At 36.0% G+C, this 72,089-nt stretch overlaps 4 protein-coding genes across 7 annotated transcripts; 2 read left to right on the top strand and 2 right to left on the bottom strand.

Annotated features, from left to right (window-relative positions):
• Positions 1-597: 597 nt before the first annotated feature.
• Positions 598-3,199, top strand: LOC110667933 (rubber cis-polyprenyltransferase HRT2-like). The gene is made up of 2 exons (XM_021828936.2): positions 598-797; positions 2,027-3,199. The coding sequence occupies exon 2, from the start codon at positions 2,050-2,052 to the stop codon at positions 2,920-2,922; it is 873 nt and encodes a 290-aa protein (XP_021684628.2). The 5' UTR covers positions 598-797; positions 2,027-2,049; the 3' UTR covers positions 2,923-3,199.
• Positions 3,200-42,309: 39,110 nt separating this feature from the next.
• On the top strand, positions 42,310-47,234 carry LOC110647112 (uncharacterized). 4 transcript variants are annotated; one of them, XM_021800788.2, is made up of 3 exons: positions 42,310-42,449; positions 45,262-45,334; positions 45,994-47,234. In XM_021800788.2, the coding sequence occupies exon 3, from the start codon at positions 46,053-46,055 to the stop codon at positions 47,061-47,063; it is 1,011 nt and encodes a 336-aa protein (XP_021656480.2). In that variant the 5' UTR covers positions 42,310-42,449; positions 45,262-45,334; positions 45,994-46,052; the 3' UTR covers positions 47,064-47,234. The 4 variants fall into 4 exon arrangements, with proteins under 4 accessions (XP_021656480.2, XP_021656483.2, XP_021656484.2 ...); XM_021800789.2 differs by having other exon boundaries at positions 42,353-42,449; positions 46,028-47,234; XM_021800791.2 differs by lacking the exon at positions 45,262-45,334 and having other exon boundaries at positions 42,311-42,449.
• A 2,601-nt stretch (positions 47,235-49,835) lies between these two features.
• On the bottom strand, positions 49,836-53,404 carry LOC110647109 (fruit protein pKIWI502). Its single transcript, XM_021800786.2, has 5 exons — positions 52,611-53,404; positions 51,497-51,596; positions 51,229-51,324; positions 51,068-51,148; positions 49,836-50,017 (listed from the first exon to the last, which is right to left on the bottom strand). The coding sequence occupies exons 1-5, from the start codon at positions 53,183-53,185 to the stop codon at positions 49,955-49,957; spliced, it is 915 nt and encodes a 304-aa protein (XP_021656478.2). The 5' UTR covers positions 53,186-53,404; the 3' UTR covers positions 49,836-49,954.
• A 283-nt stretch (positions 53,405-53,687) lies between these two features.
• On the bottom strand, positions 53,688-57,969 carry LOC110647108 (ATP synthase subunit beta, mitochondrial-like). Its single transcript, XM_021800785.2, has 9 exons — positions 57,412-57,969; positions 56,455-56,530; positions 56,272-56,360; positions 55,973-56,090; positions 55,787-55,890; positions 55,535-55,693; positions 55,226-55,450; positions 54,820-55,131; positions 53,688-54,115 (listed from the first exon to the last, which is right to left on the bottom strand). Exons 1-9 carry the CDS (start codon positions 57,901-57,903, stop codon positions 54,002-54,004), a joined length of 1,689 nt encoding a protein of 562 aa, XP_021656477.2. The 5' UTR covers positions 57,904-57,969; the 3' UTR covers positions 53,688-54,001.
• Positions 57,970-72,089: the final 14,120 nt, after the last annotated feature.

The following is a 72,089-nucleotide window of genomic DNA, read 5'->3' as shown; positions in this document are numbered from 1 at the left end:
TACCATCTACATCCAAGCCAATAGCTCTCAGGCCAAAGAAATTAAACCAACCCAAGAGCAAGCAACAAACCAACACAAAAAGGCCACAAGAACTGAAACCATAAGTAGGCCATGAAACAAAAAGTAAATCAATAAATCAGCAACTGGAACTTCCTTCCTTGGACTAACAAAAACCAGGACAAAATAGAATAACCTGCAACTCCACAGTCAATTTTGATGCCTCAAGCCACATCTTCTTGTTGTAGTTGTTTTTGATGTGTTTGAAACGTATTTCATTTTCGTAAAACAAGCTTTGTATTAGAATGCATATTTTTCTGCATTAAAATGCAAAAGTTTAAAAGAGAAACAAAAACCTTGCATTTGAAGGCCAACAAAATTGTTTTTGGTGTGTTTCAAACTTCATTTTTAGATAACAAACTTTGCAGCAAAATATCATTTTTTGTGCATTAGAATGCGAAAATTAAAAAGAGAAACAAAAATACCAACAGTAAACATTTGCACAGAGAGAGAACCATCCTTTCAAACTCAATTTGCATCTCTTTTTGGTTGCTTTCAAGTAGCACCCACTGACAGTAGATTCCAAAGCTAGCTCTTGTGAAAGAGACTTAATCTTAACTGTTGGTTTATGTAATATAAAAATCTCTTTAGAAAAGCTTTCAAGGTACATGATTACAATTTCCCCACATCATCTTCTCTTCTCTTTATTCTTGTGGTCCATTAAGATTTCTCATTGGAGTGCTCAAGTTGCAAACCACTTTTGATTTTGGAGGATTTACCGAGTCACCTACAGGCTTCGGGTAATAGCGAATAAACCTTTAAGGACAGTAATCTCATGGTTTGCTGTAAATTAGTTCCCTCCCTTGCTCTTCATTTCCCTTTTTTTTTTAGTATCCTAGTTTGTTCTAAGATTTCGGTATTGCATAATTTGTACTTGGTAATGTTTAGAATTGCTTATACCCAATAACTTCTTCATAACAAATTTAAAATAAAATTATTTTTTTGCGTATAAAAAAAATTTTAAATAAAACCAAGAAATATTCAATTTTTTTTAGCTAAATTAGAAATCTACCGTGCATCAACATACTTAATTTGTTGATAAATACATCTTTGACCAAAGTCTTTTTTATTTTTTTTGTTTGATTGTATTCAAATTTAAGACCTTATAATTTTAAAAACTACTCTAATGCCACTCAATTAATTCTTATTATCAATGTCCTCCTCTTTTATAAATTAAAAAAAATAATAAATTAATTTTAAAATAACTTTTTAGTAGTCTTTTTTGAATTAAAAAAATAAAATTTATATATATATATATATATATATATATATATATATATATATATATATATATATATATATATATATATATATATTTGGAACTAAGAATTTTTTTTTTTTTTTCTGATGAACAGATTAAAGCATCGTGATGTGGGTTTAAGGAAATGGAATTATATACCAGTAAGAGGCCAAGTGTGTCTACACTTTTTGGGAAGCTTATGAGAAAAGGGTTATATGGCATTTTAACCCGGGGTCTCATCCTTATAAAAAAGAAATTTAAATCAAAACCATTCTTTGTGCGTATAATAAAAAATAAAATAAAATAAAACCATGACATATTCAATTTCCTTAACCAGGTTAAAAATTTTTCATGCATTAGCATATTCTTAATTTGTTGATAAATAGACTTTTGATCAACTCTCAACATGACCAAATTCTCTTCTTTTTTTTAATATAATTGGTTTCGGTTGAAATTCAAACTATAGATTTTATAACTTATAAACGATTTCAATATCACTGAGCTAATGCTCATTGGTCAAAGTACTCACAATAGCATCAAGTAGTCTTTTTAAGGTTAAAGAAACTTTTATATATATATATATATATATATATATATATATATATATATATCAAGTAGTCTTTATATATATACACCACTTGATTTAGTATCACTTCCAAAATAATCAACTTAATTTAGTTATTGGAACTGAGATTTTTTTTTTTTTTTTTTCGTTTTTCTGATGAACAGGTTAAGTCAGCGGTTTAAGGAAAATGGAATTATACAACGGTCAGAGGCCAAGTGTGTTCAAACTTTTAGGGAAGTATATGAGAAAAGGGTTATATGGCATCCTAACCCAGGGTCCCATCCCTACTCATCTTGCCTTCATATTGGATGGAAACAGGAGGTTTGCTAAGAAGCATAAACTGCCAGAAGGAGGTGGTCATAAGGCTGGATTTTTAGCTCTTCTGAACGTACTAACTTATTGCTATGAGTTAGGAGTGAAATATGCGACTATCTATGCCTTTAGCATCGATAATTTTCGAAGGAAACCTCATGAGGTTCAGTACGTAATGGATCTAATGCTGGAGAAGATTGAAGGGATGATCATGGAAGAAAGTATCATCAATGCATATGATATTTGCGTACGTTTTGTGGGTAACCTGAAGCTTTTAAGTGAGCCAGTCAAGACCGCAGCAGATAAGATTATGAGGGCTACTGCCAACAATTCCAAATGTGTGCTTCTCCTTGCTGTATGCTATACTTCAACTGATGAGATCGTGCATGCTGTTGAAGAATCCTCTGAATTGAACTCCAATGAATTTTGTAACAATCAAGAATTGGAGGAGGCAAATGCAACTGGAAGCAGTACTGTGATTCAAACTGAGAACATGGAGTCGTATTCTGGAATAAAACTTGTAGACCTTGAGGAAAACACCTACATAAATCCTTATCCTGATGTTCTGATTCGAACTTCTGGGGAGACCCGTCTGAGCAACTACTTACTTTGGCAGACTACTAATTGCATACTGTATTCTCCTCATGCACTGTGGCCAGAGATTGGTCTTCGACACGTGGTGTGGTCAGTAATTAACTTCCAACGTCATTATTCTTACTTGGAGAAACATAAGGAATACTTAAAATAATTTGTTTCTGTTCCTAGCTCATCCTGCCTTATTCGCGATAGTTAAGCTTAAGCATATCCTTGTGGAATAAACTCGGACACTTAATTAAGCCGGTATTTTGTCTTTTTTGAATTTTGGTTTTTTGTGCAAGCAGTAATCATGGTGTGGTGTAGCCTCTTTGCTAGCAGGCTGTTCGGTTTTAGCAGAGTCTCCTTGTTTGGTTTGGTCTCTCCTCTGTGAGATGAGCTCTTGTACCCGTTTTCCCTCTTGTTTTATTAATAAAATCTATATATATATATATATATATATATATATATATATATAATAGAGTGATATTCTCAAAGAGATGGCATGTGATATTTTTTTTGAAAAACTTGTTACATGTCACTTTTCATAAATGCTCTCCATATAAATTATTATTTAATTTTTTTTATTTCTCTTTTAATTATCATTATTATTTACGATACTATCTTAACATTTATGATTTAAATTATTATTTACTTTAAAGTTTAATTTTTAAAAATTAAGATATTTTATAATTAAATGTAATATTTAAAAATTATTTATATTTTTTTTATAAATTCATTTATGCAAAACATTATTCATCAATATTACCCTCCATAATTATTATTTTCTTTAAAATTTAATTTTTAAAAATTAAGATATTTTGTAATTAAATATAATATATAAAAATTATTTATATTTTTTTACAAATTTATTTGTTCAAAAATATTATTCGCCACATGTTACCCTCTTTAATAATAATAGTAATAATAGTTTAAAATAAAAAACAATTTAATAATAATAATAATAATAATAATAATAATAATAAGTCATTAATGGCTATTAATTTAAAGAAAATTGACTATTAATTTATAATCTCATAATCAACTATCATATAATTTAATCAACATTAAATTATTTCATATCTTCAATAAATAGTTTTATTCTATTATTATATTTTATATTATTTTTATTATAAAATCTTTATTAAAAAATTTGAAACAAAAAGTATACTCTACATAAAAATTATAAAAATAAAATATGGAGATTTAATTTATTTGTAATTAGTATGTATTATTTTTTATGTTCATAATTTAATATTATTTTTATTTCACTTTTCTAAAATTAATAAATGCTTATTATTATTATCATTATGGTCAACTTATATCTATTTAATTAAAATGGTTAAGTAAATAAGAAACATTTTATTGTTATAAAAATTGAATTTAAATACTTTTATTACTGTTTTTCAATTAAATAATATTTAATTATAAATTAATTTTTTATTTAAATAGTCTTCATGTGTTTATATAGTATATCATATAAGACATTTAATATATATTAATCACTTTACTCTTATCAAATATTTTCATTTCACCTAAATGCTCTTAAATCTTTTTTTTATTTACATTATTTTTTATTATTTCTTTCCAAAATTATTAATTATTATTCTCAAATTTTATTTATTTAAATACATTTAATTAATATTTATTTAATTTTTTTTTATAAATTTCTTATTTAATATTTCTTAAATATTTGATATTTTATTTCATTATAATTATATATCGAATGTAATTATAACTAATATTTTGATTATCTATATTTTATTTTCATTAATTTTTAACATAATTAGTTTTAAATTTTAATTAAATATTAATATTTTTATGCTTAAATTATCTTTCAACTATATTTTTGTATAGAAGTAGAATTTCAAAGATAAATTGTAAATATGATTGCATAGAAAATCTAGTCACAAATAAATATAATTAAAAAAAATTAAAATTACAGTATTAAATTATGGAATCTATATTTTGAAAATGATATATATTTTTAATATTTGTTATATTAATAGAAAATGGTGATATTTTAAAATTTTAATATTTATGAAATATATTTATTTTATATTATAAATTTATGTAATTAGATAACATTTTGGCCAAATAATTATTTTATAAAAATATATCAAATTAATAAAAAAATTACACTTAAATACAGTATTTTTTAAAAAATAATATAATAAAATATCATTTTTAACTAATAAATATGTTATATATTTTTATTATTATTAAAATTAAATAATTCAATTTATTATTAGTAATTTAATATTTTTTATTATATTAATAACGAAAAATATTGTATTTTTATATTTTAAAATAATATTATTTTCTTATTAATTTAATGTATTTCCTATAATTTAAAAAATAAATATTGATTTATATAAATTATAAGATAAAATTTAAATATTTTATGAAATTTAAATTATTTTTTAAATAAAATATTTTTATTACATTTTAAACGAAATAATTATGAAAACGACTATTAATATATGTATAAAAAATTAAATAAGTATTTTAATTAATTATATCATAAATTAATTAAAAATTTATTATTATAATAGATAAAAGTTTATTCAAATCAAATTAAATAAGAGAGAAATTTTAATTTAAAACTTATTTAATAATAATAATTTATATTATTTAAAATATAATTAAAATTTATATTAAAAATAAAAATTATAAATTACCCAGCAACATGGGTATTATACTAGTTTTATTAATAAAACAAGCACGATGCCCTGATAATTAATTAAAATATTTTATTTATTTTTCTTATAAATAAATTAATTAGTTTTTATGATTATTGTTTTAAAATATAGAAAAATTACTTTATTAATTAAAAAACAATTTAAACTTTATAAAATCTTTATATTTTATCTCATATATAAAGTATTTTTTTTTTGGAGTAATCACTTTGTAGAAAATATATTAGCTTAATAGAAAAAAATGTTATTTTATATAAACATAATATTTTTAATTAATATAATAAAATATTATATTAAATTAATAATAATAAATTGAATTAGTTAATTTTAATAATAATAAAAATATATGACAATAATTTTAATTAAAAATAATATTTACTATATATTTTTTAAAAAAATGCTATTTTATATTTTTTTTAAAGTGTAACTATACTTTTTTTATTAATCTGATCTTTTTTAAAAAAACAATTTTTTAAAAAAATTGTTGCCACTTTACAATAATATAAAATACACAAATTTCAAAAAATAAATTTTAATATATATATATATATATATATATAGTCATTTTCATTATTTTAAAATATCACATTATTTATATCACTTAATATATCAAAGAAATATACTATATTCAAATATTTTTTATTTAGTAATATTAATATTATTCTACAAATAATTTTAATAATAAGAAAAGCATAAGGTAGTGCAAAAAAAAAAAATAAAGTTATATGTATGTGCTAACAAAATTATAGGTATACAGACTAAATGTATGTTAATACATTATAAGTTCTCTAACAACATTGGCTACTTATTATTATACTAAGACGATAATATTATTATACTAAGAAGGTAATCATTTAGTAATTTGTAACTTATATATACATAATTAAGAAATTAACAATTTAATTATAATTTAAATGAATTGAATAATTAATTAATAAAAAATATAGAAAATTTAATAAAATTAAATTATTTATTTTAAAAATAAGAAATTGCCCATTCTATTGCATGTGACAAATAAAAATTTTAAAAATAAAATATTTTTAATTTATATATTTTTTAATTTTAATATATAAAGATGAAATAATATTTTAAATTTATTATTAATTATTTCATATTTTATTTTTATTATTTTTCTGCATACTAAACTTTTTATCTCTTAAATTTTTAATGAATATTTCATTATAAAAAATAAAAAATAACAATATAATATAAATATTGATTAAAGATATAGAATAATTTGATATTGGTTAAATCATATGATCATTTTCATCATTTTAAAATATCAAATTTGTATATCTTCTTAATATATTAAAGAAATATAATATATTCAAATATAATCTTTATTAAGTAATATTAATATTATTCTAAACAATAATATTAATAATCTAAAAGCATAAAGATTGTGCAAGGAAAAAAAATTGTAATGCCTTGAAAAAAAAATCCTAAATTAATAAATTATTTCCTTGATTATTTTAATATTATTTTTTTACTTCTTTTATTAAAAAACATAGTATAATTTTTTTAAAGAGAATGAATGAAATTAAGTAATTATGTTTTTACTACAATTATTTTGTTATTGTTGATTTTGGTTTTAAGATTTAATTTAGTTTATTATTAATTTGATTGTGTTGTTAATTATTATTATTATTATTATGGTAATGCCTTAATTAAATTAAATTTTAAATGTATCATATTAAGATTACTATTTAAATTTTTTTTTCCTTAAATTTATTATTAGGAAAGAACTAAATTTTAAATATCTTTTATGATTGAATTTTAAGTTTCATCCATAGTTAATATTATTATAATGTTATTATAAATGAAAGAAAGGAAACAATAATGATACAAAGGAGAGCATTATGCCCATTAGATGAATTTGGACGCTGCAACTGACTAGATTAAAAAATGAAAACCAAAATTCGAAAGAACCAAGCCACGCTCCCACATCCTTTACTCCCGTTTCTTTTTCCCTCCTTTTCTTTGATTTCTTCCGGCTACCAACTCCACAACTGATGACTGGCGAGCTACACCAACAACCAGGCAATGCCGGCAAGGGCAGTAGAAGGGAAGACTGGCGGTGGAAGTGATGGAAATCAGAGAGAGAGAGAGAGAGAGAGAGAGAGAGAAAGAGAGAGGAGAAACAAAGCTTCTAGATGAAGTTTCCGGTGATCTGAATGACGGATGGGCGAGCTCAGACTGGCGTTGGACTCCCCTCAAGCCCAGCCTGCTTTTCCAACCTCTCTGGCCGAATCTGGCAAGGGAGAGAGGAGAGAGAAATGGATACGGCAGTGGCTTTCTGGCAAATTTCCCGACAATCTGACAGTTAAATTGATGATCTGATATCACCAATAGACTCAGAGCAACAAAACCTTTGAGATGGGACCCACCCGCTCCGATCGGACAGTGTTTGAAAATGGCAATTATCGGACGGTCCAGATCATTTAGTGATATTTTCGAGCTTTTTTATGCCCGTAAATTAAATATAATTATATGATAATTATTAATAATTTATGAGTTTCATTTAGGTACAATCAGATCGACAATAGCTCATCGGCACTTAGAATCGAGAATTCAGGCGGGGCCGGGTACCTGACAGGTTGTCTCAGAAGGTGATCATTTTTACACTCATTTCTAGTGTTTTTAGACATTCCAGACGCGTTCTAAGTAATAGAATTTGCAAAAATAGTCCCTAATTAAAGTTGTATAGTTTTTACCTTAATTAAGCTAGCTAGTTAAATATATAAAATATTTTTGGTTGAGTAAAATTAAGTAAAATAAATTTAGTTAACACAAAGATGAGGTAGAGGACATTCAGGAATATTTTTATAATTTTTAAAGTAATGAAAATAATTATTTGGACTATAAAGGAGTTAGGGATTCGAGCTGAAAATTGGAGATTTGGATTTAAATTAGGTTCTTCTAGGCCCCGGATGGGGATGTGATGTTGTTGTTGTGGGCCTAAGGCCCTGTGTATTGTTTTTTGCTGAATTTTCTTATAGAGGTTATATCCAGTTATAAGGGAGACTCTGCCAAAATTTTAGCAAGACCTCAGGATTCATTCTTGCTTCTATATATCAAATTAACTGATTAATTCTATTAGTAAATTGATAGAGGCCAGTGTATCTGTATAGGTGATCGGGCCAGCTGTCTTCTCTTTCTAGCTGAAATAACTACAATCGAGTTAACCAATCTGTGAGTTAGATATTGATTATTTTTGTAATTTCAATATTAATTATATATCTAACATGCTCATGTATTTTATAAATATTTAATTATGCACACAAATAGTTAATATATTAAGGGCATTTTGATCGCTGCATATTTAATTATTATTATTTATTTGTGATTACCGCCCTGAGGATAATTTAAAGCTGAGTGTGTTATTTATATATGGTTTATATGGATTGCACGGGTAGTTGCAAATTGAGCTAGTCTCACTGGAACCCAGTCCTTATGGATATGAAAAGTCAAGATGAGGCATGGCTTTGAGTTGATCTTGCTGGCCCCGCATTTGGATTTAAGCGAAAGTCCAGCTTGAGTTGAGCTTGCTGATAGGATTTGGATTGAGAGAGCAATATAGGCGATCAACTCCTATATTTATGTATTAATGTGTTACACTTGGTGCAAGAGTAGCTCCAAATTATTTTTTCGTGTGAATATTAGATGAATTACCAGTTATGTGTGATAGATGTGCATTTCATAGTAGGATTGTACTAATTTGAGATAGCTATAGAAATTATATCTATAATCAATATCTAAACTCTATGAGTTGAACTTACATTCCTATTCAAATATTTTTCCTAGATTGCAGGAGAAGCAAGTTTATTTTTCGAGTCTAACCTACATTTTTCTCTATAAGTTATAGTGCTTCTTAGTTAGTAGGTTTTATTGTGTTTATTTATTTATTTATTTATCTATTTGTTTAATTAGTAGAACTCTGCTGTGACACGTGTGTGTGTGTGTGTTGTATTAATTAATGAAAATTAATGATATTAAATGGTTTGTATATGTTGGGCATCAGGGTTGAGCTGGGCTCTCCTAATTATAAGTTCTTATAGTTAGTAGGTTGAGTTAGCCCACTGATTTATAATATTTTATTTTGTTTTGTTTTGCATGTTAGACCTTGAATTTGTGTCTAGTCATAAGTCTATGAGCAGTAAGGCTTGCTACGGGTTTCGGGGGCTCTATGCTAGCCTAAGTCTTAGTGTCGATCTAACCCATAGAATTAGATCGTGACAAAGTTAGTATTAGAGCTTAGGCTCTAGATTCATGAGAAAGTGTGTACCTAGAGTTGTCACATGTGGAGTATAGGATCTTATTTCGTCTCTTTTATAATTTCTTATTTCTAGTTTCAACATTATCCCTTGAGTAGTGTGTTGTGATGTTTTTTCAATTTCTTGGTTTTGGTGGCTCACAGTAATATAAAGTTGAGTTAGCAAACGTACTAAGGTCTGCCAAAGTGATATGTATCCTAAGAAATAATGTGATTAGTCAGTGTGGGGCCATGTGGTGTGCCTACTCAGTAAAAGGCATAGGTACAAGCAATTGAGTTGTGGTAATACAGTCGCCCTAAGTAAGGGCATGAGTGCCATTTTTGGCAGGTTGATAGTGGAGTGTTTTATCAATACATGTTTCTTTATATGAGTTGTATAAAAGTGCAAGGGGTTAAAGAAACACAGTTTGTTCATACGTATCACAGTAACCTATGCAATGCTCTCGTTGTCTATTCTGTAAGCTGCAGGCTATAGTACTGATATGGGATTATTGTGTAGAACTGTGTGCATCCCTAATGTGCTCTACATGGATGTTTGCAACTAGCTTTTGTTTTGGTATAGTTATACCAAAACAGAGTTCTGTTTCTGTAAAGGAGTTTGGAACTCCTAAATAGGGGTTTAACCCTTGAGCTAGAGTATTAGAGATCACATTTAGGTGGTAACCAAAGTTAGTGACTTAGTCACCCTTACATAAGCTAGAGTTATATCAGGAGTTGCCATAAGATTTGAGGTTTCAGAATAGTCACATAGTAAAGGTAGCACTTGTGGAGTGGGATCGTTTGGTCTCCAGTATGCAGTCTTGGATAATTTTGGCATTATGATGGATGTTTTGCCTAAAGTTTAGTGAGAATAGTATCTCCTTTGTGTGGCAGCAAGGCATAGAATATGACTTTGCTCCCTAAAGGAGATCGGATGCTATGAATGATGTTCATAGCCTGTGAAATGACATTTTAGGAAGTTTCAATATGATAAGAGAGCAGATAACCTTACATAGTTATGGCGATGTGGTAGATGTAATACCTCCCTTATAGTCAATTATATTGTAGAGCATGGTCTTATCCTTTTAGAAGAGACAAAAGGTTACTATTAGTGATGTGATCTGCAAAATAGTATCCCAAATGGGATTGTAGAGTGTGGTAGAGAGTTGTTATCTTAGGTATCCTAGAGAGGGTACAAGTTCCACTGTAGGAATCATAAGTGATTAGATCATGATGGATGTAAAGTCTTTGAATTAAAAGACAAGTTTGGGTACCCAGCATCTTAAGTTTCGGCTAATTGAGTAGAAGAGAAAAATAGAATCCCTACAGATCCCCTCCTCGAGATAATAAAAGGTAGTATGTAATCTAATGGACAGGAACAAAGATTACGCAGTGAATGCTTGGTTATTATTCCCTGAGTACCTTTTTAACTTTTTATTGCTCAAGACAAGAGTACAAGAATAAGGATAGTCAGTCAGCAAAGAAATCATAGAATATTAGTAGATAGAAAAAGTGTAGAAAGAAAGTTCAAAATAGTTGGTTCAAATATAGTAGGAGAGATAACTTGAATGCTAGTGAAAGTGCTAGCTAGAGTAGTCAAAAGACCAATTTTGAGTAACACCGAGGTGTATATGACATAGTAGAGATAATGAAAAGGTATAAGTTTTTGACATGGCGGTCTGGTCAAGAAAGAGAATGGAACTAAAGAATAAAGTAGTCAATGTTTGGTTTTGGGTAAGATAAAATGAGTTGGCTAAAGAACAAATTGAAAGGCCCAGAATAGGATAAGATTGGGAAGAATAGAGTCAAAATACAGAGAAGGCAAAATGCTGTTGTAGGAAAGGTAAATGAGATAAATTGAAAAGTAAGAATAGAGAGCTTAGAATAGGACCGCATTAGTGAGAACATTTGTTAAGGTATAGAACCCATAAGTGCAAAACTCAGAGTAGGTCATAGTTAGTGCAGTGTTAGGAGCCAGAATATAGAGCTCAAAGTTCCAGGATCTGGATTAGACTTGGTCTATTTTCTATCCCCAAGGTGGAAAAAGGGGCAATGGGATAAGATCCTTTAGCTTATGAATAGTATGAGAAAAGTTAGGTTAGGTATGCAACCAAAGTAAGTAGTAGCTAGAAGGTGTGTAATGGTAACTTAAACTATCTAATCAAACAGAGAGGGAAGCCAGTAAGTAGTAAGTTAAATAAAAGTCAACCTAATAGATTCAAATATGTCTAATGAGAGAAATGAATGAGGGACAATGGTACATAGGCTTGATGTTAGAATTCAAAATGGTGAGACAGCAGTCTTAAAGTTTGTAATCAAGGGTTAGGTAGGTGTTTTCAATGTGACCAATAGGGTAACTTTGTAAAAAAACATGAGTAACAGTATGATTATAAGTAATAGAATAATAGTAGATGATAGGACAAGACAGGACAGGTATAGATGTTACTCACAAGTTACTAGGAAGTATAAGGATCAGAGGAATGATTATCGGTAAGACTGGAGTTAGTTCTAAGAGAATCTATTTATGAGAGGCATCTTGCAAAGCATGGTAGGAAATGAGGGGCACAAGATAGATAATGATAATATGGAAGATGAATAGAGTATAAGCAGAGATAATAAATTACAACATGATATGTCAAATGGGATAACAGTACAACAAAGAGTAGGTGTAGCTAATATCTTATAAAAGAGCATAATAATTGCAAAGAGATAATAAAATTCGAAGAGGAGGATTAAGAGATATGAGTAAATTTGAGGATGAAGTTTGAAAAGCTATGGGCAGTAGATGTAGTTGTATCAAGGAGAATGAATGCACAAAGTATCTTGTCTGAGATTGTGGTAGGACGCACATGTACCACTACCATGGTTAGTCCAAGTGGAACTTATAGATTTAATGGCCCCTATCTAACCATGGTGAGCAATTTTCTATAAAGGGTAGTAGGGGATGATGATATTCTGATAGTCAAGTTGGTGAAGGAGGTATGAGAAGAACTTTCCCTAGTGAATTGCATGTGTTGCATAATGTGAATAGTAGGTTGGTTCCATTGTGTTATATAATATGAAGGATATATTAGTAGGAGCCAATCGCATAGTTATAATTTCAAAAGTAATAGAGCTAGCAATTAAGATAGGTGTCGACACCATATTTTGGCCGATCCCCGGAATCAATAAACTTTGAAACCGATCCCCAGCACCAAGTCTCTCTTTGCCAGTTAATCACGTTTCCGATCTCTCTTCAAAAGGAATCAAATCAGTACTAAGTCTCCATATCATTTAAATCCTATCCAATCTCTCAAATCAATTACCAAGTCTCTCTTGGCCAGTCAATTACATTTCCGATCTCTCTTGTCAAACGAAATTGAACCAACATTAGGCCTTCATGCCACCAGTCTTATTGCCGATCTCCCTTTTAAAAGTTTGGGGATAATCGTCTAATAAAGTTAAGGTTCCAATCCAGTTTAATGATGATTCCGATCTTAAGTGTTCAAATCAAGTTTCTAATTTTAATCAAGTCCCGTTTGGCTTTTGTTCTCAGCCGATCTCATGCTTACAATGTTTTCCGACCTCTTACACTTGGATTAATAATCACTTTTAGTTGTTGTAATATGTTCAGACAATCAAGTGCTTATGCAACTTAGATACTTTCCGATCCCATCCATTCATTGAACAAAAAGGGAATTTCATTTCATTTCAAATCGAAATATATACAAGTCATTCGGCTGGAGGATCACCTCCAGCCTGTTCTACATTTTGTTCACCCCCTCTATCACCCTCGGCCTCCTCCTCACTATCCTCTTCGTCTTGGGGAGCCAGGTCCACCATCCAGGTGAAGTCCTCCTCGGGATAACGCTTCCTGAGCTCGGCCAAGAGATCCCCATGAGCGTTTACATAAGCGCCGGCCTCCCTTGTCACTGCCTCTTCTTCTTTTGCTTTGAGTTCCTCAGTGAGGCGAGCGACTTCAGCGACTCAGAGAACCCGAACCTCTTCAAGAACATGAGCTTGCTCGGCCAGCTTGTCCTCGTAGAATTTCATCCGCCCCTCAATTTCGGATATGTAGTTTTGGGCGGACGAAAGTTGAGATCGGAGGGAAGCAGCTTCCTGACCCACCTTCTCGACCTCCTGCCTCAAGCGGTGAGCCTTCTCCCGGATAATGTGTTGGTTCACCAAACTCTCTACGCTCAGGCTCATAGTTTGGGCCAGGATATCATCGAGATTGTTCGGGGTTAGCCTATCCCGATCCTCCCGAAGACAGATGGAGGCCCCTAAAACCTTAGCCAAACCCGGATTCTCCCGAACAGTTCGGTTCTTCTCTAGGGAATGGATCAGTACTTGAGCGCCGCGGGAGAGGGTCCTCAAGGTAGGTTGGGAAGGACCCCCTTCCGCACTCGAAGCAACTGGAGGGGGTGGTGGCGACTCTTCTTGACGAGGAAGAGACCGGACCACTTCTATGTCGGGGATCGGCTGTCCCGAGGGTTGAGACGAGCCTCCTTGCATCTCCCCGGGATCATGCCTGGGCGTCTGAAGCAGCTCGGAATGCTTCATCTCCCGCACTTTTCGGGAGACCTCTCTCTTCTGCTTCCGGCTCTCCTTAGAAGCCTCGCCACTTACCATACCTGCACAGAGAAAAGGTCAGTGAGATCGCTAAGGCCCAAAGATCAGAGATATAGAAAGTACCGAAGCCGAGGTTAGAGAGCTGAAGCCCGCGTTCTTGGCCGGTGACCAGCTGCATAGTCCAATGATGTAGTTCGGCCGTCACTGCATCTAAACAAGAGAATTTCTGTCTGGCCGCCTGATCTTTCAGTTCCATCACCATTAGGCCCTCTTCCCTATTCAGGGTGATGCACTTCGGAAGTAAAGGGCCCTGGTGCAGCCAGCTACGTGGGAAACCCTCAAAGCCATTCGGAATTTTGCTCCTCAGAATAAAGAAGCGATTCTTCCAATTCTTCAGGGAGGAGGGCAGATCGGTAAAGAGCCCGCAATGTGGCTTTGCCTGAAAGAACCAGTACTCGTTGTCCTTTCGGTGAGTTAGCCTATGTAGCTCGGTGAATACCTTCGCCATTGGACTGAGTCCTTTGGCTCGGCAAAGGCCTCTGAAGGCTACTAGGATCCGCCATGAGTTCAGGTGAACTTGGGCTATGCACACTTGGTGAAATTTTAGAACTTCCTTGAAGAAGTCGTCAAGAGGGAACTGCAGCCCGGCTTTTAACTGCTCTTCGTATACCATGATCATATCATTCTCTTCGAAGAAGTGATCGGCTCGAAGATCGCCGTGACACTTAATGAGCTCGTATGAATCGAGCTGAATGTTATACTCTTGGCTGAACGACTGTAGGTCAGTTTCTTGAAGGATTGATGGCAGCTCGTCCATGGGAAGGTTTTCTCTCCCTGAAGAATGTGTTTGCCTCGAGGGTGCTGCTTGATCGCGGGCTGGAATGGAGGTCCTAAGGGGTTCAGATCGCCCGCTTGTTTCGACTACCTCTACCTCATCTGACGACCACGAGATCTGAACGGAAGGGAGGCTTGCCGCTCTCTGACCCTCGGCGCCGCTCATTTTCAAAGAAAATAGAAAATTTAAACTGAAAGAAAGATCAAAACCCTTACCGGAGTGTGATTGGTGTCGGAAGAACTTGAAAAAACGAGAGGATTTTGGAATCGCTCGCGAAAGGCTGAAAATGACATAAGGGGACAACTGGCGGACTCACCCCCTATTTATACTAGTCTGAGCATTTAATGCTCACGGTGTCCCAAGCAGCACATCGGTTAGCGGGATTTGCCAGCTTTTTCTGACACGTCTCACGAATATTCCAGAAATTCCATAATAAAGAGAGATCGGCTAGTTAATGATCGGTGAATTAAGGCGGATGTTTGGAATTGCGGATCGGTTAAGGGCTGTTCAGTTAGGAACCGGATCGGATAAACACATCAGAGATATGAAAATAATCAATGTAATAATAACAAAATGATAATTGTCAAAATAAAATTTTATTACATCATTTGGGCGATCTCAAGAGATCGGATTACATTAAAGGTCAGATTACATCATTTGGGCGATCTCTAGAGATCGGATTACATTAAAGGTCAGATTACATCATTTGGGCGATCTCTAGAGATCGGCAGTACATCCTATCTAGTGAAGGCCTATGTCAAAGCCTAGTCTCGTGGATGAATCAAAAGATGTGTTTGATCAGGAGACCGACCGTCAACATCGGATAGATGTACAGCTCAGATGGGGGGACTATGACTCTCATGAGAATGAGAGAGATCGTCATCAATGTTATCGCTCGGAACCGAGCCGCTGTCGGGAAACCCAATGTGGTGAAAAGCCAAACAAACTTCGAAGGGCAGTCACCAAAGATCGGAGGGAAATTAGCAGTCTTCTCACCCGAAGTCAGTTCGCCGATTATATCGGTCGGCCGACTCGAGATTGATACGATCGATATTCTCGATCTGGATCGGTAAATTAGTCCGGTTCTCTCATTGTCATCAAACATGGCCATTGTAGTTTCCCGATCACCAGGGTCATAAACTTTCAGTCGGTAAACAAGATGGACAGCCGGCAAAAGATCAAAAGCAACTATCATGGCCGGGATTATTGCCGGAGCGGTTAGAACAGGAAATGTGAGAAGGAAAGAGGAGAAAATCAAATGCGGAGGGGCTTCCCGTTGAAGGTATATATATAGGGAAAGTCTGAGCATTTATTGCTAGCAGGAAACAAAGCGGACGCGTCGGAAATCAAAGGAATAAATGCTTTGACTGAACCGAACCAGATAAAGGAGAAGACTGGAGTAGGAGAGATCGGAAGAGGGAGGCCCGGCATGAGAGATCGGAAGAGGATCGTGTTAGAAAGATCGAAAGGGAGGGGAGATCGGAAAGCAAAGAGAATAAGACAACTTCCAATAACTGTCGTCATAATCAGAGCCGAGGTAGTTAAAGCGTTGCAGACGAGATCTCCACCGCACGCCTCATTTGCAGAATCGCCCACACTACTGACAGGTGCCAGAGTATGTCATGACAGTCCTGTACATCCCAATCTCCACTGTTGATCTTACTTGTAAGGACAAGTCCAGAGCCCTTGGATCAAAGAACAAGACGACAAGACCGGCGCTTTTTATTCCAAGCCTTCGAATCGCCCTTGACAAGAAAATTCTGAGCCGTCAGATTAGAAAGGAGAAAGGACAAATATGTAGAAAAGGATCTTAGTCGTTCGTTTTGATTCTCTTTAATTTCCAACCATTAGATCGTGTCCTTTAAAATTCAAACCTTCCATTTCCCTCAAAGGAAATCCTGACCCTTCATTAGGAACATCCGTTCCCTATAAATATCTGCATGAAAACTGTTGAAGGAGAGGACAAAAAAGCGTGGTGATTATAGTGGAAAGGCTCTGAAAATTGATTCGGTTCTGCTACTCTGCTATTTTTAAGCTAGAAAGACTTTAGAAACCAGTTTTCTAAAGTATTTTCTTTGAAGAAGTGTTGGACACTGGAACTCTTGATTTTCAGTTTGTTCATCGCTCTGCGATACCCTTTCTTAAGTTTCAGTTCTATTTTTATCACCTTTATATCCACTTTTATTTTCTGAGCTCAATCTCATTCATTGTCATTCTGGCTCGATTACATGCTAGCTAGGCGTTCGTCATTTCAAGGCAAGCATTAGTCCTCAGACCATTAACACGCAACTCTGCAACATTCGCGACTCCATAGTTATTTCAATAGGTTCAACTTCCTGCAGGTGAGTGTCTGAACCATTGCCCTATCCGGTGTTCGTCTTTACTTTCTTTTTACGCTCGTAATTTTCGTTAAAGTTTGTCTTACGTTGGAAGGTCCTGCGTGGGTGGTTATCCTCTTGAGTTTATTTTTGGTGTATCAGTTCATGTTATTTATTTGTTCTTGGTCTTTTATTATCTCCTAATGTAGGTGTTCTGGTTTCAGGTAACGTATAGGTAGTTTGATAAAGTGTTGGTAGCAGTATCTTGACATAAGAGCTTTTTTTTTTATATAAACGTTCGGATGATAAATCAGAAAGTTATGAAGTTGAACCACTAGACTAGCTCGAGAAGATGACTGGGTAAGGGGAGAGTCAGAGTAAAATTAGTTTTCAGGCTAGCAAATGAAATAGAGCAAATGTTGCTTGTCGAAAGGTGCTGGTGAGCCGATCACGAAAGAGATCGGTAAAATTTAGTCTGGTGTTCCCTAATAGACACAAGGCACCAATGAGTTAAAAGAAGCTTAATCCGGGTTCCCAGTTTCTTCGGATGCCAAAACCCTTAGCCTAAGGTCCTCACACGATACGATTGTAACAAATATTTAAAAGAGATCGGAGGAGAGTTCTTATCCGATTCTCACTCAAAATTTTTAACAAATATTTAAAAGAGATCGGAGGAGAGTTCTTATCCGATTCTCACTCAAAAATTTTTAACAAATATTTAAAAGAGATCGGAGGAGAGTTCTTATCCGAATCTCAATCCAAATTTTAACAAATATTTAAAAGAGATCGGAGGAGAGTCCTTATCCGATTCTCAATCCAAATTTTAAATATTAAAAAGAGATAGGAGGAGAGTTCTTATCCGGTTCTCGAATCAAATTTTACTAAATATACAGAGATCGGAGAAGAGTTCTTATCCTATTCTCAAATCGAATTTTAACAAATACGCAAAATAATCCCATAAATGAAAAACCGCTACACGACATCAATTCACTAAGATTGTCTCATTTACTTATGTATCTGGGTAATCCGAATTAGTGAAAAATCAAATATTTCCTTTTATCAAAAGGATTAACATCTCCATTCAAATCCCCCCTAACTATCGATTTTAATTTATAAAGAGCGTAAGGTTAAATCTGCTCACCCTCATTGAGGGACGAGGCGGGGTGCCTCACACCTTCCCCGCCCGTATACGGACCCCGAACCTAGAATCTCTGTTTTCGAAGTGGTTTTATGTTAGTTTGTTTTCATAAATGGTTTCCTTTAATTCCCCTCAAAATTAAAGTGGCGACTCCTCACTCTTTCCCACTTCGGTAAGTGTCCGTCCAGGCGACCGCAAAACACCTTGCGACTGCTTAGCGACTCCACTGGGGATCCCAGTCTTTAACCCCGGTCTAGAGGTCTAAAAGCATATTTAATTTTACGATCCAACCATAGTTAGGTGGGCTCAGTTTGCAAAATTCCTTATGTTAATTATTGTTATTTTTGCTAACCATTTTGCTTGTTTTATTACCTGCAGCATTCTTCGTCTAAAAAGGAAAAAATAAAAAAACTCCCCCTATACTGGGAAAAGGTAAAAGGTGTCCCTTCACACACTGAACACTCACACAATGTCCTCACACACTCCAGCCCTATACCCAGGCTTTCTTATCCCATTTAGGAAAATAGGAGGGAGTCATGTAGCGGTACCCCTGGGTTTTACCCCGTTAGTATCCGTGAAGGCTTCTGCTCAGATTGAAACTCGTTCTATTTACTGTGATACCCGTGGAACTTTCCCGACAGTATCATGGGGGATAGAATGGGGCCTCACTGCTGATGAGGGGCAATTTGGGAACCTGTGGCTTTTAGAAAATTAGACCTTGAGCTAAACTATCACGATAGCTGGAAGCCGTAGCAAGCTACCTTATAAGATAGAACTATCCAATTAGGTAGCACCTAGCCGGTACTAGGACTCTCCTTATTTTAGGACAAAAGGGGCATACTTACTCTTACCCTATTCTGCTTGTGTTTTATTTTATTCTTATTTTTTAGGGTAATCTTGAATCATACTGTTAAGAAAACCTACACACTTTCCTACTTTGATAAATGTGTAGGTGTCACTCTGCCAACAGTATAATTCAAAACTACCTGAATTTACCCTGCTAACAAGTTTTTCCCGCAGGCATCACCAAATTAAGGTCTGTAAAAGGATAAGCATCATTTTTAACATGGCATCCTCAAGTCAGTCGGCAGAAGAAGTTCTTAGACCAGAACATAATGCTAAACCGTGGCTCGAACAGCCTCATAGTTCATTGCCCCCACAAAGTGTTACTAGCTTATTACCTCCATTGGACCTGAGCAAAGTTGAGGTCAGAATGAACAGTCTCGAGGGTCTATCTAATGGTTGGAGGTCATTTCCCGATCAGGTCAAGGCACGATTTGAGGAGAAATATGGGAGGATTGCAATCTTGATACGAGTCAAAGTCCAAGTCCCGGCATTAAAGGCCATGCTGTCAGTTTGGAATCCTAAGTATGGAGTGTTCTCTTTCAACGATATCGATACTGCTCCCACTATGGAAGAATATCAGGCATTGCTAGAAATTCCTTATGCGGCACAGAATCGGATCTACCTACACCTTGAGCATAGGCAGACCTAGAAACGGTTCGCACATATGATGGGGATTTCCCCGGAAGAAGCAAAGGCAAGGAAAACTGTCAAAGGGAACACGCATGGATGGTATTGGACTTATCTCAAGAAGTGGTTGGATCAATACATCCAGGATGAACAGTGGGATCAAGCTTCATTGGCGCTCGCCTTAGGGATCTATGGCCTGATCTTGTTCCCTGGACCTTCGGGAATCATAACCTGCAGCGTTGCGGAGATATTCTGGGCAGTAGAAAAATAGGAGGTCAATCCAGTACCGGCAATTCTTGCCGAGACTTTATTAACCCTTACTTACTGCAGACAACAAGGCAAGGGATCCATTAAGTGTTGTTCTCAATTGTTGCACCTCTGGATCATCAGTCATATGTGTCCTGTGGAGACGAAGGGGTTAACATGGTATCTCGATCAGCCTTTTATCGAGAAAATGACCAGATTAGTAATCAGCCCAAAGGATGAGTTGCAATGGCAAGAACGGATTTTGAGCTTCAATAGCCATGACTACTGTTGGAGGAAATTGTGGACGTCGGGTCAATCCATTTTGGTCAGCACGGTGGGTAATCAATCAGTATCCCTAATCGGAGTGACTGGATACACAAGTTACACTCCGGCATTAGTAATGAGACAGTTCGGCTCAACACAGTTCAGAATCAACATTGAAGAATACCACCGAGGTCATTTCTACCATGAGCTCAATGATGAGGAAGGATTGAAAATAGCTCGCAGATCCTGGGAAAACATCACTATGATGGAAAGGTCGCCTAAATGTCCGAGTGCCATGGGCGATTATCTTAAATGGAGGGCTAGCAGGGATCAAGGACACTTAACTGCAGATCCAACCAAATTCGAAGGCAGCAACCCTCGTTAAAACGTCCTTTCAGAAGAAGCTAGTGATCATTTGGCCGATTCTCTACAAAAGGCGAATACCGAAAACTCGCAACTGTAAGAACAAATAAAACAGTTAGAGGACCAACAGCAGATCCTCAAAAGAAAAGTAGGAAGGCTCAGGGAAGAGGCAAGGACCGAAAAGATGGGGTTCGAAGAGCAAGAGACACGATGGGAAAAGGAAAAGAGCTCTCTCCAAGCTGCAATAAAAGAAGCAGAAATACAGAATGGCAAGCTTCAAGAAAAAATGAAATACCAGGAGATACTCGTAGAGGAGTATAAACAAGAAAGCAAAAAGAAGAAGCTTGAACTGAAGGAGCAAGCACAGCTTATCAATGATATCCTGAGAGAATGTGTCAAAGAAAGGAAGGAAAAAGAAAGACAAGTCACCCTTTATCAGGAGCTAAAAGAAAATGTTGACCAGCTGGAGAGAATGATAGCGCAGGGGAAACAAGAACTCTTACCTGAATCCGAATATGCCCTGAAGATATTCAACCCCACCAGACAAGAAGAAAGGCTTTATGAATATCTCAGGAAGTGTCATTACATTATAAAGAACCTTCCTGAGCCTAGACCAATGTAAAGAATGTCATGTATGAACTATTCAATTAATGGAACAACTTTGGACCACTGTTTAGCAAAATTGTGAATGAATAGTATGACTCCCATAGGAACCCCCTCGCTAGGGTTATGCAAAAAATTGGATGCGCCATATGGACAGGTACCATAAATGCGCATCCAATCCAGTCATTCACTGTCAGACTATCGAACCATGCCATGATAAAAGTGATGCAATTATCCTTCTACAGATTTCATTTCTGGCTCTCAGATGCCACCGTATCCTTTGTCCACATCAAGACCCTTTTAATTTTAATCAAAATTCACTAAAAAATTTTTCCTTTTTTCAACTTCCTGCAGAAAATCAATATTGCTTCAAACAAAGCAAGCCTGACCAGACACGCAGTTCAACCCAGACGAGTGTACTTAACAAAATCACGAACAAGAAGGCTAATGGAAGACTAGGAACAAGTCCAGAACCTACAAGGACAGGTTTCCGAATTGAAAGACCAAGTCTCGGAGCTCATGAGACTAATGAGGGAAATGTCCCATAATAAGCCTGCTTTAGAGCCTAACTTACCACTACCTCCCCCACCTCCTACAACGATTGATTCTCATCATGCTTCAACCTCTTTCACCTTCCAGCCATCGATCCTGAATCCGACAATCACCGTCAATCTGGCCCCACTGAATAATGACCCACCTTTCTCCTATTATCTGGCTATCTCGAATGCCGAACCATACCCTTCAGTCCTGATCCCTCCAATTCATTCCACCCCTCATTTCCCAACTGGGGGAGTATCTCTTGCAGTGGGAGGAGAAAATAAGACGAGAGAAAATGAGAAGCTATCTGCTCTAGAAGAGAGACTAAGAGCAATAGAGGGACTGAACATGTATGGTTCAATTGATGTGGCGTTGCTAAGATTGGTGCCTGATGTGGTGGTGCCGCCTAAGTTCAAGGTCCCGGACTTCGACAAATACACTGGGAATTCAGACCCTCGCATTCACTTGGCCACTTATATTGCCAAAATGTCCGCCCTGACAAAGGATGATCGACTCCTGGTTCACTTCTTTCACGAGAGTCTCTCCGGGGCCGCCCTGAGATGGTGTATTCAGTTGGACAGGAGCAAATTGCGCTCCTGGAAAGATTTGGCAGATGCTTTCCTGAAGCAATACAAGTTCAACTGCGACGTGGCCCCCACAAGGAGAGACCTCCAAAACTTGGTGCAGAGGGACAGGGAAAGCTTCAAAGAATATGCCTAGAGATGGAGAGAGAAAGCGGCAGAAGTATATCCTCTGGTTACTGATAATGAGCTTTGCTCCCTGTTCATTGAGACATTGAAGGCTCCATACTTCAATCTGATGATTGGAAACACTTCCAATAGTTTCTCGGACATCATCCAAGCTGGTGAGAGAATAGAAGCCAACTTAAGGATGGAACGACTGCAGGAGTTGACTGAGAACCCTGCCAAGAAAAATGCCAGCTTTGGCAAAAAGAAGGAGGGTGATGTGCATTCCATCACCCGGCAGAACAATCACTCCCCACTTCCTCAAAATAACTACCGGCCATATCCTCCCCCTCATGGCCAAACCATTGTAAACATTCTACCCCCTTTCCCAAATTATCCTCACCTGCGCCCACAATATCCGCCACCGTCGACTTACCAGCCCAGACCTCCTCTATAATCCACTCAACCCAGACCACCCCAAAACAACCCAAGACCCCAAAGAAACCCTGATCCACCTCTTCCCCTACCACTTAGCGAAATATACCGATACCTCGTCGGTATAAACCAAATAGTGCCGATTCCCCTTGACCCAATTCAGCCGCCGTACCCCAAGTGGTATGATGCCAGTGCTCGGTGTGAGTATCATGGAGGGGCACAGGGGCACTCGACCGACAATTGCGGGGCACTCAGAGGGAGAGTGCACGCCCTAATCAGGAATGGGTGGTTGAAGATTGAAGGGAATGGTTCTCTCCCCAATGTTACCTCAAACCCATTGCCCAATCATAATACGGGCAATGGCGTAAACATGATAGATTCCGAAGGAGAAGGGTCAGCCTTGGAGGTAGATCAACTGATTCCTCACTTTGAGGAAATTTTGACAACAGTAGTAAGGAAAGGTTACCTCCACCCCCAAACGACAAAGCTTGAAGATGGTATGGGATGCTCCTATCACGGAAGGGCGGCTGACCATGAGCTGCAGAATTGTGGAAAGTTCAAACAAGAGATCTAGAACTTACTGTCCCTCAAAGTTCTGAGATGCCAGGCAAAGTCAAAAATGGAGGGCGGAGTAAACACAGCCCGACTCGGCCAAAATACCTCCACCCCTAATCACAAAATGACCTTCTCTCCCCCAGCATCTTCACCACCAGTAACGATTATCCGAACACCGCCCCAGCTCCCAGTCACAAACACCCATGCTGTACCCTGGAACTATAACTTCCAAGTTTTCACCCAAGGAGCATTGAACAGTATACCGACTCCTAGCCTTGCCTCACCTTCAATACCACCTAAACCGTGTTTCGCTCCTCATGAACACTTCAAGATGACATACGCTGGACCTTCCGGCCATGCTACTCCCCAATCAAACCCCCAGCCCATCACTACCACAAAATCCTCCCCACCTGAGCAAGAAGTTGAAATTATAACCCGAAGTGGGAGGTGTTACGGGAATGAAGAAAGGGAAAAGAAGAAAGGGAAAGCAAAAATGGGAGAGCCACGGGAAAATACGGAAGAAGAGGCTGAGAAAGCAGAGAAGGAAGAACCTGCCAGACCAAAAGAAGAGGAGGAACTATTGCTTCAAATAATGAAGCAAAGTGAGTACGACGTGGTGGAACAGTTAAGGAAGACGCCTGCTCGAATTTCACTATTGTCCCTAATTCTGAGCTCAGAGGTGCACCGTCAAGCCTTGCAAAAAATTTTAGATCAGGCCTTCGTGAACCCCGACATCACACCGGGGCAGTTCGAGAAGATAGTAGGACAAATTCAGGCATCCAATTTTGTCACTTTCTCAGAAGAAGAGATAGACCCTGCAGGCTTAGCACACACTAAGGCCCTACATGTGACAGTTAAGTGTAAAGGTTGCATAGTGGCGAAGGTCCTTATTAATAATGGATCCACGCTCAATGTACTGCCTAATGCCACCTTGGCTAGGCTACCAGTTGACCGTTCAAATATACGTCAAAGTGCTATGGTGGTAAGAGCCTTTGACGGTACAAGAAGAGAAGTGCTGGGAGACATTGACTTGCCCCTCCAAATTGGCGCATGCACCTTCAACGTCACATTCCAAGTGATGAACATTGAACCTGCGTACACTATGTTGCTGGGGAGGCCTTGGATCCATTCAGCGAATGCCGTTCCTTCGACTTTGCACCAAAAAATCAAATACATTATGGACGGCAAAATCATCACTGTGAAAGGGGAGGAAGCCATGCTGGTTACCAAGCCGCAATCACTTCCTTATGTGGAAGCTGCTGAGGAGTCGTTGGAAAGCTCTTTCCAGGCTCTCGAATTACAAGAAACCATCTCAAGAAATGAAGGGGCTATGGCTATGGTAGCCAAGGTGATGTTGAGGAATGGGTATGAAGAGGGCAAGGGGTTAGGCGCCGCATTGCAAGGGATTGTCGAACCTATACCGGCTATCCAGAAGGTTGGCTGTTGCAGTTTGGGTTATGAGGAAGACGCCCTCATGGATGGGCGGTTCTGGATGAGGAATATGCTTCGGGATCAAAGATTTGATCAGAAAATCGGGAAAATGAAGGTAGTCCCGAGAATCACGGAGGTCTTCACCAAACCAGTCATTGAAAATCCGGCAGAGATTGAAGAATCACCCGATGAACCATCCATCGATGTCATCCATCTTGATTCCTTGTATGAGGCTCTAGTCTCGCCAATAGCTGAAGGGCAAGAACTGGACAACTGGACAGCAGAGGACATCCCTGTACTCAATTTCGAGTAAAGTACTTTTGGTTATCCACACTTGATCATTTTGTCCATGGTGACAAGTGTAATATTGTAAATGGACCCTTTTCTTATGTCATAAATATTAATGAATTAATAGCGCATTTTATATCCAATTCCCTCCTTCCTTCCTTTTGAAATCCATTCTTATAATATATTCTATTTTCGATTCTTCAGGACCATTCATCAATTAATACCTAATAATTCAATAGACTCATATTAATTTTGAAATCCCCATAACTACCATTACTTCAAGTGATTCTGGGGTGGAGCTCACAGAAGAAAGGGATGAAAGGGATGAACCTTCCCTAGTGCCTTGTGGAGACGAAACGCACACCATAAACTTAGGCACAGAAGAAGTAAAAAGGGAACTTAAGGTTGTGGAGAGTGAAGAATTAGGAGATATGATCAGTTTGCTCAAAGAATTCCTGGAAGTATTTTCATGGAGCTATGACGATATGACTGGCTTAGACCCTCATATAGTGACGCATAAAATTCCCTTAATTCCCGGGACAATCCCGGTAAAGCAGAAACTAAGAAGAATGAACCCTGACATGCTGCTCAAAGTCAGGGATGAAGTCAAAAAGCAGTATGATGCTGGGTTTCTGGAAGTGGTCAAATATCCCCAATGGATAGCTAACGTTGTCCCCGTGATGAAAAAGGACGAGAGAGTCAGGGTGTGCATTGATTACAGGGATCTTAATAAGGCAAGCTTGAAAGATGATTTCCCTCTCCCTCACATAGATGTGTTAGTAGACAATGCTGCAGGATTGGGCAGGTGTTCGTGTATCGATGGGGCATCTGGGTACAACCAAATCCCGATGGATGAGGAGGACAAGGAAAAAACTGCTTTTATCGCTCAATGGGGAGTATTTTGCTATCGGGTCATGCCTTTTGGGTTAAAGAATGCTGGCGCCACCTACCAACGCGCTATGGTCACATTATTCCACGTTATGATGCATAAAGAAGTGGAGGTGTACGTGGATGATATGATCATCAAGTCTCGGGGAAGAGAAAGCCATGTGCAGGTGCTGAGGAAAGTATTCGAGAGGCTCAGAAAATATCAGCTGAAACTGAACCCTGCCAAATGCATATTCGGGGCTAGATCTGGGAAGTTGTTGGGATTCATAGTGAGTGAGAAGGGAATAGAAGTAGATCCAGACAAAGTTCGAGCTATTCAAGAGATGCCATCCCCAAAAACAGAAAGGGAGGTGCGCAGTTTCCTGGGGAAGTTGAACTACATCTCGAGATTTATTTCTAACCTCATTGCAAAAGCCGAGCCAATTTTTAGACTACTCCGAAAGAACAACACTACTCAATGGGATTCAGTTTGCTAAGAGGCTTTCGAGAAAATTAAGCAGTACCTATCAAACCCACCAGTATTGGTTCCTCCGATGGCAGGAAGGCCGCTGATTCTGTATATGGCGGTCCAACAGAGCTCAATGGGATGTGTTTTGGGGCAGCATGATGATACTGGTCGAAAGGAAAGAGCCATCTACTACTTGAGTAAGAAGTTCAATGATTGTGAGTCAAGGTACTCTTTCCTGGAGAAAACTTGTTGCGCGTTAGCCTGGACGGCAAATCGGCTTAAACACTACATGCTGAATCATAAGACATAGCTCATCTCTAGGATGGATCCTATTAAGTATGTATTCGAAAGCCCGTTTGTGCCGGGAAGGATAGCAAAATGGCAAGTTATACTCTCCCAATATGACATTGTCTACATGACCCGGAAGGCAGTGAAAGGTAGCATAATCGTTGATCTACTGGCAGAGAACCCCGTCCAAGATTATGAAGCCTTGGATTTTGAATTTCCTGATGAACATGTTAATGAAGTGGAAAGCGAGGAAAAAGAATCCGCTGATGTATGGGAAATGTATTTTGACGGAGCTGTCAATTTGTCCGGTAATGGGATTGGAGCTGTGTTGGTATCCCCGGGGGGGAAGCACTTCCCGATAGCTATCAAATTGAGGTTTGACTGCACCAATAACGTCGCAGAATATGAAGCTTGTGTGATGGGTCTACAGGCTGCCGTCGAAATGAAAGTCAGAAAGTTAGAGGTATATGGAGATTCAGCCCTGATCATTTATCAAGTCAAGGGAGAATGGCAAACTAAGGATCCGAAGTTAATCCCATATCAGAAGTACTTATTGGAGCTGATTAAGAAATTTGAACAAATCTCTTTCACTCACCTCAGTCGAGACAAGAATCAATTTGCAGATGCCTTAGCCACCCTGGCTGTCATGGCTCAAATGGAAGAAGGGCAGACGACTTAGGTATTAAAGATTAAAGCAAGGAATGAACCAGCATACTGCTTCATGATCGAGGAAGAACCTGATGGTAAACCCTGGTATCATGACATCCTGGTCTACATCAGAACTGGAGAATTCCCTCCAGGGGCAAGCAGAAACGAAAGGAGAATGATCCGGAGATTAGCGTTGGGATACTTCCCCAGTGGAGAAATTCTATACAAGAGCAGCTCCAATGGCGAATTATTGAGATGCGTGGATGCAAAAGAAGCAAAGAGGATCCTTTTAGAGACTCATGAGGGAAATTGCGCAACCCATGCCAATGGGCATATGATGGCCAAACAAATCATGAGACGGGGATACTTTTGGACTACCATGGAGAAGGATTGCATTGAATACTTTCGGAAGTGCCATAAATGTCAGATCTACGCGGATCCGATAAATGTTCCGCCTCACCAATTGTTCAACCTCGTCTCACCATGGCCTTTCGCAATGTGGGGCATTGACGTAATTGGTCCCGTTAACCCTAAGGCATCCAACAGGCATAGGTTTATCCTGGTAGCTATTGACTATTTTTCTAAATGGGTCGAAGCGACATCGTATGCTCACATCACGCAGAACACGTTCCTCAAATTCCTCAGAAATAATATCATTTATCGGCATGGCCTCCCCAGCAAAATCGTCACCGACAATGCCAAGAATTTGAATGGTCCGAAGGTCCAAAGGTTATGTGATCAATACAGGATTTGACATCTCAATTCCTCCCCGTACCGCCCCCAAATAAATGGAGCAGTGAAAGCAGCAAACAAAAATCTCAAGAGAATAATCCGGAAAATGACGGTCACTTATAGGGATTGGCATGATATGCTTCCCTACGCCCTTCACACATACCGGACTTCTGTAAGGACATCAACTGGGGCAACCCCATACTCACTGGTTTACGGGATGGAAGCAATACTGCCTATTGAAGTTGAAATTCCTTCCCTAAGGATTCTGAAGGAATCAGGGATCGAAGAGTCGGAGTGGATCCAGTCAAGGTTGGACCAATTAAATTTGCTATACGAGAAAAGGCTAGCGGCAGCATGTCATGGGTAGTTATATCAGAGAAAAATGGCCAGGGCATTTGACAAAGGTGTTCGCCCACGTGAATTTCAACCCGGGGACCTAGTCCTGAAGAAAGTACTCCCGAGTCAAAATGATCCCCGGGGTAAATGGTCGCTGACCTATGAAGGACCCTATGTGGTTAAGAAAGCATTTTCTGGTGGGGCCCTGATCTTGACCCATATGGATGGTGAAGAATTTCTAAGACCCGTGAATGCTGACACTGTCAAAAGATATTATGCATAAGAAAGAGGGTAAAAACCCAAAAAGGGCGCCCAAAAAAAAAAAAAAAGGGGTGAAAACCCGAAAGGGTGCCCTTAGAACCAGAAAATGGAGAAATAAGGAAGAAGATATGGGACAAGGGAAGGAAAATAAACCATCACGACATGATTCTCCGTCAGTAGAATACTTGAAATAATGGCAGTTAAGGGGCTTCAAAGCTAACTACAAGCAATTTGTGAGATATGTCCCTGTACCCTTTTTTTCCTTTGAAACTGTACCTTTATTTTCCAAACCATAATAAAGTCATTTTGATATACTTTCTTCGCATTTGTCTTTTTGCTTTTATCTTTCCCGTATACTCACTCTTTAATATTGTCCTTTTTCAACCTCCTTATCCAATGCGCTATTAATCTGTTAAAATTTTGCCATAAGATTAGGATTTGAATATTGATAACCTCATGTACTTTGCTATGAGATTTGCAGGGAATGGCCAAAAAAAAAAAACTAGAGGTGAAAACCTGGAAGGGCGCTTCTAGTCACAAGGGCAAAAGGAAAAGTGAAAACCTGCAAAGGCGCTTTTCGCAAAATAAGAGGAAAGTCGAGAACAAAAGGGGCATCCGAGGAAGTGAGTAAGGAAAAGAAAGTTGTAGGTCAAGTCTTGTAACTCATCCTCCATTAATCGCTAACCCTCGGGATCCTGTTAAGTACACTTCATCGCGGAAGAACTTCTCGCGTCAGGTTAGGTTTACTTTGTAAGTTGATTTTAATTTCCAGCATTTAAATTTTCTACTATCAACCTCTGGTTCCTTGATCTAAGTTGATTTTCTTGCATTTTAAATTTCCTGTTTATCAACCTCTGGTTCCTTGATCTAAGTTGATTTTAATTTTCCTGCATTTTAAATTTCCTGTTAATCAACCTCTGGTTCCTTGATCTAAGTTGATTTTGATTTTCCTGTATTTTAAATTTCCTGTTAATCAACCTCTGGTTCCTTGATCTAAGTTGATTTTAATTTTCTTGCATTTTAAATTTCCTGTTAATCAACCTCTGGTTCCTTGATCTAAGTTGATTTTGATTTTTCTGCATTTTAAATTTCCTATTAATCAACCTCTGGTTCCTTAATCTAAGTTGATTTTGATTTTCCTATATTTTAAATTTCCTGTTAATCAACCTCTGGTTCCTTGATTTAAGTTAATTTTGATTTTCCTATATTTTAAATTTCCTGTTAATCAACCTCTGGTTCCTTGATCTAAGTTGATTTTAATTTTCCTATATTTTAAATTTCCTGTTAATCAACCTCTGGTTCCTTGATCTAAGTTGATTTTAATTTTCCTGCATTTTAAATTTCCTGTTAATCAACCTCTGGTTCTTTGATCTAAGTTGATTAAATTTCCTATTAATCAACCTCTGGTTCCTTGATCTAAGTTGATTTTAATTTTCCTGCATTTAAATTTCTTGTTAATCAACCTCTGGTTCCTTGATCTAAGTTGATTTTAATTTTCCTACACTTAAATTTCCTCTTTATCAACCTCTGGTTCCTTGATCCAAGTTCATTTTAATTTTCTAGCATTTTAAATTCCTGTTACCAACCTCAGGGTCGCTGACCTAAGTAGGCTTTAGTTCCCTAACTTTAATTTCGAAGTTCAAATTTTAATCGCCCAAAATATGGATCTGAATCTTTACATAATCCCTACACGGGAAAATTTTTCCCTTCAGTAGGAATTATGTAAAGAGGGGCAACTGTCGACACCATATTTTGGCCGATCCCCGGAATCAATAAACTTTGAAACTGATCCCCAGCACCAAGTCTCTCTTTGCCAGTTAATCACGTTTCCGATCTCTCTTCAAAAGGAATCAAATCAGTACTAAGTCTCCATATCATTTAAATCCTATCCGATCTCTCAAATCAATTACCAAGTCTCTCTTGGCCAATTAATTACATTTCCGATCTCTCTTGTCAAACGAAATTGAACCAACATTAGGCCTTCATGCCACCAGTCTTATTGCCGATCTCCCTTTTAAAAGTTTGGGGATAATCGTCTAATAAAGTTAAGGTTCCAATCCGATTTAATGATGATTCCGATCTTAAGTGTTCAAATCAAGTTTCCAATTTTAATCAAGTCCCGTTTGGCGTTTGTTCTCAGCTGATCTCATGCTTACAATGTTTTTCGACCTCTTACACTTGGATTAATAATCACTTTTAGTTGTTGTAATATGTTCAGACAATCAAGTGCTTATGCAACTTAGATACTTTCCGATCCCATCCATTCATTGAACAAAAAAAGGGAATTTCATTTCATTTCAAATCGAAATATATACAAGTTATTCTGTTCTACATTTTGTTCACCCCCTCTATCACCCTCGGCCTCCTCCTCGCTATCCTCTTCGTCTTGGGGAGCCAGGTCCACCATCCAGGTGAAGTCCTCCTTGGGATAACGGTTCCTGAGCTCGGCCAAGAGATCCCTATGAGCGTTCACATAAGCGCCGGCCTCCCTTGTCACTGCCTCTTCTTCTTTTGCTTTGAGTTCCTCAGTGAGGCGAGCGACTTCAGCGGCTCGGAGCGCCCGAACCTCTTCAAGAACATGAGCTTGCTCGGCCAGCTTGTCCTCGTAGAATTTCATCCGCCCCTTAATTTCGGATATGTAGTTTTGGGCGGACGAAAGTTGAGATCGGAGGGAAGCAGCTTCCTGACCCACCTTCTCGACCTCCTGCCTCAAGCGGTGAGCCTTCTCTCGGATAATGTGTCGGTTCACCAAACTCTCTACGCTCAGGCTCATAGTTTGGGCCAGGATATCATCGAGATTGTTCGGGGTTAGCCTATCCCGATCCTCCCGAAGGCAGATGGAGGCCCCCAAAACCTTAGCCAAACCCGGATTCTCCCGAACAGTTCAGTTCTTCTCCAGGGAATGAATCAGTACTTGAGCGCCGCAGGAGAGGGTCCTCGAGGTAGGTTGGGAAGGACCCCCTTCCGCACTCGAAGCAACTGGAGGGGGTGGTGGCGGCTCTTCTTGACGAGGAGGAGACCGGACCACTTCTGTGTCGGGGGTCGGCTGTCCCGAGGGTTGAGACGAGCCTCCTTGCATCTCCCCGGGATCATGCCTGGGCGTCTGAAGCAGCTCGGAACGCTTCATCTCCCGCACTTTTTGGGAGACCTCTCTCTTTCGCTTCCGGCTCTCCTTAGAAGCCTCGCCGCTTGCCATACCTGCACAAAGAAAAGGTCAGTGAGATCGCTAAGGCCCAAAGATTAGAGATATAGAAAGTACCGAAGCCGAGGTCAGAGAGCTGAAGCCCGCGTTCTTGGCCGGTGACCAGCTGCATATTCCAATGATGCAGTTCGGCCGTCACTACATCTAAACAAGAGAATTTATGTCTGGCCGCCTGATCTTTCAGTTCCATCACCATTAGGCCCTCTTCCCTATTCAGGGTGATGTGCTTCAGAAGTAAGGGGCCCTGGTGCAGCCAGCTACGTGGGAAACCCTCAAAGCCGTTTGGAATTTTGCTCCTCAGAATAAAGAAGCAATTCTTCACCGTTGATCTTACTTGTAAGGACAAGTCCAGAGCCCTTGGATCAAAGAACAAGACGACAAGATCGGCGCTTTTTATTCCAAGCCTTCGGATCGCCCTTGACAAGAAAATTCTGAGCCGTCAGATTAGAAAGGAGAAAGGACAAATATGCAGAAAAGGATCTTAGTCGTTCATTTTGATTCTCTTTAATTTCCAACTATCAGATCGTGTCCTTTAAAATCCAAACCTTCCATTTCCCTCAAAGGAAATCCTGACCCTTCATTAGGAACATCCGTTCCCTATAAATACTTGCATGAAAACTGTTGAAGGAGAGGACGAAAAAGGGTGGTGATTATAGTGGAAAGGCTCTGAAAATTGATTCGGTTCTGCTACTCTGCTATTTTTAAGCTAGAAAGACTTTAGAAACCAGTTTTCTAAAGTATTTTCTTTGAAGAAGTGTTGGACACTGGAACTCTTGATTTTCAGTTTGTTCATCGCTCTGCGAACCCTTTCTTAAGTTTCAGTTCTGTTTTTATCACCTTTATATCCACTTTTATTTTCTGAGCTCAATCTCATTCATTGTCATTCCGGCTCGATTACATGCTAGCTAGGCGTTCGTCATTTCAAGGCAAGCATTAGTCCTCAGACCATTAACACGCAACTCTGCAACATTCGCGACTCCATAGTTATTTCAATAGGTTCAACTTCCTGTAGGTGAGTGTCTGAACCATTGCCCTATCCGGTGTTCGTCTTTACTTTCTTTTTACGCTCGTAATTTTCGTTAAAGTTTGTCTTACGTTGGAAGGTCCTGCGTGGGTGGTTATCCTCTTGAGTTTATTTTTGGTGTATCAGTTCATGTTATTTATTTGTTCTTAGTCTTTTATTATCTCCTAATGTAGGTGTTCTGGTTTCGGGTAACGTATAGGTAGTTTGATAAAGTGTTGGTAGCAGTATCTTAACATAAGAGTTTTTTTTTTTATATAAACGTTCGGATGATAAATCAGAAAGTTATGAAGTTGAACCACTAGACTAGCTCGAGAAGATGACTGGGTAAGGGGAGAGTCAGAGTAAAATTAGATTTCAGGCTAGCAAATGAAATAGAGCAAATGTTGCTTGTCGAAAGGTACTGGTGAGCCGATCACGAAAGAGATCGGTAAAATTTAGTCTGATGTTCCCTAATAGACACAAGGCACCAATGAGTTAAAAGAAGCTTAATCTGGGTTCCCAGTGTCTTCGGATGCCAAAACCCTTAGCCTAAGGTCCTCACACGATACGATTGTAACAAATATTTAAAAGAGATCGGAGGAGAGTTCTCATCCGATTCTCACTCAAAATTTTTAACAAATATTTAAAAGAGATCGGAGGAGAGTTCTTATCCGATTCTCACTCAAAAATTTTTAACAAATATTTAAAAGAGATCGGAGGAGAGTTCTTATCCGAATCTCAATCCAAATTTTAACAAATATTTAAAAGAGATCGGAGGAGAGTCCTTATCCGATTCTCAATCCAAATTTTAAATATTAAAAAGAGATCGGAGGAGAGTTCTTATCCGGTTCTCGAATCAAATTTTACTAAATATACAGAGATCAGAGGAGAGTTCTTATCCAATTCTCAAATCGAATTTTAACAAATATGCAAAATAATCCCATAAATGAAAAACCGCTACACGACATCAATTTACTAAAATTGTCTCATTTACTTATGTATCTGGGTAATCCGAATTAGTGAAAAATCAAATATTTCCTTTTATCAAAAGGATTAACATCTCCATTCGAATCCCCCCTAACTATCGATTTTAATTTATAAAGAGCGTAAGGTTAAATCTGCTCACCCTCATTGAGGGACGAGGCGGGGTGCCTAACACCTTCCCCGCCCGTATACGGACCCTGAACCTAGAATCTCTGTTTTCGAAGTGGTTTTATGTTAGTTTGTTTTCATAAATGGTTTCCTTTAATTCCCCTCAAAATTAAAGTGGCGACTCCTCACTCTTTCCCACTTCGGTGAGTGTCCGTCCAGGCGATCGCAAAACAACTTACGACAATAGGAAAAAGGTTGAGGACAGACAAAATGGATAACTAAGCATTACTAGTACTATACGATTAAAACTTGAGACAAAGGTTGAAGGGGAAGTATGATAGGTTGGAAAGATACGAACATTAGCAGAAACATGAAAGAGGGAGCATATAAGACCCAAGGGACAGGAGAAAGGCTCGAGCAGAGATGGTAACAAGGATAAGAAGTACTCGCACTTGTTCCAATCATATACTTTTTGAATGCCCTATTTGTATAAACATTCAAGGACAAATGTTTTTAAGGGAGGAAGATTGTAATGCCTTGAAAAAAAAATTCAAAATAAATAAATTATTTCCTTGATTATTTTAATATTATATTGTTACTTCTCTTATTAAAATCATAGTATAATTTTTTTTAAAGAGAATGAATGAAATTAAGTAATTATGTTTTTACTACAATTATTTTATTATTGTTAATTTTGTTTTTAAGATTTAATTTAGCTTATTATTAGTTTGATTGTGTTATTATTATTATTATTATTATTATTATTATTATTATTATTATTATTATTATTATTATTATTATTATAGTAATGCCTTGGTTAAATTAAATTTTATATTTATCATATTAAGATTACAATTTAAATTTATTTTCCTTAAATTTATTATTAGGAAAGAACTAAATTTTAAATATCTTTTATTATTATCTTTTTATGATTGAAATTTTAAGTTTCATCCTTAGTTAATATTATTATAATGTTATTATAAATGAAAGATAGGAAACAATAATGATACAAAGGAAAGCATTATGCCCATTAGATGAATCTGGATGCTGAAACTGACTAGCTAAAAGCTCCCATGTCCTTTTCTTCTATTTCTTTTTCCTTTCTTTTCTTTGATTTCTTCCTGCTACTAACTCCACAACCAACAATTAACGAGCCACACCAATAACCAGGCAATGCCAGTAAGGGTGGTATAAGGGAAGACCGACGGTGGCAGCGATGGAAATCGAAGAGAGAGAGAGAGAGAAAGAAAAGAAGGAGAACCAAAGCTTCTGGATGAAGTTTCCAGCAATCCGAATGATGGATGGCCAAGCTCAAATTATCATTGGACTCTACCTAACCCCAACCTCCTTTTCCAACCTCTCTCGTCGGATCTGGCAAGGGAGAAAAGAGAGAGAAATGGGTATGGCAATGGCTTTCTAGTAAATTTCTTGACGATTCGACCATCAAATCGATGATCTGAGACCACCAATGGACTCAGAGCAACGAAACCTTGGAGATGGAACCAACCCCGCTCTGATCAGACAGCGTTTGAAAATGGCGATCATCGAACAGTTCAGATCGCTTAGTGAGATTTTTGAGCTTTTTCGATGCACATAAATTAAACATAATTATATGATAATTATTAACAATTTATGGGCTTTGTTTAGATGCGATCAAATCGACAATAGCTCACCGACACTCGGGACTGAGTTTTTAGGCCGGGCTAAGCGTCAATGGGTTGTCTCGAAAGGTGATCATATTTACAGTTATTTTTAGCATTTTTAGACATTCTGAACACATTTTAGATAGCAAAATTTGCAAAAATAGTCTCTAACTCAAGTTTTGTAGCTTTTACCTTGATGAAGCGAGCTGGTTAAATCTGTAAAATATTTTTCATTGAATAAAATTAAGTAAAATGAATTTAGTTAACACAAAGATGAGGAAAGGACATCCAGGAATATTTTTATAATTTTTAAAGTACTATAAATAATTATTTAAACTATAAAGGAGTTAGGGACTCAAGCTGGAGATTAGATATTTGAATTTAGATTAGGTTCTTGCAGGTCCTGGATGGGCATGTAATATCGTTGTTGTGGGCCTGAGGCCCTGTGTATTACTTTTTGCTGAGTTTTTTTGTAGGGTTTAATTCAATTATAGGGGAGACTTTGCTGAAATTTTGGCATGACCTTAGGATTTATTCTTACTTCTATAAATTAAATTAATTAATTAATTCTGTCAATAAATTGATAGAGGTTAGTGTGTCTGTATAGGTGATTGGGTCAGTTGTCTTCTCTTTCTAGCTGAACCAGCTGCAACCGAGTTAACTATTTTGTGAGTTAGATATTGATTATTTTTATATTTTCAATATTAACTATATATCTAGCATGCTCATGCATTTATAAATATTTAATTATGTACATAAATAGTTAATATATTAAGAGTATTTTGGTTGCTGCATATTTAATTGTTATTATTGGTTTGTGATTGCTGCCCTAAGGATAATTTGGGGCTGGGTGTGTTATTTATATATGGTATATCTGGATATAGATTGGACGGGTAGTCTCAGCTTGAGCTAGTCTTACTGGAACCCAGTTCTTATATATATGAAAAGTGTAGTGAGGCACGGCTTTGAGTTGATCTCACTGGCCCCCGCACTTGGATTTAAGCGAAAGTCCGATTTGAGTTGAGCTCGTTGGAAGTAGGGCTGAGCATTCGGTTAATCGAACCGAACCAAATTTTCAACTAGCTAAATTATTAACCGATTCTAAAAATATTAACCAAACCGAAACGAAATTGAGAGAAAATCAAAATTAACCGAAACCGAAAATATTCGATCAGTTATCGGTTATAACAGAACTAACCGAAAAAAATAAAATATATACTTTATATTATTAATTATTTAATAAAATACTAATAAAAATATATTTATATTCTTTTTTATTTATAAAAGATAATAAATATAATTTAATATTAATAAGATAATAATTATAAGTTAAATATTATTATAAAATCATAAAAATCATAATTATAAATAATATAATATTAATCAAATTATAATTAATATATTAATTAATTAAAATTCAATTATTTCGGTTAGTTCAGTTACCAAATCAAAGGTAACCGAACCGATAATTGAAAATCGAAAATTTTTATTATTGCTAATCGAAAACCTAACTAAACCAAATTTACTTTTACCAAAATAACCAAATTTCATCAATTCGATTCGATTATTCGGTTATAACCGAATAATGCACACTTCTAGCTAGAAGGATTTGGATTGAGAGAGTTGTATAGTGAATTGACTCATATATTTATGTATTAATGTGATACACTATGTGTGTGAGTAGCTCCAAATTATTTTCTCATGCGACTATTGGATAAATTACCTATTATGTTTGATGGATGTGCATTTCATAATAGGATTGTATTAGTTTGAGATAGCTATAAAAATATATCTATAATCGGTATCTAAACTCTCTGAGTTGAATGCATATTCATATTCAAATATTTCGAGTCTAACCTGCATTTTTTTCACAGGTTGTGGTGCTTCTTAGTGAGTAGTTTTTAATGTTTTTATTTATTTATTTATTTATCTATTTATTTAATTAGTAGAACTCCGCTGTGAGACTGTATATATATATATATATTAAATGGTTTGTGTATGTTGGTTATCAGGGTTGAGCTGGACTTCCCTAATTATATATTTCTGATAGTTATTAGATTGAGTTGACTCAAAGTAATTTATAATATTTTGTTTTGTTTTGTTTTGCATGTTAGAGCTTGAATTTGGGTCCCGTCATGGATATGTGAGCAGTAAGGCCTGCTATGGGCTTCAAAGGCTTTATGCTAGCTTTGTCCTAGTGCCGGTCCAACTTATAGAATTGAGTCATCACAAAAATTATGGGTATATAGAATAAATATATAGTAATACATAATAATAATGATTTCTTATTATCGTATTAAAAGTGCAATAATTAAATATTTTGCAACTTATGTATACATAATTAGAGAATTAATAATTTAATCATAATTTAAAGAAATTGTATAATTAATTAATAAAAAATAGAGAAAATTTAGTGAAATTAATATATATATATATATATATATATATATATATATATATATATATTATTCAAAAAAAATTTTAAACAATAATAAAACAATATAACACGACTAACATTAACCAAAGTAATAATATTAATCACTGATTAATTGAACTATAAAAATATCAAAAAAATGAAAATTAAATATTAATATAAATTTCTAGTTTACCATGACTATATAAATAAAATTTTATTTCATTTTCTCATAACTTAATGAAATATTTAAAAATTTAAAATTATTAAATAAGAAATTTATAAAATTTTAACAATTACATAAATATTAATAAAATATATCTAATATTTTTAATAATTTGGTCATGATTATGGTAATAAAAGAAAAATAAAAAAATAATTAAATATTTAGTATAAAAGATAATAATTACTATAATTATAAAATATTATAATCTTTATATAGTAAGTGCCACGTAGCAAAATTAAGAGAAAATATATCATATGGCAAACTCTCTTCTTATAATGTTACATTAACGTCATAGAAATACATGCCTCATTTATATATATATATATATTCAAAAAAGAAAAATTAGGAAAATCAAACTGTTGTGCGTATCTCTTTTTATATATATATATATATATAAGTAAATCTTTTATTAAAAGAATTTCAGGAAAATTTTAATTTGAAGCACTAAAATTAAGTCCAATAATTTGATACACCCAACTTAAACACCACAAATTAAGTGAAAAAATCAAGAACAAAGTACAGAAGTAAAACCAAAAAGCAACAGCCATGATGCGTCTATGAGTTGGAAGCTTATCTGTTTGCTAGTATCCCTGTGAAGGGTTAAGTTTTGTGTGTATTTGTGATCTTAATTGTATTTCTGCTTTGGTATCATTTTGTTGTCTGTTTTTTCGGTTTTTGTACCTTGTTTATGTCATCTTAAATTGGATTTATAAGGAAGATATAATGATTCGGATTTAGTCGAATGATATACGCTTAAGTTTTTTATGGATTTATAAGATCAATAAAATTTTTATCTTTTTCCTTGACCCACGTTTAATGGAAATTGAATAAACTAAAAAATTACGTGATTAATTTTATAGATATTCTCTTAACATTTAGTTTCAAATACAATAAATATTAAAGAGTAATTGAGTATTCTTCTTCTTCTTATTCTTTATCAGAGCACACAATCAAACTAATATAATAAGAAATTTTCATGTTCCATCCGCTAGCTCCTAGCATGTGCTTTCCTTACAATTTGCAAGTTGACAAGCTGTTTTCTCTTTCCTTCTCTCTTGTGAAGCAAATTTGTCATCTTCAACTTCAAAGAGATTGTCACACTCTACGAATTCTAGTTCTACTGTACAGATATAATTAAAGGTTAACGAAATGCTTGTAGTGTATATTGTGTAAATAAATAAATAAATTGCAAAGAAAGGGAATTAATAGAAAGAAAACTTACAATAAGGGCCAAGAATCAAATAATCAAGAGATGGGAGGAGTAAAAGGGGTAGGAGTGTGTGGTTTCGGTTCTAGATTTGTCTAGGAATCGAAATCGAAATGAAATTTCAATATGATTACGGTTCAATTCTTAATTATTCAACTCGATTTGATATAATTCTAATTTGATTCTCAATTTTTGAAATAATTTTATGTAATTATTTTCAAATATTAACTTTTTATGAAATAATTAAATTTAGCAGCGAATTTGGGGTAATTTACATTGACATATACGTTTTCATTTGATTGTTTTGATTTTGATAGTCTAACCTTTATAGATTGTAAAAATTATCTTCAAATATTTAATTAAATAAAAAATGGTTAACTCCTTTTGGTAACTTATTGGGAAACTCTGCCTAGCTCCAATAGGCCAAGCCACTTAAAAGTCAAATAAACTGGGTTTACCCAAATGATGGTATCAATTAAATAGCATTGTGAAGTGAGCTATTTATGAAAATTAGGCAAAAGACTTGTGAAATATTTTGTGTACCGTAACACCATTGTGTGTATACATATATATAACATTTCAATATTGTAAATTTCTTTTAAATTATTTTCCTTTTACTGCAATAAAAATAAAACTAGAATCAAATAAGAAAATTAAAAAGAAATCAATCCAACATACAACAGTAAAAGTTTTTAGGAAAATTATTAAGTAGTTTCTGAATTTTAATAAAATTATTTCTTTAGTTTTTTTATTTTAAAAAATATATTATTTAATATTTCTATTTAGTTATTTTATTAATTTTTCTGTTACTCAATTAATTTTAATATTAGTCAAACTATAATTTGGTCTTTTTTATTTTAGCGAAACTAATTAATAAATTTTATATTTTAAAAAATATATTGATTAGTTCCTATAATTTTAATTGCATGAACTCTTTAGTACTTTCAATTTTATTTTATATCCAAACTGTCTTAAACATCTCTCTTTATTTCTCTTTCTCCTCGTATTTTTCTCTCTCTGCATACGCATTTAAATTAATTTTACTTAAAAATATAAAATATTTAGAATTTAAATACTATAAAATATTTAAATTTTCATTTTAGCTAACTTTTTATCTCTTTTTAATTATTAGTTAAAAAAAATATTTGAAATTTAAAAAATAAAAAATATTTATTGAACAAAAATATTAAACGATTCATTTATCTAATAAATTAAAAATATTTTCTTTTAATTATTAGTTATATAAAATACTTAAATTTAAAATATTAGATAAAAATTCTATCCAATTCTAGAAATTTAAGGGGATATTGAGATTTAGAAAATAAGGCGCATATATATGCACAAACTTCTTGAGAACAGGTAGATATATTTAATCATGGTTTTGATTTTTTTTTTTTAATCTCTTTTACTCTATTTTTTTTTCTTTGTAAAATTACACATCTTCTCAGTTCTTATATACTTGCTGAAGAAATCTGAAAACCAAAACCAAAGTTAAAGCCTCTCAATCACCATGTAGCCCTAGCCATAGTTCATAAAGAAGCTTTTAATTTGGATTTCTTTTCAAAAGGTATAAAGTTACTTATTTGCTAGCCCTATATATTTACAGGCTAAGTTTAATGTCATTGTGAATTACTTTTTCAATGGGATTACAAAAAGGGATTTTTCAGATTTGACATCTTCTTCCAACTTGATCCACTATATTACATAATTAAGTTAATTTTCAATATTTTTTTTTATATTTAATAGAGGAGTTTTATAATATGTATCGGTGTTTCTTTGTATTTTATTTTAGATTAATAATTTGTCATGCATAGCTTTATATAGATATTAATAATTGCATATACAGAAAATAGACATTAGTTGGTATCTATTTTTTTTAATATAATTAATTAAGTCAAAAGAAAATAAAAAGAAATTTTAATAATACCATATCATTAGTATAGAAAGAAATTTTAATGATACTGTATCATTCAGTGGCCAATAATACTATTGTTCAAAATTTTAATAAAATTTATTTTTTAATTAATATAATTAATTGAAATTTTAATATTAACAAAATTTTAGTATAATTTTAAAAATGTAAAATATAAAAAAATAAATATTAAAATATATTATTAAATAAAATAAAAATAATTTATGTAATATGTAAACAATATGACTAGTTAATTTTATTAAAATAAAAAAATTAAATAAGAGTTTAATTAGTAGTAAAATTAATTGGTTAATAAAAAATTTAATAAAATAATTAAAAAAATTTAATTAAAAAAAGTAAATAATTAATTTTATTAAAATATAAAAATTAAATAATAATTTTACATAAAATTTGATTAACTTTTCGTTTTACAAATAATTAATTATTATATTTTAATTTAATATATAAATAAATAAAAGTCACCGACCAGGAGAAGAAACCAATAATGCAACAAAGAAAGTCGGGTATTCAATTACGTGACTTGTGGAGCACGCGTTTCACACGAGTCTCGGTGCGCGTGCGAATATCGTCTCTCTATATAAGCACACGCGGATTCATGAGGAAGCTCTGGAAATTCAAGCCCTAGAAAGGGAGGAGGCCACCAAGCAATCGTCTTCGTCCGTCGCCGATCCATTCTCTCCTCTCTTTAATCTCTCTTTCCTCTTCTAGGTATTTACTTTTTATTCGTTTTTCTTCTATTTTCCCTCTCTGTTCGTTTGTTGAATTCTTCATTGATTGAGTTATTTTGTATATGTGTATGCTTTGTTTGTTTGTTTGTTTGTTTGATCTGTAATCCAATTTAGGGTTTGGGAGTTGACGAACTTGTTATCTTTGCTACTGTTCAATTGGATTTTCCATCCTGATTTGTTCCTTCTTTTATTATATTTTCATTTAAATTTATTTTAATTATTTTCTTTTAGGAATTGTTCTATTTTTTTTTTCCTCTCTGTGTCGTTAGTTTTCAGGGGCTGTTGCCATGTATTTCTTTCCTCGGTATAATTGACGTGATACTGGTGGTATTGTGCTTATTTAATCCCTGAAACTTGATGCTTAATATGTTTGGTTCATGTCATTGTCGTTGTGTAAGGATTGTAGATATCAATGGCTGTTTCTTCAGCATGTTGTTGGAGTTTCTACTGTCTATGTTATTTGTTGTTGTGGGTTGTGGGCCTTTTTCTAAAGGTGACTGTCTTATAAACACATACATGAGGAGCGGAGAATATCCAATCCAGAGGAACTTGCAACAAAATGTAAACTAAAACAAAAAGAAGAAACTTGGTAGTTGGGGAAGGAACTATCACCAGCTGCTTCAAATTGGGCAAGGAATTTGACCAGCTTGGCTTTAATATTTTAGTAATGGGACATTCTTTTCTTACAGTAATAATTAATAAAAAATTCTTTCATCACAAGTCCTTTTACAACAACCCTAATAACTCTTATCCTCACCACACCCTGCAAAGTATGTATTATGTGTTTTAAATTCTGTGTCTAACTAGTAGTACATGAGAATTGTTTTCACTAAGCACACACAATAATTTATTCTGATATTTGCTGATTCTGTTAGAAGTATATTTAGGCCGCAAATAGAAATAGTTGTTAGAAAATAGATATAATTTAATCTAATCCTAGGCGCCTGGGCGAGGCGAAATCAAGGCACCTCGCCTAGGAAGCCTCCAGGCGAGGCTACTTCAACCAGGCGTTGCCTAGGCGCCCAAGTGAGGCCTAGGTTAGGCAAGAAAAAGGAAGAAAATGCAAGAAGTTTAAAATAAATAAATAAATAAGTTGAGAAAGAACATAACCACTTCTCCTCTTTCTTCCTTTCTTCTTTTTTTGGTTAAACATTTCCATTATTTTTCTTCATTCTTCTCTTCTATCTCTCAAATTCTAAAATTCTTTTTTTGCTGATACTTTTTTTCTTAAATCAGTATATTATTTGAAATTCTGCATGTATTCTATATTTTTTTGTCTGAAAGTCTATCACATTTTTATTATTTTAGCCAAGTATGTTTATTGTTCCTTGTCATTGTTTTTATTACTCCTTATTAGGAGTGTCGTGGAGTTCTTTGGATTTCATTGTTCTTATACTCAGTCAGTAGAAAATAAAGATATTATTTTTCTAAAATTTTGTTACATTACACATTACAATCTATTTGAGTATTTTATTACAATAATCTACTCTATTCTAATATTTACAAGTTACCATTCTAATCTATTCTAGTGTTCTTAATTTATATGATGGAATTTTTTTTTTATTTGGTTACGATTAAAACAAATGGCTGAAAATCATCACACACAAGTTATAAAAAGGATTCAGAAGGAAAATATGGATGAATGCTTTTGATCTTGAAGCTTAAAATATATAATATATTATGCAATATGAATATGAAATTTGACAATTTATTGATTGTGTAATATAGTAGAGTTTTTTACATTGTATATTTAATTATTTATTATTTTAGTATGAATTAGCGCCTCACTTCGCTCTGGCGAGCACCTAGGCAAGTAGGGGTGTGCATTATTTGGTTATAATCAAATAATTGAACCGAACCGATGAAATTCAGTTATTTCGATAAAAGTAAATTCGGTTCGGTTTGGTTTTCGGTTAGTACTAATATAAATTTTCAGTTTTCGATTATCGGTTCGTTTACCTTTGATTTGGTAACTGAACTAACCGAAATAATCGAATTTCAATTAATTAATATATTAATTATAATTTTATTAATATTATATTATTTATAATTATTATTTTTATGATTTTATAATAATATTTAACTTATAATTATTATCTTATTAATATTAAATCATATTTACTTTTTTTATAAATAAAAAGAATATAAATATATTTTTATTAATATTTTATTAAATCATTAATAATATAATATATATTTTTTATTTTTTTCTATTAATTCGGTTATAACTGATAATCGACCGAATATTTTCGGTTTCGGTTAATTTTGGTTTTCTTTCGATTTCGGTTTGATTCGGTTAATAATTTTAAAGTTGATTAATAATTCGGTTAGTTGAAAATTCAGTTTGTTTTGATTCGGTTAACCAAATGCTTACCCCTACTAAGGCAAGTGCCTAGCGCCTTAAGGGTGCCTAGTGGTTTTGACAAGACTGATCTAATCTAATCATGCACATGTGAGCACATATATGTGAAAATTATAGCTCTAACTCTGTGAACTTCATTTGTTTCATTTGTTTCTTGAAAGTTACACCCTTCTGCTCTCTCTCTCTCTCTCTCTCTCTCTCTCTCTCTCTCTCTCTCTCACACGCGCGCACGCGCGGACGCATGCGCACACACAACCAGTTCAAGTATGGCTTAGCTCTATTTTCTCTCTCTCACAACCAGTTCAAGTATGGCTTAGCTCTATTTTTATGAAACCAGGCTTTTAAATACACTGATTTGCACTTTCCTTTAAGTTGTGTTTGAAGTTCTTTCTCAATCAAAAAGACTTAGCTGTTCTTTATAACATTGCAGATTTACTTGTTGACTGTGGTGGTGGACTAGTTAGCTTGAGCTTTGAGGGAGGTGTTTCTTGTTTGCACATAAGGTAGGAAAGTTGAATCAAATTAATTGCTTCTTCTTGTTATTCATGATATGGATATGGCTTTTTATTTATATCATCCTATGCTTCTTAGTATCATTAATATAGCGCATATCATGCTATAATATGCTTTCTGGATCATTTTATGATATGCATATTTTGTCCCTTAAACACGACCGTAACCATTTGATGTCTTGCATGGAAGGGCCAGTGTAACAACAATTGAAATCACTATATGGTTGCTCATGCAGCATTAAGCAGTCACCTTGCCTTTGCCATATATTGTCATGAAATTGTTGTAAAATCTGATGTCATAAAATTAGTTTTTTCTGCATAACTATGATAGCCCTACTTCTTCCCATAATTCTTTCTCTCTCATGACAATGGTATTTGAACCTGGGGTGGTAGAAATGCTAAACATTTTGCTGAACTGTGTTGGGACATAAAAAGTGTTTAGACAACAGTGCTTCACCAATTTCCCCTAATTTACTTTTGTGTTAATTGTACGTCTGCTTTATCGTACAAGATATCACATGCACTTCTTGCTCATCAAGTGCTTGTATAATGAAACATGAAACTGTGTTCTCTTTATGGCATGTGCTTTTTTTCTTTTTGGATTTATTTTTATGATGGAAGAACTAACATTGTTTTTTCTCTTCTGTGAGATGTACTTCCGGTCATCGCCATACAAAAATGCAGATATTGAGCTTGTTCTTATATATAAATGGACTGCAAGAAATTCATCCAGTTGGTTGAGGAGAAAAAGAAGAGAGCTTTGGAGAAGAAGGAAGCCCCATTGAAATGGGAACAAAAATTAGAAGCTGCTGCAAAGGCAAAGGCTGATGCTGAAGCCAAAGAGAGGAAGCAGAAGGCGGCAAAACATAAAAGATCTGTGTTGAAGTCTGACATTGACAGTGATAGTGATAGCAATGATGGAAAAAAGTCCCGCAAAAGGACCCATAAAAAACACAGAAAGCATGCCCACTCTGAGTCAGGTGACAATGAGAAGAGGAGGGAAAAGAAATCCAATCGAAAGCCAAAAAGACGGTCCTCAGACTCCAGTGACGATAGCAGTGATGGTTTTGAGAGTGACTCTGAAGAAGAAAGGAGGAAGAAAAAGAAAAACCATAGAAGACATAGGCATCACAATGCAAGATCAAATTCCAGTGCTTCTGATTATTCAAATGATGATGATGATGATGAAGTTACCAAAAGGAGAAGCCATGCAAAGCATCGTCGGTGCCACAGGCAATCACAATCCAGTGCTTCAGATTCTTCAAGTGATGACGATAATGGTACAATCAAGAGGAGAAGTCATTCAAAGCATCACAAGTGTCACAAGCGTCACCGCATGTCAGAGTCAAGTGATTCAGATTTCTCAATTGATGAGGACAGAAGCCATGCAAAGCATCATAAACGTCATAGGCGATCCCATAGCATGGACTCAGGGTCATTGGATGATTGCAGGGATGACCACAGTTGTGACCGAAGGAGCCAATCTTTAGGAAGGTCATCAGATGACAATAATGAAGAAAGTAGAAAATCAAGCCATAGGAGGCCTGATCATCATTGTCAGAAGCACCGGTGCCATCATTCCAATGAGGGGAAAAATTATTTGCCCCCAGGTAAGGAGGGAAATCATCCACGTCATGGTTTACATGAAGGCAATGGAAATCATGCTGACAAAAAGGTGAATGAGAAAACTAACACCGATATGGATGGACAGAATGAATAGGGTTTCGTCGATTTATCACTTTGGGGGTAGCTCAGAACTCTTAAGATGGATGGAAATTGCTTAAAATTTATGGGAGGCTTGTACTTGTCTTTTTATGTTGTTAAGACTGATGTGGGATTGCAACCTAAATTGCCTTGAATTATATTTTTGTTAAAATATAAATTTGCCTTTAACTGGTTGAGAACAGTTTTATTATATTCTGGAAGTTTAATTTTGTCGTCATTACTTTTTCTTCTAAACATATGATTCTAAGTTTCAGTCGACGGTCAACCTGAATTATTATAATTTTTTTTTATATTTATTCTATAATTAGATAGATATATTATTGGGCAGGTTAAGTTGTTTATAGGAGTGTAGGTTGTAGTTTAAAACTAAGTGACATGTCCAGCGTTCTCAAACTCAGTCAGTTTAATCGGAAACTGGATAGAAGGTCGATTTGAATTATCTTTAAAAATTAAAATTTATGAAATTCGATTAAAATTTGATAATTTAATCGGTGACTTTTATCAATTTAGTTAATGGGAACACTAATGAAGCAAAAGGATCAAAACAACAGGAACCGGTTTGTGAGACTCTTTGTTGAGAGATTTTTCTCTCATTTTCTTGTTTTTGGCCTATTTCTCTTAAGACTAGTTAAGCCTTCCCAACTGGTTTTGTTAGCTTCGGCTTAGCCGATGATCTGCTCTCTTTTGTTAGGTTTGGAAATAAATAAGATTAGTGTTTTCGACGGTTCTTGGCGTTTCACAGAGTTTTTTTCGATCTGCGCAGTGGCTATGGTTGTTGGAACAACACCACCGTGAATGTCAGTAGCCTTCGTCTTCTTAGAAGGTACCTACATGTTTGGTAGTGGGTAACTCGGGGTTATAAGAAAATGAGAGGCCATGAGATTTACTCACCGCCCTCTAACAACAGCCATTGGTAGTGGTGTATGTTTGCTTCCGAGATCCAGCGTCTAGCTGGGTTGATGTAAGGGCAGTGGCTTTCGGTTTGCAAATTGTTGTGGAAGCTTTTGCTTTAGTTGGCCCTTCACATTGCTCCAGCTCCAGTAACCACAAGAATGACAGCACCGAAGGGTGTCTTGCTGACTTGAGTTCTCCGATCTACTAGGTTTTGATTTCTGGGTTTAATTTCTAGTTAGTAGATTTGGTTGGTTTTAGATTCAATTTTCTTGAATTTGCTGGGCTTAGGCTTTTGTTAAATCAGTTACTGCAATGCAACAATTAATTAAAAAAAAAAAAAAAAAAACCAATGAGGGTGTTTCATTCATTTTTGTATATAAAATAATATCATTTTGCATATGTGGTAATTATTAATTAATGACACGTATAGTGATGTCCTTTTATCTAAAAAAAAGTTATAAATTTTTATTTCAAATAATGCGATTAACCAATTTTAAATTTAGTAATATTAATTAGAGTTTAAAAAGTAAATTAAATAAATTATTATTAAATATTAAAGAACATATTTTTAGTATACAAATTAATATATTAAATTTATCTGTAAAATATTTTATTTATTAATTCAATATTAACTTAATATTAATTTAGAAAAATATTATTAATTACATAATATTGCAACTAATCTCATGAAATTTTTATAAAATGATTTTTTTTATAAATAATTAATTAGGAAAAATTTAATATAACAAAAAAAAAAACCTTCCTCACATAAGAAAGAAAACTTTTAATATTTTCTAAAAATATATAATACATAATAGTTAACCTTAAATATGTTCCTATAATTTTTTTAATATAATTTTTCATATATAATTTATCTATTAAATTTTTAAAAAATATTATATATATTTTTTATATAAAAAATTTTTTATATAAAAAAAATTTTTTTTAGGTTGATAAATTTTTTATAATTAATTATTTAATGAAAAAAAAATCAATTTACAAAAATCTCATAAAATAAAATTTAAAATTTCCTAAAATTATTTAATTTTTCGTAATAAAGTTAGTATATAATGCACCATAATTTAATATTTACTAATATATAATATAATATTAATTCATTATATCAACGACAAAAAATTTAATATACTAATATCAACCCAAAAAAAATAATTGATTTTATACATAAATTTAATACTTATTTAAAAACATTTAAAATAAATAGTGTATTAATACCAACCCAATTGAATTTTAACCTTTTAATCCGAAACCTAGGTGATCAGATTCACATGATTTTATCGAACGTCTAATAGTGCAAAGATCCTTGCAGTCCTAATCTATTACCATTGCCATCTTACCAAATGCCTTTGTTCCTTGCAGATTTATGCAACTAGAGACCAGCTCAACTTGGTCAGTGGGTTAACAAATCAATTAATATGAAAATGTAAGTTTCTATGATCTCAATTTTTTGAATTGAAGCATTGTTATTTTGGAATGCTTTCGAATGTAATTAATTAGCAAATTCTTGTACATAATCCATGGCCTCTGTCTCTAAATTTGTTGGTTGGCTCGAAAGATAAACCAAGTAAAATTTGTTAGAGTCATGCAAAACAATTTAGAACACCTATTTTGCAGCCCTTCGAAATCCCACCTTGATTGTGAACAGCGTGCATATATAACTTATATGAAAACAAAGATCTTATTAAGATTATCATAATTTTAACAAACGTTTATTTTCGTCCCACTCTAACGTTTATTTCCGTCCGCGAGGGGGTTAAAAAAAAAAATTGCCTAAGTTAAAACTGAGGGGTATGAATCCCATACTTAAGCTGCTTGAAAGAGTTTAGTTTGACAATTTCATTATATACAAATAAGAAGCTCAAAAATCCAAAATTGGTATTTTATTTCTGTCCTCAGCAGCGGGTACAAAAGAATCATTATCGACTGTTCCTCAAGAAATAATACTACAACAATGCAATTCTCAATAATAATATTTCAGAAGTTCTTGAGTATTTTCTCACTCGAGATTCCATCTGCTACAAGAATTGATGTTACTTCCTGCAAAAGACATTCAAAGTTAGTGGCCTTCCTTGAATATAAATTTAGAAATGCTGGCACCCACCAATGGATGGGCGCTATATGCAACTTATTCACCGGAGCAATCAAAACTTTAAATACTTGTTTAACAATTAAATATCACCAAGAATCATAAATATTGAAGACATTGTTTGTATCTTGCCTTTCTTCTTTCAGTACCCTCCTCATATTCACACACACACACACACACACACACACAAAGAATGGAGTTGATCTTTCTTGCTGTGTCCTTGGACTTGGGGAATGATGATTCCATTATTCTTTGGAATCGCATTTGGTCTCTCTCTCTCTCTCTCCCCCTCTTGTCAAGAGAATATTCTGATTAATTTATACTTGGAGAAAGAAGTTGCGTCATCAGATCCTTCCATCAGACTCCAGTCAGGAAGAAAGCGTACAAAAGGGAAGGTTCACCACCCTTTTCTAAGTACTGAAGAAATTATGTAAGTGAACCAACTCACCCCTCCCTCCGTCTCTTCTCTCTCTCTCTACAACAGTAACTTGTGAGGGGATCTTGGATATCAATAAAGGGCAAACACTGAAAATTCATGGTCAATGGGTTCTTTCCTGCAAACATACTGCTCATCAATCAATCATTTCTTATTGCATTGGCAGATGAGTTGGATTACCACAGGATCAAGGGCATCTCCTGAAGTTTGACCAAATGAGTTGTGAGCTTGGAGGGGCATCTGATCTTGTACAGAAATAATAGATATCCTTCTGTTGAACTATCAAACTTTTGGAAAGGAAGGACAGGTGAACTTTTGAGAGAGTTTTTCATTTTCCACTTCAATTTACTGGTCAACAAACTATGGGTTTAAATTCTGTACTGTAACTGATGTGTATGAAGTTTTCATATGATAAATCTTTGGGAACATCCAATGTTTCTTACAATAAACTTTTGTTGTTAAGTACCCTTTTGTAAATGGATTGGCACCTTTTTGGTGCCACTGCATTTCAAGAGAAAATGTAATCAAGAATAAATTTATAGATGAAACAAAGACATTAACAAACCTCAGACATCTGTTTCTGCCCACAAAGCACAACGCCGGTGGCCAAGGGACTATCAATTTTCTTGGCCCTGGAAAAAGCAGCCTGGTAGCAATGAGGTAAAGAGGTGTCAAGTTGATTTTTAAGCATTAACCACCTTAGAACACATGTAAAAGTAAAACTACCTGTACATAGCCGGTTTCACCAGTCCAACTATCATCTGGCTGTGATAGTACTGGTACAATCCTAACACCAGAAGATTCCCAATCCTTAAACCTTTCCTATGAGAGGAAAAAAAACAACTTCAAAATTTGCTCCATTCAGTATAATCACAAAAAAAGAACACATACACACACACACCCCTCAATTCAACACAAGAAGATAAATACACTAAATTGTTAATTCCATGTGATGTTGGAAAGAATACTACAATGAATGAAAAAGAAATTAAACCTGGTAAGCCATTCTCTTGAGGTTTCTCGCCCCATAATACAGTCTCACATCAGATCTTCTGTCAGCACTAAACCCAGACTCGATGAGAGATCGAATTGGACTGAAAACGAGGGAGTAACCCATCATCAAGAAATACCCACAGAAAATTCACAAAATATAGACATGAATTAAAATTTTAAAATAACTCCTGAAGCATAACTAGTTTGCTTTGTTTTAAAGTAAAAAAATTATAGAATTATGACAAAATGTTATTATCCAAACCAATAGAAGCAACAAATGAAGCATCACATTGGTCATTATTCTATTAACTGTGGAATTAATATGCAAAAAAATTATGGTCTAAACAAGAAGAGAAACAAATTCAAAGATTGAATCTCATTCAAACAAACAATGAAAATAAAGCCATTTTGCCCCTTATTAAGGGAAAGTCTCAAATAGGTTATTGTTGCATTACCAAAAAGAGTTACATACAAATTATTTTATTCTAATTGAAAAACATGAAGATGCTTCTAGATGATTGCAACAATTTCACACCATTTTAAATTTATGAGATCATATTTTATCACTATTGTTTGTCCTGTATTATGATATCCATCTAAATATATGCTACAAACTGAGGGTCCTGTTCAGTTACTGGTTTTCAAGATGGATATCATAACTTCCATAATCCATAGTTCCACTTTTTAAGCCTGCTGCCTTCCCTACAAATTTTACAAGATTTAAATCGAAATAATGCATACGAAAGGGTAGCCAGAACCAATTTTTACACTTTGCTAGTTGCTACCTAATTGCTTAAGCTCTTGAATTGGATTGAATACTCTAAATTCCTATATTTTCCTGTTTATCATAATTTTCAACAAAAATAGTTTTTAACTTGGGATAATGAAGTTGCATAGGCTTGGCAAGTTTAAGACGGAAACGTTTATCCAATTTTTGTCGCTAGCTAAACACTAAAGCACTCGATTTGAAATCTCAAATTCAGACTCTCATCAAAATAACAGTGAATTGATCATTTGAAGCCAACTCTTGTAAAAAATTTTACCTTTCAAAATTTATTTCGTTCCATTTCAACAGTATTCACATGAACAAAACACAACATATAAGAAGTTCGTACCTGATTCCAGATCCAGTGCCGAAAATCAGAACCGTAGGATACTTCTCCGGCGGCGCGATGCGATCTATATCAAAACCGTTCCCCATGACTTGGCTCAATTCCACTACATCTCCTTCCTTAAGACCGCACAACAGCTCAGCAGTCGAGCCGGCCACGCTCTTCACTAAGAATTCAAAGGCGCCTTTCGCTGCAGCATAAGACGGCGGTGACGCGATAGCAAGGAAAGACGGCTTCTCAACGTCGGGGATGCGAAGCTGGAGGTACTGGCCAGGTCGAGTGTGGGACGTAGCGAGGTCGGGAGAGTCAGAAACGTCGATAGTAACGTTGAAGAGGGACTCAGCAGCAGGTTCGATCTGGGAGAGAGGCGCTTGGGACCAAACAGAAGTATCCTGTCGAACAGCGGCGGCGACTGAGGAAACGCGCCGTCTACTGTTGCCGTTGATGTGTAAGGATAGGTGGCGAGGAGTCAGCCGGCGTAGGATAGACATAGGAAGGAGGGGAGGGGTAGGGTGCGCATGAGGGAGAGAGGAAGCGGAGGGGAGCGAAAGAGGAGACGGGTAGAAAGTGAGGGACATGGTTTGGATTTTAGTTTTTGGAGGGTATTTGCGGAGTCGTTGGGTCTTTAGACGTTGGCGGCGCGGCGCTGAAGGGCTGGGCGGGGTTAGAGTGGCGTTCGATAAAAAGCACCAGAGTGGCCGAGACGACGTCCACGTGTCGCAAGCATGAACGCCCCTCTAAATACGGAGGATAACGCAGCGTCCTAACTCCGCTGAGGGGGACTATAAATTTTCCAAAATGAAAAAAAAAAAAAACCTGTTTCATTTTAGCAAGAATTTCAGAAACTTTTTCTTTTTTTTTTTTTTTTTAATTATGGGGACGCTTATATCTCATATCTTACGACTTTCGGGATACAAAGTTCAGGACTTCAGGTTATTAAGTTAAGTAGCCAAGCTCTAGGACAATTCACCATTCGAAAACTCCACCCTACAGAAAGCTATGAAATGTAGAGTGTTGGACAGTGGTTAAAAGAAAAATGCAGAGTAATTGAAATGCAAGCGCAGTCAGAACTCAAGTGACTTCCAAGTGAAAATGGTCACGTTTCATGTTCTCAGGTTAAAAAAATAGAAAAGGAAAAATATACATGCCCGCCTTTCTTTTTCCCCTTATTAAATAAATAAAAAGAAAAAAGAGGGGCTTGGCAGGCAGGGCAGTCCCCTGTTCTATATTATCACACTCTGCAATAACACATCAAAACGGGAATTCATAATCCAACACATTTCACCTCAAAAAAATCAATAATATCCTGTTGCCAGCATCACCTAGATTATTTTTGATTTCTGCAATTTTCCGGACAAGAGAACAAAAGACTGCAGAGAGAGTTCCGTTTCTGTTTAGGATGCTGACTCCTTTGCAATCTTATCGGCCTTGGCTATCACCTCATCAATGCCTCCAACCATGTAAAATGACTGTTCTGGAAGGTCATCATATTTTCCATCCAACACACCCTGCCAAAAGCAAATTCACCGTCATTAATGAATAAAAATCATGACAAACTTAACCCCATGAAGCAAGACACCAAAGACTAATGTTCATATCAAAACACATGCAATGATGCAAACCATACCGTGTTCCCAAGACTAGGAATATAATGTAGCTTGTCATAGCATTAACATTTATTCAAAATACTAATTAACAACATTCCATCACAGTAGCTATCAAAACTCCTCAACCATCACCTCATGGATTTAACAACTGAACATTGATAGCATCAACTAAAAATAGTTCAAGTAAAATGACATCAAATACACACCTTTCATTTATACTCCATTGCAGGAATACATTTTTAATTTGCATCTTCATACTTTGATTTATAATATTAAATAATAATAAAGATTACCATTTTATAAACTCACACAACATACTCAAAAAGAATGATTTATCCCAACACATAAAGAAAGAAATGTAAGTTACTAAACATAATGTCTGAATATACAGACATCCATTCCATAAACATGCTGTCATTTTAAGAATTCCTTGATTTATAAGAGGATATGATTGGAGATCCAATGAAAGTTTTCAAAGCCATAGGTTCTAAGATACAAATTTTCATAAAAGATAAAGCAAATGAATAGTAACAAATCAACGTGCAGGCAAGGTAAGAGATTGTGTGCATGTTTGAAGGACAATAAAGGGAGGGAGGGACAAGCACCTGGAAGCTGGTTATGCTCTCTTTCAACTCAACATACTTGCCAGGGGCACCTGTGAAAACTTCTGCAACATGGAAAGGCTGGCTCAAGAACCTCTGGATTTTCCGTGCTCGGGCAACTGTCAACTTGTCATCTTCACTAAGCTCATCCATTCCCAAAATGGCAATAATATCTTGCAGATTCTTGTAGTTCTGAAGAACCTTTTGCACTCCACGAGCAGTATTGTAGTGTTCCTCACCCAAAATATGAGGAGAGAGCATACGAGATGTAGAATCAAGGGGATCAACAGCAGGATAGATACCCAGCTCAGAAATCTGCTCAAGGGAAACAAAAACGTAGATAAATAATTAAAACATGGTCAAAGTAACACAGATGTGCCTTGTGCTCTGGGTATCAATACAACCAAACCTGTCGTGACAACACAGTTGTGGCATCCAAGTGTGCAAAGGTTGTAGCAGGTGCAGGATCAGTCAAGTCATCAGCAGGCACATATATAGCCTGGACAGAAGTGATAGAACCTTTCTTGGTGGTTGTAATACGCTCTTGGAGACCTCCCAGATCAGTAGCCAAAGTTGGTTGGTAACCGACAGCAGATGGGATACGACCAAGCAAAGCAGACACCTCTGAATTAGCCTGCAGCATAAAAAGGAGCACAATAAGTTTCCAAAATTATCAATGTAGAATGTTAGACAAAGGATCCATTGACACAAAAATAACCTGGGTGAAGCGGAAAATATTGTCAATGAAGAGAAGCACATCTTGTCCTTCAGCATCACGGAAGTGCTCAGCCACAGTTAGCCCAGTTAGACCAACACGGGCACGAGCACCAGGGGGTTCATTCATTTGACCATATACAAGGGCGCATTTGCTGTCAGCCTAATATAATAAAAGAACGAAAAAAAGAGGGGGATGACCATTTGATGTGGAAATAATAGCTTCAACAAAATGTGAAGTATTAAATGTATTGACCTGCTTATCCCCTAGCTTAATGACACCACTCTCAATCATTTCTCTGTACAGGTCATTACCCTCACGAGTGCGCTCTCCAACACCAGCAAACACTGAAAAACCACCTGATAACAGAAACCAAGTAAAATTCAACAAAAAAAAAAAGGAAAATGAGACTGTTTTTAAAAAGTTCAAATTATTGCCAACCGTGAGCTTTTGCAACATTGTTTATAAGTTCCATAATAAGCACAGTTTTTCCTACACCAGCACCACCAAACAGCCCAATCTTCCCTCCCCTTTGGTATGGTGCAAGAAGATCAACAACCTGTAGTTGTACAGGGGAAAGCAACAAAAGTCTTAACTTTTATCCATATATCAAATTTGGTATACTCATAACTAAATAAATTATGTAGACAGCATTTATCCTGATTTTAGGAGTAGGAAAAAAAAGGATGCAACAGAATATCAAATCCAATTTCAGCATAAAAAATAAATCTGGAAAATACCTTGATACCAGTTACAAGAATCTGTTGCTCAGTGGCTTGATCAACAAAAGCTGGAGCTTCTCTGTGAATGGGCAAGAAGTGGCTGGTCTCTGACAGAACATCAAAATACTACTGTTAGAAAATTTACGTCAAAATACCATCCAGTAAGCAGAACAAATGACAGAAGGTTTATAGATTTCTTACTGATATCACCCCTCTCGTCAATTGGCTCTCCAATGACATTCATGATACGTCCAAGGGTGGCCCTACCCACTGGCACCTATTAAGCATATTCAAATAAAGAAATCAGCTTCAAAGATAAAGCTTGGACAAGAAAAAGCCTAAAAAAATAGTCAAACGGACTCTCTTTGATAATCTGAAAAACCACAGAGACATAAAATAAAGAAAAAATTTAAAAAAAAAAAACTATAATTCATAACGCTAATTAAAGGGCACCCATAAAAACCCCCCACAAAGACAAGAAGGTAAATCACCATACAAGAAACAACAAGCTCAGCAAACCATCTAAAAAACAAATGACATAGTTTACAAATAAAGGCAATCTAAAAAAAGGGATTTTCAGAATCCATCAGCATAAATGCCACTGACACCCATCTCCAAATCAAAAACTGATTGACAGCAATACAGCACATCAAAATGGGATAATCACGAAGTATTTTCAAATTCATTTAAATTGTAGCACAAACAAACCCATTTTGACTATGTAGACATAAATTTTTTATGTAGCACAAATTTCATTTAATTTTATGTTAAACTGCCACAAAATACAGTATAACTGAGAAATTTATCTTTTTGGTCCTTCTGGGAATAAGATATTCATACTACAAAAGTAGAAAAATCAAAAGCACCAACAAGCAGCTGACAACATCTTAATATTTTTGAAAGCCATAATCTTTAACAAATTTACCATAAAACTTTACATTCCCACATTTTCATCCACAACTGAATAGTCAGATCTAAAAGCGTAAGAAGATCCCCAAATTCAAAACACCAAACAACATAAAAAGAAAATATCCAAAATTTATCATCAACTATCATCAGATTAGCAAAGATAAAGGCCCATCCAAATATAAAACATACGTAAATTAAGCCCAACTGAATATAGAACATTATGAAATTAAACAATTGAGAGGTGCTTACTGTAATGGGAGACCCAGTATTGAGGACGCGCTGCCCTCTCACCAAACCTTCAGTCCCATCCATGGCAATGGTCCTAACCATACCCTCACCCATGTGCTGAGCCACCTCCAGCACTAGCCTGATCGAATGGTCCAAAACCTCAAGAGACGTCAAAATCGGAGGCAGTCCCTCATCGAACCTCACATCCACAACGGCACCAATCACCTGACAAACCTGCCCAATCGCACCCTTTCCAGTGAACTCATCAGTAATCTTACCACCACCCTTGCCACCCTCGGGCTTCGCTGGAGGAGGTTGAGGTGGGGCAGCGGCGGCGGCGGAAGTCGCGTACTCAGCCGCGCGTGTGAGGAGGTAACCATAAGGAGACGCGCGGCTCGTAGAGGATGGAGATGAGGAAGAAAGCTTAGGGTTGATGTTTGAGATAGGAGATTTGGAGACGGATCGGCGACTGGATGACCGGAGAAGAGAGGATAATAGTCTGCGTGAAGCCATTGGTTGGGGCTTCAAAGAGAGTGAAAATATTGTTAGGGTTTGACAAGACTGAGCTCACACCCTTATGTGCAGTTGGGATGGTTCGTCTGATTTACTTCTTTTTTACTGTTTTACTTTTACCGGGACCCAAATAGGTTAAGATTTAAACTCATAATCGAGTTTTATTAAGTTTCAAACTTGATAATTCACAATTTTGGTATTATTGATAAAGTATTTATAAAAACTAGTCGAATTCACCACGGATAATTAAAATAACTATATAAGGAAATTATATAATTAATATTTTAATAAGAATATAAATTTATCTTATATTTTAATAAATTTACATAGTTAAAATTAAATACGAAATAGAATTAAACATTAAAAATATAGACACTTTCATTATGTTGAAAATATAATATTTTTAATTTGTAAGTATTTTAATATCTCTTACTTACTATCTCTCTGTTTTCTATATCTATCTTTAATATATATATATATATATATATATATATATATGTGGGATGAAAGAGTATTAGTTTTGTAAAAAATACCCTTTATATTTTAAATTAAATATAATTATATTTTATTATTTAAATTTATTTTAATGTTTGAGTAACTTTAAAATTATTAATTTTAGAATACATATAAATTTAAAATTTTTAATCATATTTATATTATAACTTTAATTAATTATAAAATTTTATAAGAAGTAATCAATTAAAATAAAAAATTAATAAGTAAAAAATAAAAAATATAATTAATTTACAATCCATATATATATATATATAGTAATTTATTATTTAAAGTAATTAAAAATTTATATAAATTTAAAATTCTTAAATAATAAATTATAATTTAAATATAATTAAATTAATAATAAAGAAAAAAGGCAATGCTGGATTAGAATAGAAATCATTAACTAAGTTGAATCCTGTTTAACAACTAATATTTTATATATACATAATGAAAAATTTGTAAATGATATTAATTAATTAATTGAATATAAATCCTTAATTAAGTCAAAATCTACTTAATAAATTCTACTTAATGACTAATTTTTTATATATAAATAATAAAAAATTTTTGTAATTGACATTAATTAATAGATTAATTAAAATGTAAATTTAACTAATAAAAACGTATTTATAACTATAGATATAATAATATACTGTTAATATATGGCGTCACTAATAACTTTGGCGACATATTTTTCGTCACTAATACATTTTGCAATAAATAGATTGTTTGTATTATTTTGTCGCCAATAATTTTTAGCGACGGAATTTTGTCGCTAAATTTATAAATAATTTCATTTCTAAATATTAATATATTTAATATAAACTAAAATTTTAATATTATTTTAATAATAATTCTACTTATACCAAATATCATATCATGATTTCTAATATAATAATTCTATCATATCAACCCTATAAATATTATTAAATCATAAAAATTATTTATTTTGAAAAAAAATAAAATAAATAAATACTTAAACATCGAAAACTTCCACTAAGTTTATTATTTTTATTGTTTTAAATTTTTACAAGCTTATAATATAAAATAAATAAAAATTATTTTAATTATATAAAAGTGAGAATAAGAGGGAATTAACATCGGTGTCGCAAGGTATTTTGCGGTCGCCTGAAAGAAAGCTCTTCACCGAAGTGGAAAAAAAGTAATGAGTCGCTACTTTAATTTTGAGGGAAATTAAAGAAAACCATTCATGAAAATAAATTTAAAAAAAAACCACTTCGAAAACAGATATTCTAGGTTCGGGGTCCATATACGAGAGGGGAAGGTGTTAGGCATCCTGCCTCGTCCCTCAATGAAGGTAAACAGATTTAATGTTATGCTCTTTTATAAATCAAAAGGGTAATTAGGGGATTGGGATAGTGATAATGTTAATCCTTTGTGCAAAATAAAGGGATATTTGATATTTCACCTATCTTGGGTTGCCTAGGAACACAAGTTCGTGAGATGGCCCTTTAGTGAATAAGTGTTTGAGTGAATTCGTCTTGTGTATTGGGGTCATGTCATTTAGTTTGAATTTTGTTAAGGGAGCTCGGACGGGGAACTTCTCTCGATCTCTAGATATATTTATTAAGAGTTGGGAGATTTCGGATAAGAACTCTCCTCCAATCTCCCTGTTTTAATTTAAGCGAGAATCAGGTAAGAACTCTCCCCCGATCTCTTTTGATTTAAAATTTGATGAAAGATCTCGGATAAGAACTCTCCTCCGATCTCCGCGTTTTTATTTGAATGAGGATCGGGTAAGAACTCTCCCCCGACCTCTTAAAATATTTGGTTTAAGTTTTTTAATGAAGGATCTCGGATAAGAACTCTCCTCCAATCTCTGCGTTTTTGTTTGAATGAGGATCGGGTAAGAACTCTCCCCCGACCCCTTAAAATATTTGGTTTAAGGTTTTTAATGAAGGATCTCGGATAAGAACTCTCCTCCAATCTCCTTGTTTTTGTTTGAATGAGGATCGGGTAAGAACTCTCCCCCAATCTCTTAAAATATTTGGTTTAAGGTTTTTAATGAAGGATCTCGGTTAAGAACTCTCCTCCAATCTCCGTATTTTGTTTGAATGAGGATCGGGTAAGAACTTTCCCCTGACCTCTTAAAATATTTGATTTAAGGTTTTTAATGAAGGATCTCGGATAAGAACTCTCCTCCGATCTCCGTGTTTTTTGTTTAAATGAGGATCGGGTAAGAACTCTCCCCTGACCTCTTAAAATATTTTATTTAAGGTTTTTAATGAAGGATCTCGGATAAGAACTCTCCTCCGATCTCCGTGTTTTTGTTTGAATGAGGATCGGGTAAGAACTCTCCCCCGACCTCTTAAAATATTTGGCTTAAGACCGAGTCTTTCACCGATTTCGTATATGACTACCTTGTCCAAACTCTTTGGCTAGTTATATCCGATCTCTCTCGGTTACTAATCTGAGGTCCAACCTTATTTCAGTTCCCGCTTTATTATGCTATTTCCTAAACTTGCTTAATAGACAGACCTCATGACTTTTTTCCTGATTCCCTATTCATTCTTTAATTATTTTACTTATTTCAAAAGACCCTATCACGTTAGGATATTGTTACCAACACTTCGCTAAATTACCTAAGAGCTACTTGTAACCGAAACACCTATATTCGAAGGGAATAAAAAACTAAGAACAAATAAATAACGTGAACTGGAGAATAGAAAGAGTAAAACTCAAGAGAGTAATTATTGGCTAAAGGATCCGCATGGAGATTTTTAGTATAACTGAACTTAATGAGAATTTTGAGAATAAAAGCAGAGAAAGTAAAACGAGAGCGTTCGGAAAGGTGACAGTCTAGATACTTACCTGTGTGAGGTTGAAGTTATCAAACTGACTTTGGAGATCACAAATATTGTTGCGTTGAAGGCTGATGGTTCCGAGACCAATGTTACTTTGAGATTGCGAGAACTAGGCTGAAATGCTGTTAAGTCGAAGCTACGGCTACCTGGTCAGAGTGGGGTCAAGCTGAGGGAAGAATATGTAAGTGATAGGGTAATGAAGACAAGACTGAACAGAAACGGTATAGCAGAGTGATGAATAAACTAAAAATGAAGGATTTCAGGGTACGAAAACTCTCTATTAATGGAGATACTCGAGAAAACTAGTTTTTGAAGTTTCTCAATTTTCATGCAAGCTTAGAATGGCAAAGCAGCAAGGCTGAATTAGATTTCAGAGCCTTTCCACTATAGTCACCACCACCTTTTTTTTGTTCGTCCCCTCTATAGTATTGCATACAGGTATTTATAGGAAACGGGTGCTGCTAATGAAGGGTCAAGATCTCCCTTTGGGGAGACGGAAGGTTTAGATTTAAAAGGACATAATCCGACGTTTGAAAATTAAAGGGAATCAAAATCGACGGCTGGGATCCTACCCAAAATATCCGTCCTTTCTCTTCCTAATCCAACGGCTCAAGATCCTACCTTAAAAGATGGATCTGAGGGCTGGGAATAAAAGGCGCCGGCCCTGTCATCTGTTTTTGATCCAAGGGCTCCGAGTTCATCCTTGCAAGTATAATCAACGGTGGGGATTGTGATGTACAGAACTGTCATAACAGTTTTTCGCGTCTGTTAGCAATTTGGGCGATTCTGCAAATGAGGCGTGCGGTGAAGATTTGATCCTGCAACGCTTTAACTACCTCAGCTCTGATTATGTGGAGAGTTATTGGAAGTTATCTTATCCTCTTCGTGCATTCCGATCTCTTATTTCTTCCGATCTATTATGACCCTTTTCCGATCTCTCATATCGGGCCCTTCTCCCAATCTTTCCCATTCTAGGACCTTCCCCTCTATCCGAGCTACCTCAGTCAAAGCATTTAATTCTTCGGTTACCGATGCATTCCCTTCGGTTTTCGCAAGTAATAAATGTTCAAACCCCCTATATATATGCCTCAGCGGGGAATTTCTCCCACATTCCATTTCTCCTCTTCCCATTTTTCACTTCTCCTGTCCAAGTTTCTCCGGTAACAATTTCGGCCATGGTGACTGCTATTGATCTTTTTCCGATTGTTCTCTTTGTTCCTCGACTGAAAATTTATGATCCCAGTGATCGGAGAATAATGAGAACCACATCTGATGACAGTGAGAGAACCGGACTAATTTACCGATCTAGATCGAAAATGTCAATCGTGCCGATCTCGAATTGGTCTATCGATATAATCGGTGAACTGATTTCTGGCGAGAGGACTACTAATTTCCCTCTAAATGTCGGTGACCGTCTTTTAAAGTTCATTTGGCTCCTCACCACATCGGGCGTCCTGACTGTGACTCGGTTCTGGTCGATGACATCGACGATGACTCCTCTCATCATCATGAGAGTCATAGTCACTCCATCTGAGCTGCACATCCATTCGATGCCTATGGCTGGCTTTCTGATCAAACACATCTTTTGATTTAGCCACAAGACTAGGCTTTGACATAGGTCCCTACTAGGTAGGATGTAATACCGATCTTTAGAGATCGCCCAAATGATGTAATCTGTTCTTTAAAGGTTCTTAATGATGTAATCCAATCTCTTGAGATTGCCCAAATGATGTAATCTGACCTTTTGGAATTGAAATGAAATTTTATTTGACAGTTGTCATTTATTGATTATTTTCCTATCTCTGATGTGGATATCCGATCTGGTTCCTAACTAAATCACCTTTAGTCGATCTGTAACTCTGAACATCCGCCTTAATCCGACGATCTTAGCCAGCCGATCTCCTTTTATTTTATTTATGGTTTTTCTGGAATCTTCCTGCGACGTGTCAGGGAAGTGGGCGGATTCCGCTAACCGATGTGTCGCTTGGGACACTGTGAGCATTGAATGCTCAGACGGGTATAAATAGGGGAAGGGTTAGTTAGTTGCTCCCTTATGTCATTTTCAACACTTTGCGAGCGATTCCAAAATTCTCTCGTTTCTTTAAGTTTTTCCGACATCGATCACATTCTGGTAAGGGTTTTAATCTTTTCTTAGTTAAACTTCTTTGGTTTCTTTGAAAATGAGCAGAGCCGAGGGTCAGAGAGCTACAAGTCCGTCTTCTGTCCACGTTTCGTGGACCTCAGAAGAGGGTGACATGATTAGATCGGGTGGTCAAGTTAAAGAAAGCCCTCATCCCAGAACTTCAGCTCGGTGCGGCATCGAGGTGAGGGGCATCTTTGAGAAGAGACAACTTGCCAATTGATGAGTTGCCTTTAGTCTTGAGGGACGCCGATCTCCAATCTATAAACCAGGAGTACAATCTACGGATCGACTCCTTTGAACTGATCAAATGCCATGGCGATCATTGGGCTGACCATTTCTTTGATGAGGGCGATCTCATCATGGTGTATGAAGAGCAACTGAAGGTTGGGCTCCGCTTTCCCTTGGACGAATTTTACAAAGCCGCCCTAAAATTCCACCATGTCTCGGTAGCCCAAGTGCATCCGTTCTCCTGGCAGACTCTAATAGCCTTTCGGGGCCTCTGCCGAGCTAAGGGACTGGAACCCATAGCCAAAGTCTTTGCCGAGCTGCATAGACTCGTCCGAAGGAAGGATGATGAGTTTTGGTTCTTCCAAGCTAAGTCCCATTGTTCTCTCTTTACCGATCTTCCTTCTTCATTAAAGAATTGGAAGAATGGTTCTTTATTTTGAGGAGCAAGATTCAGAACGGCTTTGAGGGGATCCCACGGAGTTGGCAACACCTGGTCGCTCCGATCCCAAAAAGGATCACTTTAAATGAGGACGAAGATGCCGTGGTGAATGAGTTAAAGTCTCAGGCGTCCACTCCAAAATTCTCTTGCTTAGACGCAGTGATGGCCGAATCGGCAAAGATTGGATGATGCGGTCAGTCATGGCGAAGAATACGAGCTTGACTCTCGACCTCTACCGGTACTATCCATATCTCTGGTCTCTGAACCTTAGCAAACTCACTGACTTTCTTTTTCGTGTAGGTATGGCGGGCGGTGATGCTTCCAAGGAGAGCCACAAATGAAAGAGGGAGGTTTCTAGAAAAGTGAGGGCGATGAAGGGGGCCGCCACTGCCGATGCTCAGACCCCTCATCGTGAATCAATAGAGGTGCCAAGCTCTCCTCAACAACCTCAGGAGCAACCGATCCCTGAGGTAGAAGTCCTTAGCCCGACTCCTCAACAGATGGAGCTCCCACCTCCCCCTCCTCCTCCGACCTCTTCCCATGTAGAAGGGGAGTCTTCCGGTCCCACGATCAGGGCACTTTCCTAGGGCGCACAACTTCTGATCCAGTCGTTGGAAAGGAACAGCTCTACTAGGGGGAACCCCGGCCTGGCCAAAGTCATGGGAGCTTCCATTTGCTTCCAAGAAGATCGAAACAAATTGGCAGAGGAGAGTTTTGATGATATCTTAGCTCAGACAATGAGCTTAGGCTTAGAGGCCATTGCAAACCAACATATACTCAGAGAAAAAGCTCATGGCTTAAAGAAGGAGATCCTCAAAGCGGTCCAAGATGCCTCTGCTGCACAAGCTCAGCTCTCCTTTGCTAACTAGTACATCGCCAGAATGGAGGATCAAATGAAGCGTTATGAGGAGAGGATCATTGAAGTGGAACGAGAACTCAAAGACTCTCGAGCTGGTTGGTCTGCCGACCTCGCTCATTATGCTGAAGACCTTCGGGCGAAGGAAGAAGAGCTTCGAGCCAAGGATGAGGAGCTTTGAGCTAAGAGGAGAGCACAATAAAGGAAGCCAGGGCTTATGTAAACACTCATAATGACCTTATGGCCGAGCTGAAGAAATGATATCCTGAAGAGAACTTCTCCTGGATGAACGAGCTCGCCCCAGAGGCCGAAGATGAGAGCGACGAGGAGCCCGAGAGAGAGGAGCCCGAGAGAGAGAGAGAGGGTGAGCAAAATGTAGAACAGGCTGGGGGTGATACTCTAGACGAATGACTTGTACTTTATTTTGAAATGAAATGAAATCCCTTTTTGCTCAATTCCTTGATGAGATCGAAAAGTATCCAAATTGTATGAGTGCTTGATTGTTTAAACGTATTAGGACATCAAACTTAACAGCGATTATTAGTATAGGTATAAGAGGTTGGAAGAACATTATAACCATGAGATCGGCCTAAGCCGAGACCAAACACCGGATAAAACTTTAGATCATTAAAATTGGAAACTTGATTTGAACACTTAAGATCGGAAACACCATTAAGTTGGACTGAAACCTTAACTTTATTAAACGATTTTCCACAATATTTATAAAGGAGAGATCGAAAATGAGATTGGATGGCATGGGGACCTGATATTGGTGTGATCTTTTTTGTTGAGAGATCGGAAAGCATTTGACTAGATGCGGGATCGGTTTATTTCCTAATCAAGTTACTTGTAACCGAAGAATATCAGTTGGGGGTCGATTTTCAAAATTCATTGACTTCGGTGATTGGCCAAAATATGGTGTCGACAGCTGCCCCTCTTTACATAATTTCTATTGAAGGGAATAAAATTTTCCCGTATAGGAATTATGTAAAGATTCAGACCCATATTTTGGGTGATTGGGTATCAAAAATTAAAACGTTGAGACTCTAAATTTGACTTTGAAGTTAAAGTTAGGAACTAAAATCAACTTAGATCAAGGAACCAGAGGTTGATACAGGAATTTAAATGCGAAAATTAAAATCAACTCGGAAATTTAAATGCACGAAAACTAAAATCAACTTGGATCAAGGAACCAGAGGTTGATGACAGAGATTTAAAATGCAAAAATTAAAATCAACTTGGATCAAGGAACCAGAGGTTGATGATAAGAATTTAAAATGTGAAAATTAAAATCAACTTGGATTAAGGAACGAGAGGTTGATGATAGGAATTTAAAATGCGAAAATTAAAATCAACTTGGATCAAGGAACCAGAGGTTGATGACAAGAAATTTAAAATGCGAAAATTAAAATCAACTTGGATCAAGGAACCAGAAGTTAATGGCAAGAATTTAAGAGGTTGATGACAAGTATTTAAAATGCGAAAATTAAAATCAACTTGGATCAAGGAACCAGAGGTTGATGACAAGTATTTGAAATGCGAAAATCAACTTGGATCAAGGAACCAGAGGTTAATGAGAGGTATTTGAAATGCAAAAATTAAAATCAACTTGGATCAAGGAACCAGAGGTTGATGACAGGTATTTGAAATGCGAAAATTGAAATCAACTTGGATCAAGGAACCAGAGGTTGATGACAAGAAATTTAAAATGCGAAAATTAAAATCAACTTGGATCAAGGAACCAGAGATTGATGATAGGTATTTGAAATGCGAAAATTAAGATCAACTTGGATCAAGGAACCAGATGTTGATGACAAAAAATTTGAAATGCGAAAATTAAAATCAACTTGGATCAAGGAACCAGAGGTTGATAACAAGAAATTTAAAATGCGAAAATTAAAATCAACTTGGATCAAGGAACTAGAGGTTGATGACAAGAAATTTAAAATGCAAAAATTAAAATCAACTTGGATCAAGGAACCAGAGGTTGATGACAAGAAATTTAAAATGCGAAAATTAAAATCAACTTGGATCAAGAAACCAGAGGTTGATGACAAGTATTTGAAATGCGAAAATTAAAATCAACTTGGATCAAGAAACCAGAGGTTGATGACAAGAAATTTAAAATGCAAAAATTAAAATCAACTTGGATCAAGGAACCAGAGGTTGATGACAGGTATTTAAAATGCGAAAATTAAAATCAACTTGGATCAAGGAACCAGAGATTGATGACAAGAAATTTAAAATGCGAAAATTAAAATCAACATGGATCAAGGAACCAGAGGTTGATACAAGAAATTTAAAATGCAAAAATTAAAATCAACTTGGATCAAGGAACCAGAGGTTGATGACAAGACATTTAAAATGCGAAAATTAAAATCAACTTGGATCAAGGAACTAGAAGTTGATGACAGGAAATTTAAATGCTGAAAATTAAAATGGTTACAAAGCAAGCCTAACCTGACACGAGAAGTTCTTCCGCGACGAAGTGTACTTAACAGGATCCCGAAGATGAACGATTAATGGAGGACAAGTCTCAAGACTTGACCTACGACTTCCCCTTTTTATTCACTTCCCCGTATCACTTTCCTGTTCTCGACTTTCTTCTTATTTTGCAGAAAGTGCCCCTGCGGGTTTTCACTTTCCCCTCTGCGTATTTGACTAGAAGTGCCCCTGTGGGCTTTCACTTTCCCCTCTGCGTATTTGACTAGAAGCGCCCTTGCGGGTTTTCACCCCTAGTTTTTTTTTTTTTTTTTTTTTTTTGCTATCAATCAATCCCTGCAAATCTCTTAGCAAAGTACATGAGGTTATCAATATCCAAATCCTAATCTTATGAGAAAATTTTAACAGATTAATAGCACGCGAAAGACAGCATTAGAGTGTGAGTATACGAGAAAGATAAATCTGAGTGTAAGCAAAACAATAAATTAAAATGCAAATGTGTGAAGAAGATAGATTAAAGTGAAAGGATGACTTTATTATAGCTCGAGAGAAAAAGGTACAGTTTCAAAGAAAAAATGTACAAGAATGGATCTCACATATTCCTTGTAGTTGACTTTGAAGACCCTTAATTGCCATTATTTCAAGTACTCTATTGATGAACATTCATACCGTGTCGTTTTATTTCCTTCCCTGGTCCAGTATCCCTCCCTATTTCTCCATTTTGGTTCTAAGGGCGCCCTTTCGGGTTTTCACCCCTAGTTTTTTTATTGCTTTTTCAAGGTGCCTTTTCGGGTTTTCACCCTTCACTCATTTTACAGAAAGCGCCCTTCCGGGTTTTCCCCTTCTTTCGCATATTTTGCTAGGAGCGCCCTTTCGGGTTTTCACCCCTGCCCCCTCTCTTTTTTTTTTTTTTTTTTTTTTTTAGGCATAATACCTTTTGACAGTGTCGGCATTCGCGGGTCTTGGAAATTCTTTTCCGTCCATATGGTTCAAGATCAGGACCCCACCAGAAAACGCCTTTTTAACCACATAAGGTCCTTCATAAGTTGGCAACCATTTACCCCGGGCATCGTTTTGATTCGGGAGCACCTTTTTTAGGACCAAATCTCCTAGTTGAAATTCACGCGGGCGAATGCCTTTGTTAAATGCCCTAGCCATTCTCCTCTGGTATAGTTGCCCATGACATGCTGTTGCTAGCCTTTTCTCATACAGCAAATTCAATTGGTCCAACCTCGATTGGATCCACTCTGACTCATCAATTCCTGATTCTTTTATAATCCTCAGGGAAGGAATTTCTACTTCAATAGGCAAAATAGCTTCCATTCCATAAACGAGAGAGTATGGAGTTGCCCCAGTTAATGTCCTTATGGAGGTCCGGTATACATGAAGGGCGTAGGGAAGCATATCATGCCAATCTCTATAGGTAATGGTCATTTTTCGGATGATCCTCTTGAGATTTTTGTTAGCGGCTTCCACCGCTCCATTCATCTGGGGACGGTATGGTGAAGAATTGAGATGTCAGATCTTGTATTGGTCACATAAACTTTGGACCTTCGGACCGTTCAAATTCTTGGTGTTGTCAGTGATGATTTCGCTGGGGAGGTCGTGTCGGCAGATGATATTATTTCAGAGGAATTTGAGGAATGTGTTCTGCGTGATGTGGGTATATGACGTCGCTTCGACCCATTTAGAAAAATAATCAATAGCTACCAGGACAAACCTATGCCCATTGGATGCCTTGGGGTTAATGGGACCAATCAAGTCGATTCCCCACATTGCAAAAGGCCATAGCGAGATGAGGTTGAACAATTGGTGAGGCGGAACATTTATCGGATTCGCATAGATTTGACATTTATGACATTTTCGAAAGTACTCGATGCAATCTTTCTCCATAGTAGTCCAGAAGTATTCTCGTCTCATAATTTGCTTGGCCATCATATGTCCATTAGCATGGGTTGCACAATTCCCCTCATGAGTCTCAAAAAGGATCTTCTTTGCTTCTTTTGCATCCACGCATCTCAACAGTTCGCCATTGGAGCTCCTTTTGTACAGAATTTCACCACTGGGGAAGTATCCCAAAGCTAGTCTCCTGATCATTCTCTTTTCGTTTCTGCTTGCCCCTAGAGGGTATTCCCTGGTTTTGACGTAGACCTGGATATCATGGTACCAGGATTTGCCATCAATTTCTTCCTCAAACATTAAATAGTAAGCTGGCTCACCCCTTGCTTTGAACTGCAATACCTGAGTCGTCTGCCCCTCTTCTATTTGAGCCATGACAGCCAGGGTGGCTAAGGCATCTGCGAATTGATTCTTATCCCGACTGAGGTGAGTGAAAGAAATCTCTTCAAATTTTTTGATCAATTCCATCAGGTACTTTTGATATGGGATCAACTTCGGGTCCTTGGTTTGCCATTCTCCTTTGACTTGATAAATGATCAAGGCCGAATCTCTATATACCTTCAACTTCCTGACTTTCATTTCGATGGCAGCCTGTAAACCCATCACACAGGCTTCGTATTTTGTGACGTTGTTGGTGCAGTCAAATCTTAACTTGATAGCTATTGGGAAGTATTTTCTGTCAGGGGATACCAGCACCGCTCCAATCCCATTACTAGACAAATTGACAGCTCCGTCAAAATACATTTCCCATACATCTGCTGGTTTTTTTTCCTCGCCGTTGACTTCGTTAACATGCTCATCAGGGAACTCAAAATCCAGGGCTTCATAATCTGGGATAGGGTTTTCTGCTAGGAGATCAGCGATTACGCTACCTTTTACTGCTTTCTTGATGGGATCCATCCGGGAGATGAGCCATGTCTTATGATTCAACATATAGTGTTTAAGTTGATTTGCCGTCCAGGCCAATGCGCAACAAGTTTTCTCTAGGAAAGAGTACCTTGACTCGCAATCATTGAATTTCTTGCTCAGGTAATAAATGGCCCTCTCCTTTCGCCCTGTATCATCATGTTGTCCCAAAACACATCCCATTGAATTCTGTTGGATTGCCATGTATAGAATCAACGGCCTTCCCGCTACCGGAGGGACCAATATCGGCGAGTTTGACAGGTACTGCTTAATTTTCTCGAAAGCCTCTTGACAAACTGAATCCCATTGAGAGGTGTTGTTCTTTCTGAGTAGTCTAAAGATGGGTTCAGCTTTAGCAATGAGGTTGGAAATAAATCTTGAAATGTAGTTCAGCTTCCCCAGGAAACTGCGCACCTCCCTTTCTGTTTTTGGGGATGGCATTTGTTGAATGGCTCGAACTTTGTCTAGATCTACTTCTATTCCCTTCTCACTCACTATGAATCCCAACAGCTTTCCAGATCTAGCTCCAAACACACATTTGGCTGATTTCAACTTCAGCTGATACTTTCTGAGCCTTTCAAATACTTTCCTCAGCACTTGTACATGACTTTCGTCCTCCTTGGATTTGATAATCATGTCATCCACGTACACCTCCACTTCTTTGTGCATCATATCATGGAATAACGTGACCATAGCGAGTTGGTAGGCAGCCCCAGCATTCTTTAACCCAAATGGCATGACTCAATAACAGAATACCCCCCACTGAGTGATGAAAGCAGTTTTCTCTTTGTCTTCTTCATCCATGGGGATCTGGTTATATCCGGATGCCCCATCAATACATGAACATCTACCCAATCCTGCAGCATTGTCTACTAGCACGTCTATGTGTGGGAGAGGAAAATCATCTTTCAAGCTTGCTTTATTGAGATCCCTGTAATCAACACACAGCCTGACTCTCCCGTCCTTCTTCATTACCGAGACTACATTAGCTATACACTGAGGGTACTTGACCACTTCTAAAAATCCAGCATTATACTACTTTTTGACTTCATCCCTAACCTTGAGTAGGGTGTCGGGATTCATTCTTCTTAATTTCTGTTTTACCAGAATTGTCCCAGGGATTAGGGGAATTTTGTGCGTCACTATGTGAGGGTCTAAGCCGGTCATATCGTCATAGCTCTATGAAAATACGTTCAGGAATTCTTTGAGCAAACTGACCATATCTTCTAATTCTTCACTGCCCACAACCTTAAGTTCCCTATTTATTTCTTCTATGCCTAGATTTATGGTATGCATTTCGTCCCCACAAGGCACTAGGGAAGGTTCATCTCTTTCACCCCTTTCTTCTGCAAGTTCCTCTTCAGAATCACTTGAAGTAATGGCAGTTATGGAAATTTCAAAATTAACAAGAGGAATTTCTGAGTCTATTGAATTATTAGGCATTAATTGATGAATGGTCCTAAAGAAACGAAAGTGAAATATATTATAAGAATGGATTTCAAGAGAAAAAGGAAAAGAGAATAGGATGCAAAATGCGCTAATAATTCATTAATATTTGAATCATAAGAAAAGGGTCCATTTACAGCATTGCACTTGTCACCATGGACAAAATGATCAAGTGAAAATAACAAAATGTACTTTACTCAAGATTAAGCACAGGAAGGTCCTCTGCTTCCCAATTATCCAGTTCTTGCCCCTCATCAATTGGCGAGATCAGAGCTTCATATAGGGAGTTCAATTGTATGACATCGACAGATGGTTCTTCGAGTGATTCTTTACCCTTCTCGGGATTCTCGAGGATTGGTTTGGTGAAGACATCTGTGATTTTGGGGACAAACTTCATTTTCCCGACTCTCTGGTCAAATCTCTGATCCCGAAGGATGTTCCTCCTCCAAAATTGCCCATCCATAAGAGCATCTTCCTCAAATCCCAGGCTAAAACGGCCAATCT

Source organism: Hevea brasiliensis, chromosome 17, assembly GCF_030052815.1.
Source record: "Hevea brasiliensis isolate MT/VB/25A 57/8 chromosome 17, ASM3005281v1, whole genome shotgun sequence".
NCBI classification, from domain to species: domain Eukaryota; kingdom Viridiplantae; phylum Streptophyta; class Magnoliopsida; order Malpighiales; family Euphorbiaceae; genus Hevea; species Hevea brasiliensis.
This window is presented reverse-complemented; position numbering and strand designations above follow the sequence as displayed.

Coding starts and splice junctions, on each gene's coding strand:
- LOC110647112 (XM_021800788.2), top strand. CDS start 46,053: ATGGACTGCAAGAAATTCATCCAGTTGGTTGAGGAGAAAAAGAAGAGA.
- LOC110667933 (XM_021828936.2), top strand. CDS start 2,050: ATGGAATTATACAACGGTCAGAGGCCAAGTGTGTTCAAACTTTTAGGG.
- LOC110647108 (XM_021800785.2), bottom strand. CDS start 57,903: ATGGCTTCACGCAGACTATTATCCTCTCTTCTCCGGTCATCCAGTCGC. Junction 56,091..56,271: donor TTCTTGTAACTGGTATCAAG/GTATTTTCCAGA, acceptor GTACAACTACAG/GTTGTTGATCTTCTTGCACC. Junction 55,694..55,786: donor TTAAGCTAGGGGATAAGCAG/GTCAATACATTT, acceptor TTATTATATTAG/GCTGACAGCAAATGCGCCCT.
- LOC110647109 (XM_021800786.2), bottom strand. CDS start 53,185: ATGTCCCTCACTTTCTACCCGTCTCCTCTTTCGCTCCCCTCCGCTTCC. Junction 51,597..52,610: donor GGCACTGGATCTGGAATCAG/GTACGAACTTCT, acceptor CCTCGTTTTCAG/TCCAATTCGATCTCTCATCG. Junction 50,018..51,067: donor GGCAGAAACAGATGTCTGAG/GTTTGTTAATGT, acceptor TGTCTTTTGCAG/GAAGTAACATCAATTCTTGT.